The sequence below is a fragment of the Carex rostrata genome, chromosome 16 (assembly GCF_964058835.1).
Source record: "Carex rostrata chromosome 16, lpCarRost1.2, whole genome shotgun sequence".
Taxonomy (NCBI): Eukaryota; Viridiplantae; Streptophyta; class Magnoliopsida; order Poales; family Cyperaceae; genus Carex; species Carex rostrata.
Window position 1 is genome coordinate 4,146,901 of NC_135933.1, and position 71,771 is coordinate 4,218,671.

A 71,771-nucleotide genomic window follows, 5' to 3' on the forward strand; every position below is an offset into this window, starting at 1 on the left:
ATTTGTGATTTGATTTTTTTTGCTTCATAAAAAACTATTAATTAGAATTGATTGTATATTTGTACTGTAGTTTTATATTAGTAATTGTGATTGCATATATATGACATGATAAGTTTCGATGGTTTATTTGTAAAATTAATAAAACCATTATATTTATATTTTTCGTTATTCGCCTGCTACCGTTTCATCACCCGCTAGTCTTAACGGGCATGGGTAGAGTAAGGTAAAGCATATTTTTAACGGGTATGGGTAAGATCAATTCTTAGTGAGTATGGGTATGAGTATGAACATGATTCCACCCTTCCCGTATCGTACCCATTGACACCCCTAACTGTCAAGATTAAAAAAAACACAAAGAAAGATTATAAAATTGTAAAGTTTTATTTTTGGGTTTGTAAGGCAAATTTAATAAATTGTTATGGAGGAGAACATGGAATATAGTAGATAAAAATGTAAGTGCTTAGGTTTTAGAAAAATAAATACGATACCTTAAATTTTGGAAGAAAAATGATGTTTATAGGATAAGTATAATATTTGTACTTTTAGAAAAAAAAAATTATATAATTTGAAAATAGTACAACTAAAAATTCTACAAATGTAAAAGGACTCTCTAATTGTATCAATTACGTAAAACCAAAAAAATGGAATCAAATAGTATCTCATTAATTTAATCGAATAATAAATTATAATTTTGAAACCCAAGTGCACGTGAAAGACTACGGGCACGTTTGGCAAAAGAAAAAAGTGAAATACTTCAATTCAAGGGCCACAATCAGACCTGATTTCCTTGAATTTATATCTCCCTGCATTAACGGAACGTGTGTTAATTAATACATCTGGACCATCCGATTGAGATCCGCACTAATATTAAAGGGGCCCATACGTTATAGGCGTGAGTCGGATTGGCTCCAATCCTGATCCTACGGAAGATATGCATTAAACTCAAAAGATGTTTTTTGAGTTAATGCAGAAAATGCGGTCGGTCCATTTTCTCGGTTATCTTTTGCGAGAGCGTATCCTCTGCGGAGGTTTTACTTGCGGTGCTGTGCGATGGTTTTGATCTGGTCCGTTCGTTTCGGATCAGACGGATCAGATCAGATCTTGTCCGAATTTTAAAAAAACTCAAAATTTGGTGAACCATTAATCCAACCCATCCGATCCGAAACGAACGGACCAGATTAAAACCACCGCAGCACCGCAGGTAAAACCTCCGCAAAAGATAGCGTTTCATCTTTTGCGGGCCTTCGAACCCATTCCAGGGGCGCGCATAAAAAAATGACCAAGCCATTGACTCTGCGTTTAATTGTAGAATATTAGAATTAGACTCGATATCATTTATATATTTCTTTCTTATCTTCTTCAGCTATCTGAAGTTGCCTTTTAGACTCCATATCATTTTTATATTTTTTTTCTTTGCTTCTTCAGCTATTTGACATGACTTTTCTTTTGAGTGCGCGCTGAGGCTGGCGCGTTTTTATGGAATTTTTTTCATAAATCATAATTAATAAAACAAATTTTACAAAACTAATATGATTAATTTTTTTTTCAAAAACCATAAGGACCGTGGGGTCCCACGGTCTCAATTTTTTTTTTTTTTTTTTTTACAAAACAGAATTTTTTTAAATTTTTTATTTTTTGTATTAAAATATTAGAAATGTTGAATTTATTTCTTTGAAAATAGATGAAATACAATATAATTTGATTTGTTAGAAAGACTGCAATAAATAACCCGGATCAATATTTTTCAGGTTGGGTTTTTCGCGGTTATAAGAAAAATTAATATATTTATTTATGTGTTATTAGAAAAAAAAATACTTAGATTCTGAGTTATTGATCCCGGTTCAAAAGTCACTTCCAGGTAATCTAGAAAATATTGTGATCTTTCTAGGACATTTAATTTATAAAAAGTTATAACTATTTTGAGAATTCTTTTTGAATAACAATCCTTAAATAATTTAAAAGTTTTTGTTTTTTTCAAAAATAGATACAACTTTCCATAAATTAAATGTACTAGAAGGATCCCAATATTTTCTGAATTACCTAGAAGTGGCTTTTGAACCGGGATCAATTACTCAGAATCTATGAAAAAAAATTCGTATATATTTACCTATGGTGTTATTTGAAAAAAAAAAAATCAATCATATTAGTTCTGTAAAATTTGTTTTATTAATTATGATTTATGAAAAAAATTCGTTTTTATGCCCATCACGCGCATTTCCATAAATAGCTAGTGATCACCAAATAGAATCCCCCTATATATTTACCTATGGTTGATTCAGAGTTCAGACATGACCAGATATCAGAAAAACCAAACATAGGGGATCAAATTTCCAATTTCAAAACCTTCAAAAACATCCCAACCAACGCCAATCTCTATTCTCCCAAACCAAATGGCAACATGCACTGCAACGTCATGCACTACCAATTCTTCCACCCTGGAAATAACTGTCATCTCGGCTGAGGACCTTCGCCAGGGCTGCCACCACCTTGGCCAAGGCGCATTCATCACTGTTCGATCGGGGCCCTCTGTTGTCTCCACCACTGCTAGCACAGAAGATACCCGCAACTATCCATCATGGAACGAGCGTCTGCACATCAGGGAACCTTCGCATGGCGGGTGGATACAGGTTGACGTCAGCAAGAGAAAGCAAGGTGATGCATCTAATGCGGTGCATATTGCCAATGTCAAAGTTCCTTTGTCAGATTTCTCATACGGGCCGGTCGGGTACAAGCATTTCTTGAGTTATAGGTTGAGAGATCAGGAGGGGAGGGGTAATGGGATAGTGAATCTTTGTGTGAGGAGATTGGAGGAAAATGGAGAGAAGCAGTTCAAAGGAGAAGCTCATGCAATGGGTTATCCTGTGGCTCCTGTTGGTGTCGGTTATGATTATGGGTACAGTGCTCACTACAACAAAACAGACTTTCTGCGACCGGTATCAGCGACCGGCGTCAATTTTGGTCGCTGATACTCAATTTTTTCATAAAAAAACAGAATTTCATTCAAAATCAGGCGACCAATAGTATCAGCGACCGGTATCAGCGACCGGCGCCAACACCGGTCGCTGAAATTTTTTTTTTTTTTTTTTTTTTTTTTTGAATAATTGCTACTGAAATAAACGCGGCTACTGAAAAATAAAAGGCGCGCCCTAATCAAAACCCTCCTCCGAAATCTCCAAAATCAAAAGCACGCCTGGGGCACCCCTCTCCTCCCGCGCGCCTCCGCCACCCCTCTCCTCCCGTGCCACCCCTCTCCTCCCGCACGCCACCCCTCTCCTACCGCGCCACCACTCTCCTCCCGCGCCACCCGTCTCCTCCCAGCTCGATCCTTTCTCTCCCCATGCACGGCGTCGCCTTTCAGATCGAAAGAATTGACGAGCTCTTTCGCTGTCTTTTGCTCTAGCGCTGGAAACCCTAGCTCCGACGGACACTTCTCGAAGGGATTGTCGCTGGATTCGAGCAACGGAACTTCAATCTCTTCTAATGCTTCGTCTGTGATCGATTTTCTCACCCTCTGTCACCGACTCAAGGTATGTGATGATCTGTCAAAGGAGAAATTTATATTTTTCCCTTTTTTCGTTTTTAGATTTGTTTAGTTATTTGATTAGTGGGGCGTCTCTTGCATGTAGCAATTGCAATGTTTTAAAATACGGTTGTGAGCTATGACTAGGCTATTGCAGAATATTATTTGGCTAGAGGGTTGTCTCTTGTATGTAGCAAATGTGGTAATTTTAATTGGTAAAGAATTATTTTAGATGCATCAACATAGAAATTATAGAATGTGAGCATCTTGGTTTGTGTTATATGCAAAGCAACTTTCTCCACTTAAGATTGCTATAAAATTTTGACTGGTTATACTTATGCTGATTGTTGTGAAGTTAAAATTGTAATTAATACCAAATTATGAAAGAAAATGGCAGTTTTTCATGTTATATAGGATAGTGCTGTGCTCTTATCTAATTGTATTCCAATTTCCTGTTAATTTGCCTAAGATCAAGAGTTTAGAAGTGTGTTATTTAATTTGAATTTTTAGCTTTTATCATGGAATTAGAATTGTGGCATTGTACTTAACTTTTCTAACAAAATGGCAAAAGGGGAGAAAATAAATTAAACAATTTGAGACATTACAATTGATATTAGTAGAATTGGGTCAGTAGAAACCCAATTATTTAGTGAGTTTACTGTCATGAGTTTGCATGAGTTTGCTGTCATGAGTTTCCTTTTCTTCCTTTTATAAGACTAAGTTCCCAATGGGAGCTTACTGTCATGAGTTTGCATGATTTCACAAATATAAATAAAACAAAATCAAGGACTAATTTGCATAATAACATCTAATATCTGACAGAAACTGAGCTTGGATTTTCTTTGAAATTTTGGTTTTCCTTTTTTTTGCTCATGTTTGATTTTGTAATTAGATAGGAGAAACAGGTTGGAGAAAGAGGTACTACATCTTTTACTTAGCATGTTATATTTACTTCTGAAATGAGGCTATGGCATAGCGCATAATGGTCCGTACTATGGATTGTAAAAGGTACTACATATTTTAACTTGTAGGTGACTAAACAGCTAATTGGGATATGTTATTTATTTTCCTTTGTATTGTAGGTTCTAGAGGGGCTGGAACTTTACAGCTATATGGTACAGATTCTGATCAATCCCAGTTTAAAGATGGAGGTTGAGGTACCGATAGACTAAAAGATATATCATCCTCATCTATCTCCAAATATGTACAAGTTTTTGTGGTTAATTAATTAGGGTTTGCAAAAAAAAAACATAGCTCATTATTGAGAATAATTAGACTGTCAAGGTTGTTGTGGTTAATACTTGCTCTTGTTCCGCAACATGCCCAAGTCTCTTGTAAATGGGATCAGTTTTCCTGTTATGAACAAAATATTATTTATTGTATCTTGTAGTGCTCAATCTTGAGATATTGTTTGTACTTGTAAATTTTATAACATTTTATAATTTTCATGGTACATCAATCTTGAGATATTTTTAAAATTGATGGATATTTTATTGTTTGTATGTTTGATCGATGTCAATGTTTGATATGTGTGGTACCAATTAAATGAAAAAAAGTAAATAATAAAAAAAAACCAAAAAACAACCGGGTTGGACTATCAGCGACCGTTTTTTGGGTATCAGCGACCGGTTTTACGGTCGCTAATACATTTTCATGACGTCAGCAAAAAACAATAGCGACTAAAAAAATTGGTCGCAGAAAAATTATCAGCGACCCGTGACGTCATCGGAAGAGTATCTGCGACCATGCTTTCAGCGACCGGAGTATCAGAGACCGTAATCGACTTTCAGAGACCGGAATAACTATCAGCGACCGGCGACGTGACTATCAGAGACCGGAAAACCGGTCTCTGGTAGTCTTTTCTGTTGTAGTGGCTTGTGGGGAAATCGGATCTGCTGTTATCCCAAAAGAAAAACATGGCCCTGATACCCTCAGTCCTCTGTCTCTCTCCAATCCTTTATTTCAAGGCATTCTCTCCTCAATTTGACGAGAGAGAAAGAGAAGTGAGAGTAATAGACTCCCAGTTTTGAATGCTGATTTGAATGCGCTAGGAAGTACTAGGGATTTTAATATAGCTTTCTTTTCATTTTCAATGTGTTTTCACTTTTCAGTTTTTTCAAGCTGCAATTAATCTTTAAATAGCGATGGTGTGTTGAAATTTAAGCAGAATTTTGTTTTATAAGGGTATATCATTACAATTTCATCTAATCTTTCTGATATTTGGAGCTCTGTGTTTTCACTTTTCAGTGATTTCCATGATAAATAAAATATGCTTTGGGATCTCTTTAAAGTTCAAAATGAGCGGATAAACAATGAGGGTTAACATTTTTTTGTACAGAAGTCCTTTGAAGAAAAGCCGTACCAGTACCATAGCAGTTCATAGGTGCACCAGATAAAAATAGGTCTAGCTCTGGTACCGTCGCGGTACCAGGTGTGTTCCCAAAAATTTTAAGTATTCACCGAGTAAACATCCTTATATTGTCTTTAAAGGGCAGATGACGGAGCCAGAAAGTTGCCATGGAGAGACTGAAATCTGGTAACATTGAGGAAAAAAGGATAAATGCAAATTAGGTAAAATAATTTACAAATGAGTATATTCCTTGCTTGAATTAATTAAATTCTTAATTTAATAAGGAGGGCCTTGCTAATATGGCAGTCGCAATATTATTTATTAATGACCAAAGAAGCCGAAGGAATATAAATTTACGAAAGTGCTATTCTGAGAGATTATTGAGAACATATAGAATTGTCTCTCTCTTTCATATTCAAATTTTTATAGGTTCTTTAATTATGGTAAAAACTTAATAAAATTGTGTATCACATATATTAAAGAAAAATTTTAAGTGCTATTAAAAGAGAATAAAATAATGACTTTGCTTATTGTCTTTTTATTTATTTTTTATATTGTGGCACTGGTATTTTGAGAGCTAAATGCACACCTCAAAGAAACTTTTATATTTGTATATCAAATTTAGTAGTCATCACCTACACATTCTTAAGTTTTATTTTTTATATTAAATTATAAACCTCTCCGTTAATGTCAGAATGAAGAATGCTTTATTTCATATACCATACTTTACCTTCTTTTTTTTACAATGCATTGAGGATATCAATGAAAGTATTTATGGTAGAAGATATTAATAAAATTATTATGTAATGATAGACTTTGACATCGAAATTTCATAGATAAATCACATTTTTCACAAAGACAATTTTTTAGATAGCTATCTAAGCATGATTCATTCAAAAAAAAAAATTCTTTTAAATTACTTATTAAATTTTGTTCAATTCATTCAAATTACAAAATAATGACTTGGCTTATTCAATTCAACCCTCAAAATAGCAATGTCACCATAAAAAAAAAAAAAAAAAGGTCTTTGTCCATTAACCTTTGTTCACCATTTGTCCACAGCCCTTATCCACTTCCGTTTAACTGATTTTAACAGACTCGGTCCCACATTCTAACGGAAATTCAAAACCTTATCAGATTCCGCGTATTTAAATCTTCCTTCCCGATCATCTCTTTCCTTTTAAATTTCATTTTCAAAAACTTCCTTCCCGATCAGATTATCTTCCTGCTGAGGCGATTTCCTTCCTCTTTTAAATTTATCTTTTCTATTTCGTCGCGATTTCTAACTCCGATGAGAACACTAGCGACTGAAGCGCACCAAGTGGTCGTAGTTTGTAACATCAATCAGATTTGGTCTTTGGACTCAAAAGATGAGTCGCCTTTGGCGTATTATTGATCTACATAGATATGCATACTATTGGCGTATTATTGATCAATCAGATGCCTCATGTTACTTTGATTCTCTCTCTCTGCTTTGGTTTATCTCTAATTTACAATTTTACAATCAGGTTTAAAGGTTATGTAGAGTATTTTACCAGATATAGTTCACAATTTTACATGATATATGCATCATTTTACAGTATTTATTATTATTGATGTTTAAAGGTTTACAATATATATATAATTCACAATTTTACAGGATATAGTTTACAGTTTTACATGATATGTAGAGTGTTTTACAAGATATAGTTCACAGTTTTATAACCTTATTTATTTATTTTTAGATTCAGAAATTTTACAGTATATATGGAATTGATTTATAGTTTAGATTTAGATATTTTACAGTATTGATTGTTTGTAAGTTGTATGTTTTATGTTTGTAGTTTAAGTTGAAATTTTATATTTTTTTACAATTTATTTTATCCATTTCATATGCTTATTTTAAATTATTGAAATTTTATAGTTTTTACGTTTTATTTTCACAGTTTACATTCACAATTTTACAGTATTGAAAATTTATGTTTTTTAATTTGTATTTTATTCGTTTTCATCTGCTAATTTTACATTATTTTAAATTTATAGTTTTTACTTTTTATTTTCACAGTTTAAGTTTACAATTTTATAGTATTGCAAGTTGATATTTTTTTAAATTTTATTTAATCTGCTAATTTTATAGTTTTTACCTTTTGATTTCACAGTTTAATTTGATAATTTTACAGTATTGAAAATTATTTTTTTTAACATTTTATTTTATCGTTTTCATCTATGAATTTTGCATGTCTGTAATTTTATAGTTTGTACATTTTATTTTTATAGGTAAATTGTTCAATTTTACAGTATTCAATATTTTGATGATTTTATTGTGTGTTCATTAAATCGAGAAAAAAAGAATAAAAAAAATAATCGAGAAATTTAATTTTGTCTTTTTATCACGTTTTTTGTCAAAATAACTGCTAATAACTAACATTAACTGCCAATAACTTCCTATATAACTGCAATTTCTGAAAGTACAGTTTGAAAGTACAAATTGTTAAAAGTATTCATACGATTCAACCCCTCATATAAAATACTAACACCTTGTTTGGATGGAGAATAGAGGAAAAGAGGGTATGGAAAGAAAATAAAAAACTTCCTTGAATCGTGTTTGGTTGATAAAATTATGTCGGAAGTGAAGAATAACTGATGAAAATAAATTTTATTGCAAATATTTTCAAAAAAAATAATACAAATGTCCTACCCTATATCTTACCTGTATAATTATCATTCAAGTTTCTTTGTTACAAACCTATAACAACCACCAAATTTCTTATTAACCTTCTAAATTTTAATTAATCAAACAAAAAATAAACAGAAATGAAAGTTAAATTTATTTACTCTCATTAATCATTCAAACACAAAAATGTTAAATATGTTAATCTTCATTTCTATTCCATTCCATTTCCCTATATTATTCACCTCCTTCCCTTCCTCTACTCTCCATCCAAACAAGGTGTAAATGTGTTGTTGCAGCTTAGTTGTTAGACTTTCATATTGTTATCATGGATTTGGTTTCAAATTCTAGACGCTACACATTATGCATTTTACGTTTCAACCCTTCTCAAATTTAAATTTTCTGGTTCTGTCTCTGCACGAAACTTTGCGCCCAGCCTACCCCTCCCTCAAATATTATATCAAAATCTTACAAAATTCTATCAATATAACAAAAGATTTAATATCTTACCAAGATTTCATTTAAAACAAAGATACTACAAAATATTATCTCAATCTTGCTATAAAAAGCAACTGTATGATGCAAGAAGATTTGGGATTGATTCATTAGCTTGTTGGACTTGGGTGAGGAAATTGAATATATCCCTCTATAGAACAAAACTTTAAAAAGCTTCAAACTTTTGATGTAAAAAAGATTTTCCTCTCTCGGGCATGAGTAGTTTCCATGTGCATAACCAACGGCCACTTCGCTTAATGGATTAATTAGTGATCTAATTTACAAGGGAGGAACCTCAAAAGGCAGGTGGGTCCAATGGACATTACAATGATCTGGCAGCAGGGATAAATATGAAGCAGAGAAAATCAATTCCCAAAGTCACACCAGGGAACTGGGATGAATTCTTCTGCACACACATTTGCAGAGCAAGGATTCATATGCGGCCAAACGAAATTCCAGTCTCTCCAATGCAACCTGTTGTTGTTCAGTTCATTAAATTGCCGACTCTTTATGAATAAGCAGTTGGATTATGAGTTTATAACTTTATATTGACCTTTAATTCTCAAGGAGAAAAAAAAAATTGTAAAGTATAACCAAAGGATACCATAATGTATTGCAAACTCTCGTCAGACAAGCAGTTGATATAGATGGTTGCTAATTATAGCAAGAAGAGCAAACTATGGTGAGGCCGCAATCAAGACTCTGAACAAGTGATTAAGTGAACAGCTTTAAATAATACTGCATTGGTCATAGTATACATATATATATATTTTACCATTGATTATTTTCAAGAGAAGAATATTAGGTTTTGCATCTCAAGTTCCTCTTTGTTCGTACAAATTCTGATCCTCAGCATATATTCTTGAAATAATATTTGGACTTAATACTAGGAAAGCGTCATTGTACAAGCTTTGGGTAGTAGTAGCATTAACAACACAAACATCAAACAACTAAAGCAAGAATAATAGATTCAAAAAGACATACACAAATTTCACTATTATTACGTTGGATAATCAATTTGATCCAATTTCAGCAAAAAATATTCTCTTATTCCAACCACAGAGCACAAACCAATCTTCTTTGAGTACATAAAATAAAAATAAATATGAACATCATCTGCAGTCAGCTGGGTTCAAAAAAGAAAAATAGAAGCACAGTCTCAATAGTAATATGTCCGAATGAAACCAAATACAAACACCAGCCTTTTAAGGCGCCTCGTGCCTAACATATTGTAGCAAAACACTCATTCGCCACTGAGGATTGGATTAATCAATGGATTCATCTGGGCAAGATAGACAATAGCCCACCTAACAAGACAACACAGTTTCATAAATCACAGTTTAAGGATATCAATTTCAGAAATTTCAGGGATAAATTGAACTTTTGGTTAGCAATGCAGTGCACTAAAACCAACAGTTGAAAGAATCCAATTGAAAGAGTCTTTTGGTTTGGTCATTGGATGGGTCAGGAAATATCAGCAACTGGTAAAGCACTCAATAAAATTATAGCAAGTGTGATCACAGAAATGAGAACTTACATCATCCAGCAGCACACAGTTGCAGTAACGACCAATGTTAAATGGAACCTGTATTTTGAAATATAAATCAATTTGAGTAGCAAATTAGTATCATTCCAAACATGTGTCAGCTACTTGAATGCACGAGCTATGGATCCTGATCAGAAAGGATGCCCTCAATTTTGCTCCATGTACATAAGGGTAGATTCAAAGACCAATTATTCCCATATTTTGAATGGCCATTTTGGCTGCTAATTAGGGTTTAGGAAAGAAAAACTTAAAATTCAAAATAAGTCTATGCTGCTATGTATAGCCCCAATTGGCCGGGACTATGGCTCCAAATGTCAACTTTCAGAGCACCATAGACTAAAAATAATACGCAGACTTTCATTTATGTCAGAGCCAGCATGTTATGCCAAACTAAAAGCAAAAGGTTACCACTTAGCTGCATCTGCTAAGTTTTAAAAAAAAAAAAAAAGCAAAAGCTTACATCTTCATCCCAGGGGACAGAAAACATGGAATCGTCAACATAAGACACTTTTAATAAATAGAAAGGATGCAGACAAAGACTGATCTTAATTAGCCAAGAATGTAAAAGAATTATCATCCTGCTGAAGTTAATTCATTACTTAATTTAGGTATGATCCCTCTTGAGGAATACTGATACAGTACATTCAGATTTGGTAACTGTATTGAATGACAACTCTGGTCCCACATTGGTACGGTTTTTACTCACTTCTTTCTGTTATTTTACATCTGTTCTGATCATCTTCCAGCGTCAGACCAAAATTCCACACCTTAATCCCCCAATTTTCCCAAATCCAATCTAATCCCAAACTGCACACAAATCTAAAAATATTCCCCAAATGCATTATATAAACATGACCTCCAGGTTATTTATCAGAAGGAATTCACAAGAAACAGTCACCAAATTTTAGATCAAGGAATCGGGCCAGCTACTGAAATTAAATTAAAAGTAAAAAAAAAAAAAGTGTAAATTACAGATTGGTGGAGGGGCCGCGATTACAACAGAGGAGAACAGAGAGGGAGGCGATGACGCCCGCCAAGGCGAAGATCACCGATATCACCCAGAAACCCATCGCCTCAACTCGGATCGATCCGCTACTTCCGATTTGGATCCGATCTCTCTCTCTTTTCGCTTGCTCGATCGATCGAGCTTATTTGACCTTATTCTCCCGATTTTTATTTGCTCGGAATTGAGGAACTCCGAAGAAATGGCAATGAAATAAAAACTTATTGAGGGCTAGAATGTAATTTCAGTGTTTGTCTGGCACTCTGGCCTTGCTTCTTTGGATAACAGGCCGTTTGTGTAAACGGGTCAGGCTCAATTAACGGGCCTTCTGTGCGAACGATTCGGATCTTATCCAAAACCACAGACCCTTTTCTAGGAGTCAGCAGAGAACCTCTAGTAATAGTGACATACTGACATTTGTCTTAATTAATAATTGGAAGCTGATATGAGTACCTGCGCTACAGTATCCGCACCTAAATTGTCATAATTGCATTTCAGATCTGTAACTTTTTTTTTAATATTTAATAGTCAAATTTGAAAGATTCCATGATGCGGCAAGACAATAAATTCAAAAATTTTAACCTTCTTACAAGCATCTACGGATCTACTTTATTATGCTAATTATATTAAAGCAATTCAAATGCATGCAAATGGATATCTACTCATTCATTAATCACAAATCTATTTACTAAAGGTGATTTGGATATACCTCTACCAAATGTCAATTTGGTAAATAGAGAGAAGTCGAATTCTCTTCTAGATCTCTTGGATACCTTCGTTTGTCGAAACGGCCTCCTAGTGTTCACCTTGAACTAAACAAGGAATAGAAAGACCTTGCTAGAGATCTTAATCTAATCTAAGCTTAGAACCTAGTTAATAACCCTTCTTGCTCTTCTAATAATTTCTCACTAGAGAAAGCAATAATATGAGAGGAAGAGAGATGGCGGCTAGGAGGGAGAGGGAGAGAAGGAAATAAATTTTCAGAAAATTTCATACACCCAATGCCTTCTCTACCTCTCCTTATATACAAATATACTATGGTTTACATTATATAACCGTCCTAGTATAATTCTCCTTTTTAAAAGAGCCAACCCTAGCTGCTACTACAGTAAGTGCTGCAGTGCGCGCTACAGTAACTGCTACATTGCCAATCTCAACTCATATTCATTTTGGGTTTTAATAAACTTATGTTATAACAATGTTTTGCACATTATTAATTATGTGTCATGTATATTATACTATATAATATGCATCATATTATACTATATAATATGCACCATATTATACCAAATAATATATATGCACACTTCCCATAAATTTATCTTCGTTCTAAGCAGTCATGATATTTATTTATCACATGTATATTATTTCATGTCATATGAAACAATATACATCATATAAATAAAATATCATTCTTGTTTCTCGTTCAGTTGGTGTGACCTATATGGAGGATCAGTGTTATGTTGGCAATGGCATAAAACATTTTATTACCATAAACTATAAGCGGTATTCTAACTATACATTATAGTTACCCAAATAACATAGATGTAAAGTATCATTTTTACAATACATGATCCTTTAAAGTAACGTTACAAATAACATTACTTGTGTCTATTCCTTGCCACATGATATTATGAATAATATACAAAGTCGGACTGTGTCATCTTTGTATTATATTCGTTTCTTGGTTTCTTAAGTAAATTATAAATATATAACTGCACTTCAGTTATATTGCATGCATTATAATTCTACTTTACCAAGGGGCCCATAAAATATCATCACTCATTATAAATGAGGGGCAATGATACTATTGACATATGACTTTCTCCCGCACAAGTTATATACAAGGAACTAATATTTTTATCACCACTTATGATAAGCAGTTTTTAATACTAATTACATTATATATTTCTCTTGTGAAAAAGAAATACATCTCATATCTTAGAATTCTGAGACACAATGAAAATATTAATGACACTAACATAACACATATAATATTTTCATTTGTTAGGTCTGTTCAATATATGAAATCTTTCATATACTCATGTTATTAAACGATAAGACTTTATCAACATTTATAGAATTACAATGTACTTTAATCAACATGACAAACTTATCATGGTATATTAGTGTTCCATGCTAATAACCAAGTTTGTGAACATTTTAGAGATTTATGTTTGTCATCATATAGAGTTCTATGGTTCAAGACCAAGAGCATCTTCTTGAACACTTCTATAGATAAACATAAATTTCATGGAACAAAATGCATGTAGCATCCAATTCATAAACATAACATGTAAAAGTGATCAACACAAGATAACTTTTAGAACACATATCTAACAAAATTTTGAAGTATGTAGTCCAAAGAACACAAATATTTATATCTATATAGTAAACAATGTAAATGATACATTAATTATTTTTAAATAATCATACCCACACTTTTTTTTGAAATTTATGATGTCATACCCGCACCTAAACTGCCATAATTACTTGTGGGGACTGCAACTATTCCAAATCTGTAACTTTATTTTAAAATATTAATAGTCAAATCTTGAAGTATATAGTTCAAAGAACACAAGTATTTATATCTATATAGTAAACAATGTTGTAATTTTTACATAACTGCTTGTGGGGACCTAAACTGCCATAATGTTGTAATTGGATCCCTCCTCTTTTTACATATGACACTGAAAGTATTAATATCTAAGTATTGAAAGTATTTATATCTATGCACTAAAGTATTTATTTTTATGAGGTCAACTATTTTTGCTAGAGAAATGTTAACGCGGAATTAGTGCCGAGGCTTTGAAAGGGTCCTACTGAGATTTTAAAATAATAATTAGTTGAGACTATATAATATCCTTTTAGAATAATAATTAGTGGACGCAATATAATTAGTGGGGACCATAATACATTATTCCTCTAAATGCAGTTACTGTAGCGCGGATACAAAAATAATTATTCTTAATAATTACACAGTACCTCAGTGTACCACATTATTTATGTGTTGGTCTATAAAGATAAATTTTGTAATTCTGATCCTTATTGGTCGTACTGTCTACCATTTTATACTATGACAACCTTAGGTCCAAACAAGAGGTGAAAACGGTATGGATAATATCCGGTCTTAATTTGATCTATATTCGAAAATTTAGATGTGAATATTCGTGTGGATAAGGATACAGATATTGTTATGTTTCAATTATCAGTATCCAAATAGTAGATATATATCATATATTTTAATGAGGAGGGTTAAAATGCACTCTCCTTTTTGTACTCCTAACGTGCTACCTCCCCTCATATCTTCATTTTCAAAGTTCAAATTGTGAATTCGAACCTTCCAACGTGTTCTTCATATTAAAATGTTCTTGGAGACCAAATTTTACATTTTTTTTTTAAATTTACTATTTTTTCAGAATTTTTGAAAATAGTTATTAATCAAAAATTCTGAAAAAATAGTAAAAAATTTCCAAAAAAAAATGTAAAATTTGGTCTCCAAGCACATTTTAAAATGAAGAACACGTTATAAGGTTCGAATCTATTATTTGAACTTTGAAAATGAAGATATAAGGAGAAAGGGGAGGTAGCACAATTGGCTAGGAAAATGTCCTAGAGTTGTTATACCCAAAGGTCAAGAGTTCGATTCTCCCTCACGAACCTTGGTAGCTACTACCAAGTTTTCAAAAAAAAGAAAATGAAGATATAAGGGGAGGGTGCACGTTAGGAGCACAAAAAGAGGGTGTATTTTAACCTTCCTCTATTTTAATATATATTATGAAAATTTTATATTATTCACCATTATAATTAAATAAATATTACGAACTTTAATATTTTTTATATTATTTTATAAATATATAATCTGATTCAAATCTGTATATGTATCTGTCTAATATCTGTTTCGTATCCGTATCCGAAAAAATAAAAATATATATAAATATAATTTTACCACTATCCCCTCCGTTTTCACCCAAGTCCAAACTCAACAGAAATGTGCCATTTTTTCATTGCTTCACACACTGATTAGACTAACTTTTGTAGTTTCAACGTAAGAAAGGGTTCCGTTTGCTTATTGTTTGCGTCAGTGATTTAAGTAAGATCTCCCACCCACTGATTCAGAGTCGGAGGGGCATCCATCAAATGAGGTCAATTGACTTCCATATATTTTTTTAAAAAATATATTATTATTATGAGAAGGGATTCAATTACATTATTTTTTGGTAATACCGAATTTCATTCTATATTTTTAAAGTTTAAACAGTTGATCTAAACCGATCAACATGATGGATATGTTAAAATGTGATTGTATATCAAATTTTACATTTTTTGACATTTTTTTACTATTCATTAAGATGGGTACAAAGATTCAATAGTCTGAATATAGCGATTTTGTTAAATACTTAATAAATAGTAAAAAAAATTCAAAAAATGTAAAATTTGATCTGCAAGCACATTTTAATATATCCATTATATTGAACGTTTGAATCAATTATTTAAACTTTGAAAACTTTAAAAATCGAGAATGTAATTCGCTGTCACCGAAAATAGTGTAATTGGATCCCTCCTCTATTATTATATAATTTTACTATATTTTTTATAGTAAATTGCTACCCGTTACAACCTGTATCATAAATTGACTTTTTTTTTTTATAAAAAATTTATATGTTTGACCTTCATTTTTTTACGTAAAAAACCGATTATTGTACAATGTGTACAACTTGGACTATTGAAACTTTTCTACTTGAAGCATATAAATGTTGAAATTATTAATATTTCATTTATTACAAAATTATATTATTGAAATTTTTTTTCCTTATATATTTTATATTCATTACTCAAAAACCAGCCTCCGTCCCTATACTTTTTCAAACTTACTTTTTCCTCGGCAGATATCCCTTTTACTTCAACATCCAAGAAAGTTTGCTAATTTGAGGAATCAAAAGTTCATCTAATTCCTTTTATTATTCTTTCTAAAATGATTTGAAAGAGAAGATATAAGTATCTTGTAGTAAAACAAAAAAGTTTTCAACTTCCAATTTCAAATTATAGAATTTAATAATTCTTTAGACTTTCAGGTTTTTAAATCAGTTACAAACTTACATATTTCTCCAAAAATCACCAATATTTGTTTTCCATAAAACACGGCCATTTTTATTAATAACCCAAAAAAAAAGTTTTTTACAAAAATAACCTCAAAATCTGAGTTTTTTCAAATATAACCAAACTGCCAGGGTTGCTGGCGGTCCACTTCTATAGCGGACCGCCAGGGACACGGGCGGTCCGCTAGGGACCCAACCACCAGAGTTCTGGGCGGTCCGCTATTTTATTTTTTTTATTTTTTTTAGAGATCTGATTTTTTCTTAATATTTTCATTTGTGAAGTTTTAGTTTTTTTTTTGTTTAGGGTATTTGGGGTATTTGTCAAAAATTTAAGGACTTGGCCTTTATTAAAAAAATTTCAAGTTCTGATAGCTTGGGCGGTCCACTAGGGACCAGACCGCCAGTATCCCTGGCGGTCCGCTAGCTGTCTTATAAGCATGCTTTCTCTCTCTCTCCAGCACACAGTCTCATTTGTTAAACCATAGAGAAGAAAGAGAGAGCGATTTTGGCGATTTTGAAGCGATTTTAGGCGATTTAGAGGCGATTGCTACAGGTATTTTATTTTTTATTTAATTATTTTCTGTTTAATTTTTAATTAATAATTATTATACCCGCAGTATGTAAATAATACTATAAATTAGTCTTTAATTAATATTATAATTAACTTTTAAATTGCAAAAAATAATGAATCTATTATACTGTAATTCTTATAAATTTTGTTTTTAAATGTAGTTTGTTAAGGAAAAAATGCCGGTTGCATTGTACGTGGGCGGTAAGCTAACTAAGGGTGTAGAGGGCGTGTATTACTCGAAAGATGCCTCATTCGGCTTGCAGGTTAATGAAAGAACCACATTTATTGAACTTAAGCAACTAGTATACGAAAAGACTGGTGTAAACCCCAACCGGTATGACTTAGAATTGGCTACCCGAATTGACACACAACGGGCTGGGGCGGGTAGACCTTACTTTGTGAGTTTTCCTATAACAGATGAGGAGTTGTGGAAGGCTGTGTACCAACAATTTGAGTCTAGGGGGGTCGCGATGATAGACTTATATTCCAGGAGGGTTCCCCAGGCCGGGGCTAGACCTTTTAGTGCGGCTGGGGCTGGACCTTCTAGGGCTCCCCCTGCTGTATCGTTGAACTTTAATTGTATTTGTGAACTTATTATTTCGACGTCGTGAAAGATACGTTGTAATTTCAGAAGACCGTTTCGATGTAAAGCAGAAAAAACATAAAAACCAACATGAAATATAAAATAAAACTGCAATCATAATAAAGAGCTACAGTCCAAAATACATCATAAAAAAACTGCAATCATTTCTTATGCTTCTTCCCCGAGGGACTAAACCTAGCAGCTGCTTTGCCTTTGAGCTCCCTGTCCGGTTGCACACGCCTCGGTATCTAATTTTGACCTTCAACAGTTTGTGTTTCAACAAAGATGAACGGTTCGGATCGACCGTTAGGATTTTAAAAAGTCGAACGCTAATTTTTTTTAATAAAAGCCAAGTCCTTAATTTTTTGACAAATACCCCAAATACCCTAAACAAAAAAAAACTAAAACTTCACAAATGAAAATATTAAGAAAAAATCAGATCTCTAAATAAAAAAATAAAAAAAATAGCGGACTGCCCAGAACTCTGGCGGTCGGGTCCCTAGCAGACCGCCCGTGTCCCTGGCGGTCCGCTATAGAAGGGGACCGCCAGCAACCCTGGCGGTTTGGTTATATTTGAAAAAACTAAGATTTTGAGGTTATTTTTGTAAAAAACCTTTTTTTTTTGGGTTATTAATAAAAATGGCCGCATAAAACATTACGAGACTCCGTGTTAGCTGAGAAGGATAAGCACTAGCCCAGGCTTATTTAAGACCAACGAGGAGCCATTATATGTCACAGAATTTCATCTCGATTTTAAAATGCACTGATTTAGGCCCTGTTCGGTTACACAAGTGAGAATAGAAATGGGTACGGAAATTAAAAATTTTGATTTAGGCCCTGTTCGGTTACACCAGTGAGAATAGAAATGGGTACGGAAATTAAAAATTTTGAATTGAAAATTACTGCTCACGTGGGAAAAAAAAAATTCAATCCGAGTGAAATGTGCTGGATTGCAGGAACAAAATAGATCTAATCACGTAGGACATTTTGGCTCTGTAACTTTTCCCTAGATTGGTCCCTTCTTTTGAGCAATTAATAGCATGAGGTGCTCTCCAGTTGACAGATATTCAATCAACTTTTAAGAATTGTCAAAAAAAAATTAATATCAGATTGTTCTATTATAACAATAAAAAATAATCTGAGAAGCATAACAATTAAAAACGGACTGATGTTACTGTACTTCTCCCTGTAAAACTCAAATTAAAAGCAAAGAAAAATATTGGATTTGAAAAATTGATCAAGATTAATAACATAATCAATGTCAATCCGAACCACAGATGAGGCTGCCTTTTCTGGCACAATTTTGTCATGGATTCCAATGTATAAAAGCAACTGACTCAATCTTTCATTGAATATGCACATCAAAACAGTAAATAAGCAATTCTTTGTTCTTACACTTACTATCGGTATTTGCACTTGTGATAACAGTTGGCATATATAAACAGATCCTGAACCTCTACACTAACCAAATCAAACAACATTCTTCAGAAAAATTCATCAAGGACACTTATACATGTTCATCATTGTTGATTTTTACAATGCAATATTTGCAAAGTGGGCAAGTTGCATTGATGTGCAACCATTTGTCAATGCAAGCACAGTGAAAATGGTGTGTGCAAGGTAGTTCCCGCAACTCCATCCCATCATCATATTGGGAAAGGCAGATGCAACATTCCTGCATGTTACTCAAAATACATCCAAGTTATATAATGGAAATGCACATGCTTGCACTGTATTGGTATATTTTAATCATAATGATTCACACAAATGGTCAACTAAGGCCCTATACTCTATTATGTAATAAGCAACAAATTTTAGACTGAGAATTTTCAACTATGCACTTTTCAATAACCCTCAATTTAATCTATTTTAGTGTCGCAGTGTAATTAACAGTCCATCTATTTCAACTTCTTTTCCTTAACCGAAATCATAGTTTTAGGAGCAATACCGCATTTTCTGATGAGAGAGTGTGCTCAATCGGTGGATCACTTCCAAGCTTGGTTATAACTCCTCCGTTCATTTTTGCACCATCACTACCACCTACCCTTCTATATTTATATTTTGGCAGCTGGCAGATATCTTCATCAGATGCTCCCTGCTGCTTCAGAAACAACAAATAATGTCAACAACAACAAAAAAAGATTCTCTGACAAAATTTGGGCATGTTTATAATAAAATAACATACTTGATCTGCCACGGCATAGAGTACAGCTATGATACAAGGAAGGCAACAGCAAACTGCAACCCCAATAACACAAGCAAGCGCCACACAGAAGACCACAAAGAATACATCAAATGCCAGAAACACTATGCACAACCTTATAAAACAAAGAGTTTATAATTAATACATACCAATAAGACAGCACTAAAAATCAAGAAGATATTGGTACTAAGAAGTACTAGTATTGAGAAGGTTTAGACTTCCAAAGTGCAATTTGCCACAACAACTAATTATTTTCTAACTAAGAACAAAATTTCTAATTTTATAAAAATTTAGCTTTAATATGAGGTGTAGATGGCAATTAAAAAGGCAGAATGAAAAAGGAAAACCTCAGTTAAACAGGTTACGGTACTGGCATTTATCAGACAGATAATCTTTTGATCAAGAGTGGAATAAAACCATCAGGAAAGTGCTATGGCCTATTGGTCTGTAGAAATAGTACCAGTAAAGTTGTGGGGAATTCTGAGTGAGAGCTTGGCCACCAGCAGAAACCCAATAAAAACCAATAATCCACCAAATGAAGGAACACAGTGTATTAGCTGACTCCAACCGTTTTGCGGAGCTGAGGCCAAACAAAAGATAATAGAAAAATAAATAGGTAATCTTCAAATAAGAAAAAGGCTAAATGTTTTTATTTTTTTTTTTTGTTCTGAGAGGAACCCATATATAAAAGGTTTCTAGTTAACAACATGGATATGTGGAATTGAAAATATATTCTCCTCTAAAACAAGGCATGGCTAATTTATAATTCACAATCAACAGTACGGCTTTACTTTGCACTTTAAGGGATTCAAAATTCCATGGGCCATTCCCCAATATCTCTAATGTCAGAAAGAGACGGCAAAATGATATAGAATTTTTACTTTAATTGTCTAAATTGAAAAACTATTAAAGCACAGAAGAGGACACATTCCAAATAAAGTAGTATACTTGTCCTGTTTAACTTTGGATTAAAACAGTAAGATTTACAGATCAGGCTGGAAGAAGACCCTGAATCAACTTTCTGCAGCTTATCCATACTTGTACCTTTTCATACTGTAGCCTAGTAGAAGGTCATAATCTCAGGTAAAGTTGGATGGAGTTTTTTTAGGAGGAATGAAATTGGGTATATACTGGTTTGAACCAACAATTTATTGTTAAGTGGTAAAAGGTTATAACCTCCTATTATAAGTGAAAATTCATGTCCTTACTTAAAAAGCTAATTCAAGAGAATAGCTATTAGCGCACACAAGCATAAAGTGGGGATGAGATTATTGGTATTGGAATATTGACTCTAATACCAACTTTCCTAATCCAATATAAGGAAGAGCATTGGGTAATACCTTGTGATTTCCTGACTTTGTTGATTCCCATAAACCCGGTTCATTTCCAAATCAGGCACCAAGCTGTAATCAGCGTCAGCATGCCTTCTATCTTCTCTCTCCTCTCCCTCTCCTTCTCTTACCCTCCTCCTATACTCAGCCAAGACACATACAACATGCATAATACACTGGACAGCATACCCCACTACCCAGAGACGAAGTGGGACCACTGGCTTCTCCTCTCTACTCAGGTAGAGCAAAAATCCAGCTACAACCACGAACGCGAGATTCCACAGAGTATCTAACGCAACTACCGGTTTAGAATAGGCCCAGCCGCTTTGTCTATCCTCCAATTGATCAGTTGCCGATTCACGAATTAAGGTTGAAGGTTCCCGTGCCGTGCGGGTGCGGCGGAGGAATCTCGCAACACCTCCTAGAGGAGTTCTCCTCTGGCGATCGGCGCCGGAAAGGAGGGAGGACAGATCAATGGAGGCTGACGACATTGCGAGAATATGAGAGAATTAGGATCGGGATGGTCGAAATTGGGGAGGTTGGAGAGATTGAAAAGTGTTAGTGCTTGATGTTTGGTTCGAGCACTTGGTTTTTGTGCTTTCTCTCTCTCTCCCCCTCTCTCATTTCTTTTTGGTAGAAAGGAATTATTGACTGTATCATTTTCTTTGGCCTTTCGGCTAAGAAGGTGAAAGTAGACCTTACTGTATTTGTATCCGATCTTTCGCTATTAATTAACCGTAATTTCTGATTACGGACGACACGGAAATGGAAACTGTTTTTAATGACCGTAGAAGATAAATTATTTTAGTAATTAGACGTGTCCGGTGGAATCGGTCTACACACCAATAGCCAACATGAGTCTGCATCGTCTGCCACTCTGCATTAATTCAAAAGATTATCTCTTGGGTTAACGCAATTTGACCTTTTAAACGGAGTTAATCCAGTTATAATTTATAATTTATAATTTAAGAGGCTCTTTAATATTAATGTTAATCTACTCTATACGGATTTTAAAGCGGATCGGATGGTCGATATACATTGACTCAAAAAATAATAATTAATTTAATTAATGCATAGGATACAAATTATAGCCAACAGAACCGGAGCCAGATCACCACTGCTGCTCTTGTTGGTAGAATAATAAAAAAAAACACGTCACACATGAATACAATACGACATATATGGACTCAAACATGACAAAATACGGCACTCGGTGTTACGATTGTCATGTTATGATGTGTTTGTCTCGTATAGCAAAGATTGCTATGTTTATCTTAGCGAATTTCAACACGGGATGTTCGGCCATTTTTATTAATATCCCTAAAAAAAATCAAAATTTTAAAAATGCCCTTGTTCCCCATTTTTTTTTAAAAATGCCCTGACCGCCTGGGCCCAAGGCGGCCCAAAATTCCCCATGGGGCACCAGCCCCTGGGGCGGCCCATAGCACAAGTGAGGCGCCACACAGCCGGGCGCCCCATATTTAATCTGATTTAAACCCTTCGTTTTCTGCCTCTGTCACTTCCCGATTTGAGAATTTCGCTCGAGGCGAGAAACTGAGTGAATAGGTATGTTTTTTAATTATAATAATTAGTCATTACTGTAGTTAATTTTGACTGTTGTAATTACTGTAGCGTACTGTACATTTACTGTACCGTACCGTACATTTACTGTAGCGCATTGTACATTTACTGTATCTGACTGTTGTAGTTATTGTATCGTACTGTAGCAAAATTGTAATTTTTTTAATTTTTTTTTTAAATTATTTTTCAGTTAGTCATTTATTACTGTACCCATTATTATGTCATGTAATACTTGTAATTTTTTTTTTTAAATGTAGTTTGTTAAAGAAGAGATGTTAGTTGCACTGTATGTCGGCGGCAAGCTAGAAAGGGATGAAGATGGCGTGCATTACACGAAAGAAGTCGCATTTGGCTTCGAGATTAATGAAAATACCACATTTGAGGAACTGAAGCAGCTAATATACGAAAAGACATCTGTAAACCCCAACAGGTATGAAATAGAATTGGCTACACGGATTGACAACTCACGCGGGGGGGTAGACCTTACTTTGTTAAGTTTCCAATAACAGATGCCAATTTGTGGAGAGTTGTGTATACTCAATTTGTAGCTTGTGGGGTCCCGGTAAAGGACATATATTCGAAGAGGGTTCCCCGAACGAGGGCCGGACCTTCAGGTTATGACAACCAAGGGTACCACCAGCACTCCCCTTATGACAACCAAGGGTACCACCAGCACTCCCCTTATGACCACCAGGAGTACCACCAGCAATCCCCTTATGACAACCAGGGATATCACCAGCAGTCCCCTTATGACAGCCAGAGGTACCACAGCCCCAGTTATGACAACCAGGGGTACCACAACTCCCCAGAAAATACTGAAGAGTTGCCACCACCACCCAGACAGACACCCATAATCCCTAGATTTCCAACTATGCCAGAGTCAGGACCGGTACCCGTTAATCGAAATGATATTGATATTGATGTTGATGCTATTGATGCCATACCAGAGAGGGAAATGGAAACGGGGGACGAATACCAAGGGGTTTGGGAAGCTGATGACTTATCAGATGGTGATGCAAATGTACCAGGTTTATCCAGGGCAGAAAAATTCCCGATTACAGGTCGGGGAAGTAAGCATCCGGTCGCCACATTCAACGACACCACAGCTTTCGAAGAGGCAGACATTAGTTTCTTCGGTCCTCGTGTTGAATACAATAAAGAACTTGCCGCAGGGCAAGTTTATACCAACATAGCCAAACTTGTAAAGAAAATAAATGAGACTCATGTTCACGGCAACTGGGAATGTATAATACACAAAAGGGACCGAACAAGGTTAGTTGTGCTGTGTAAAACTCACCCGCGCTGCGAGTTCCGCCTTTTTGCAACCCCTGCGGGTTCAGGGGAAGCATGGATGATTAAGAAGTGTGAACCACCTCATACATGCAAGTCTGCGTCCACAAGGACAGACCATGCGCAGCTGACGACATCACTAATTGCCGATGCAATTGAGGAGGACATTAAGTTGGATCCATCGATGAGCATCAAGGCGGTGGCTATGACCGTCAGACACAAATACAAATATGTAATCCCAAAATACAACAGGCTGTGGAGAGGTCGTGAACTTGCTATCTGCAGGATATTCGGTAGTTGGAAGGATTCGTATGGCTATCTGGCACCATTGCTCCAGGCCATGGCAAGTACAAATGTCGGCACCGTATATGAGCGATGGCATGGCCCTTTTTTTGATAAAGACGGAGTACTAATAGAGGGAGCTCAACAATTCAAGGGCATAGCATGGGCTTTCGGTGCTTGTATCCAGGCTGTGCCATACATCAGACCCGTTATCAGCATTGATGCATGCTTCATGTCTGGCTGTTACGAGGGGAGCCTACTGATAGCATGCGCATATGATGCTGAGAACCAGCTGTTGCCTTTGGCGTTTGCAATTGTTCATAAAGAGGACGGCGAGAACTAGGGATTCTTTATGCAGTTTTTAAGAAGACGGGTGATTGGGGAAGGGAAGTTTTTCTGCGTGATATCAGACCAGCACAAAGGAATAAAATATGTTTTTGATCGTGAAGATTACGGTTGGTCAACACGTACTGGCCAGTGTGTGCACAGGTTGTGTATGCAACACGTTGCGGAGAACCTTTCCAAGGCAACCGGGGGCGACAAGTGGGTTACTGATACATTTGTTGGGGTTTCGGGGGTGCTAACCAAAACCCGTTTAGGCTTAAGGTGCGGAATGACCGTAGAACAAAAATTTCTACGGTCAACTTAAGCTCAGGATTAAACGGGGTATGTCAGGAAACTTTCCAAGGCGGTCCACCTTCAGTATTCCTTTGGCATCAAAACTCAATTTAATCCTTTTACAGATCTACTCCATGATTGATTTCTAAAACTTTAATCTACTTACCAATTAAATAGATTAATATAGCATATTTATACCTTGTTTCCAAATCACAGTTGGAATGCAGACCGAGCGAGTAGAGCCTCACCAGGGAAGGAATCGACTCGGAGTATCACACGTGTGATACCTCTATCGGTTATCCACCAGGACTAACCGGAAAGCGGTTTATTTCTTCTGCCAGAAATACCGTAAATCGCAGAATTCTGCAAAAACACTATTCACGGGAAAAAGACGAAAACCCGTAAACACGAATTTTCGGTTGCTCAGTTTCATCAATATGCAAAACTGACATACCGCTAAATTCGGTAAAACACTATTCATCGATCCCGTAAATATACTCCACAACAACCCGCAAGATTATACGTCAACTACGTATAACTTTCTATTCTCAACCGAAACACTATTTGGGAGAGAAACCGAGAAAGAGAAAATACCGATCCGTTTCGACACGAAACGGTACGAATGAAATTGGCTATTTTCTCTCTACCCCTCCACCCCTATTTATAGTGTTTAGGGTCGGTTGCAAAAGACCAAAATGGCCTCCAAGTTCGGCCTATTTACAAGGTATGCCATTGACACCTCATCCTTTTATATGTGAAATGACCAAAATACCCATTCCACACCCTTCCACACTCTTCTCCATGTTTCTACACATGCAAGGTGGCATAGGTGTGAAATGACCATTTTGCCCTTGTGGATAGGATTGATGACATGTCATCTGGATAGGATCAATGACATGTCATGCGGATAAGGACGAATCTGAAAAGACCCGAATGCCCTCGGCCCGAACACAAATAATATTCGTATAATTATTCTGAACAATTATATATATATTTTTCTTGCGGTTTGTTGTTTCGATAATTTATACAACGTGTCCTGCACATTTATATATTAACCGGTTAACTTTTATACAACATGTCACACACGTTTATAAATTAACCAATGTTTTTGCTTATTATTTTTACATAACATTTATAATTTAATTATAACACGTATAATTAATTATAACCATCTTAATATTAATTATAATCAATTTATAATTAATCAGTAAGATTCTCCGAGTAGCTCCTATATGGTGTGACCCAATAGGATCTGTGTTATGTTGGTAAACAGAGTTAAAATTGTTTTAACTTCTATAATCATGAGCGGCATCTGGCAACATATCATGACCATCCAATTACACAGATGATGCTGTACTGTACAATATCACGATCCAGTAAACAATTTACTTGTGTCTGTTCTTCTGTCTCATAGCTATCAGATCAGTTTCAAGGTAGATGTGTGTCATCCTTGCTAACTGAATCTTTTCTTGATCTTGAGCAGATTATCAAATATAATTACTCTTGTAATTATACCGCTAGCAGATAATCTAACTCTACCAAGGGGCCCAGTGATGCTATAGCTCGTATAGAGATACGAGGGACAAATAGTATTCCTGGTAAACTATCACTTCCTCAGCTAAGCTATACATATGGAAAAGCTACCGTTATGACTGCTTTTTACGGACAGTGGTAGATAACAATCACACATACATATTTCTCAGTGGGAACGATAAATACCTCATACTGTAGAACCTAACACTGAATGAAAACATAAATGACACGAACACAATTCTATTTAATATTTCATTCGGGGTCTGTCAAATACCATGTTCCTAGAACATGTATCTATGTGATTAAAATGACATCTCGTGTCAGGTGGTTTGTAAAACTTAACCATCTTTTAATCCACATACTAACTTTATCGCGGTAATTAGTGTTCCTGCTAATTACCTTGGTCAGTGACTTTTTAAGAGTATATATTATCTATATTATGGAGTTTCACAATTTCAGTCATGAACTCGAAATGATCCATAAATTCAATAATACTCAAGGCAACAAAATGATATTAATCATCCAATTCATGAACAAAACTTTATGATAAATTATCGTATTATTGACTTCTATATTATTACACTAACAACATTTAGATGGAATTGCAGAAAGAAAAAGCCGAGAAGGGTGGTAGAGATGACTAGCAGTTTTGCAAAGGTACATGTATTTCAATTGTTTACATATATTATTGTACTTTAAGAAAACAAATTTTTTTACTACAATTGTTTACTTACATTATTCTATTTCCTTATTTTTTATGTAGTACATGCCAAAGGCAAATCTCTACTTAATGAAGGTGGGCAAAAATAATCCCCGAGATGTCAACGAAGATCCAGCATACGAGAAAATATATCAATCCCGTGATGGAGGTTGGCGTTGGGGAATTATGACAACCAACGGGTCCGAGTCGCTGAATGCAGTATTCAAGCAGAGCCGGATGTTGCCTGTGGTTGCAATTGTAGAGGACACATTCTACAAGTTAAATGCCTGGTTTCAGGAACGGCGTGCTAAGGCCGCAAAATTAATAAGGATGAACCAGTCATTTTCAACAAGGGTGGAGGAGAAACTAAGACGACACAGAGACAAAGGTGCAACTATGACCGTTATCCCGATGGGTAATAATGGAACAGAATTCGAAGTGAAAAATCCAAATGAGTACGTTCCTACTAGCCGTAAACCGATGGGACTATGGCGTTTGTCAAGAGGGCTTGCAAGTACGTGGTTAAATTCGGAGATGCCAGGGCGGTAACCTGTACATGCCAAGGACCCCAACTAAGTCACATACCCTGCAGTCACGTGATGGCGGTATGCCGAGTGAGGAACTACTGCGAGGATCACTATGTTGCTGACATGTACCGTACCGATTACCTTGCTTCCACTTGGGGTGGATCTTTCCATTCTTATCCCGATCAGCACGAGTGGCCTGCATATGTCGGTGATAGAATACTCCCTTCAGAAGGATGGATAAGAAAGGGGAGGAGGAGACACAAGCGTATTGTAATGACCATGGACGAGATGGGTGGTAGGCGACCGTCGGGAAATCGGGCTCGCCGTTCTGTTTCTGACAGGCGCACGGCAAGTATGTAACATTGTACGAAATTCATTTATGATTTTATTATATTACTAACTGAATTGTATTCTTATTTTCAGATGCCATAAACGCGCACAACGAAAGAGAAAATGCTAGAGTTGTTGCTGAAGCAACTGGTAGAACACAACCCCCCCCCCCCCTTCTCCGAGCCAATCATCTAGTTGCCAAGCCTCTACAAGTAATGCCGCACCTGCAGCTCATACCAGTACAACTAGTGGTTTGTTAGGTTTATTGAGACGTCGTGGTAGGGGCAGATAAACTTGCTATTTTGCTTGTGTGAACTTTTTTGTTTATTGTAATATATTTCTGACTGTAGTATTTTTACTATGGGACTGTTGTATTACATTGGCGCGCATTATGTTGAATATAAGCTTTAATGGTGCAGAATTTTAATAAAAACAGCGATTTTCAAACCATCTTAATAAATAGTAAAAAAATTCCAAAAAAATGTAAAATTTGGTCTCCAAGCATATTTTATAATAGATTGAACATCTAACGGTTTAGATTTGTTGTTTGATACACACTAAAATATAACCCCGGAAGCACCTCGGCCGAAATGCTTCTGGTAGCCATACACATAATATTTTATTTTTTGACATACACATACACATATACATAAACCCTAAACTTTTTTCACAAAATTATTCACAAATCAAAATACTAAAATTTCTCTAAAAAAAAAAAAAAAAAAAAAAACACACACACATGAGGCTCCCTGGGGGCTGGCGCCTCACTTGTGCTATGGGCCGCCCCGGGGGCTGGCGCCCCATGGGGAATTTTGGGCCGCCCTGGGCCCAGGCGGTCAGGGCATTTTTTAAAAAAAATGAGGAACAGGGGCATTTTTTAAATTTTGATTTTTTTTAGGGATATTAATAAAAATGGCCGCGGGATGTTTAAGGACACATCTAGCAGAGATACAATTAAATACAGAAGGAATATGTTTATAAGAAAAAATTAGAGCTAAGGTATAAACAGTAAAAAAAATCATATTTAGTGATACTTTTTTTATTAGGAGGACTACAGTGAAAAGTTTAATAAAAGTATTCTTCTTTTCTTCTGGAGAACTCCGAGAAAACAAAAACAAATAAAGAAAGAAAGAAAAAGAAAAAAAAAAGTGGCATGTTCCAGCACAACTCGTGCATAGATATGTCGTGTCCGTACTCGTGTTATGCTCGGTTCCAATATTTTTTAGCACGACACCAACTCCGATCACCACAAAGCAAGACCTATCACGTTTATAATTCACTATTTGTTGATTTTAACAAACGAGTTGTTAACAAGTTCATTTCTGAGTTGAGTCCGAACATTTCATGAGCCACGATTTTTTTGTAGAGTCCTTAGATGTGTATATGGATTTCACCTGGCCCAAAATTGATATATAACCCAACAGTACTCTCCATTCTATGCTCAAACTCGGCCCAAAATCTAAGCAAAAAGACAAAAACCTCACTTGTTCTGGCTCACTGCATCGGTCAATCCCTCTTCTCTCTACTCCGGCGGCCTCTCCGTAAAACCTCTCGAAAACCATGGCGCTCCGCCGCTCCTCTTTCTCTCACCACCTCCTTCGTCGCCTCATCCTCCCCTCCTTCCATTCCCATCACTACTCCAAATCCACCTCCATCCCGAAGAAACAAGAGCGCGTGCGGGATCACTCCCTCGACACCATCATGGAAATCCACAAAAAGCTTCGCCTCGCCTTATCCCTGCGAGAGCTCCTCCTTCCCTTCGCATCACTCCCGATCTCCCGCTTCACCACCATGGCGCGCCGCAGTCTCTCCATTCCACCCTCCGACCTCTCTCGCTTCCTTATCCGCCATCCTCATGTCTTCCACATCTTTGAACACCCTGTTCAGCGCCTTCTCTTTGTTCGCCTCACTCCTCGCGCCATTTCTCAACTCAACTCTGAGACCCTAGCTCTCACTAACTCTGTACAATCCACAATTTTGAGGCTACGCAAGCTGTTACTACTCACCACGCCATTACTTCGGCTCAGGTTGGAGCATATTCGCCTCATTCGGTATGATCTTGGCTTACCAGATGATTTTGAACAGTCTGTAATTTTAGCAAACCCAGGTCTGTTTCGATTAGTTTGTAAACCCGATATTGATGCAGCCCGGTCCAAGTATGTAGAGTATGTCCCCTCAGATTCAGACCCACCTGACATTAGAATCCCTGCTGTGGAGAAATCACGCGAGAGGGAGTACCGGGTTAGTGGATCTGAAACAGAGGATTCACGATTTGCTTTCCCTAACAAGTTCCCTCCTGGTTTTAAAATTGGCAAGTATTTTCGGGTTGCGGTTTGGAGATGGCAACGGCTTCCTTACTGGTCTCCATACGAAGATATCTCAGGTTATGATCTGAGATCACTTGAGGCACAAAAACGCTTAGAGAAACGTTCGGTGGCAATGATACATGAAATTTTATCTCTTACAGTCGGTAAAAGATCAACACTTGAGAGAATTGCGCAGTTCAGACAAGCAATGGGTTTGCCAAAGAAAATGAAGGAGTTTTTGTTACAACATCAAGGGATCTTTTATATCTCTACCAGGGGTAATCAGGGTAAGTTGCACACAGTTTTCTTGAGGGAGGCATACTTTAAAGGGGAGCTGGTCGACACAAATGAGATTTATCTTGCGAGAAAGAAGCTTGAAGAATTGATTTTGTTGAGTCCCCAAAAAGCTAATGTGGAGAGAATGTTGACTAGCATGGGGCGGGAAGGGTTCGGAGTGGGTTTTGGAGGGAAGGAGAGGTTAGATGAGAGTGATGGAGAGGATAGCGGATCGGATTCTGGTGTTGATTCACAATACTTTGAGTGAGAAGTTTAAGAATGCTTTTGCTGAGGCTGACGAAATAGTACCGGGGAGAGCTGGTACCATTGTTGGACTTGGGGTTGCTAAAGCTGGTACCATTGTTATTTCTTTGTTATCAAATTGAATCAGAGCATAGAGATGCTATTAATTTTCCACAATTTGGGGTTGTGGATGGGTATTGATTCCAGGAACGCCCGTGATCTAATCACAGGCAACTTAGCAGGTTATACTGTTATATTTATTGGAGAAGGGAGTAAAACATGCATTCCTTGTTATTATACTGTTAAGTTTAAGGTAGAAAGTTATGTAATTTTTCTGGACTATTTTACATACGATGCTGAAGATTGTGTTGAATTGCTGTGCCTAATAGTTGATTTTCAAGCAGCGTGATGCCAAAGCTACAAATTTGATATTAATAAAAATCTAAGTTATTGTTTTATATAAGAACTTGGTCAGAAATTGTTAACAAATAACGGATGCCAGCCACAGGAGGATAAATGTTAGTGATCGGAAACAAGTACTTTATGTACTACAACAAAGGTAAAATTGTACAAATATGAAATATCATGACAAATGGGAAATAAATCTGCTGCGATCCAATCGCAGGGACATGTTATTCCAAATCTAACTTTTCATTTATTTTGAAATTTGTACAGAAAACAACTTTTATTGAGATTTGTACATTTCAAAAAATAAAAGATTGAATTTGAAATAATAGAGACCCTGCAATTCTTTTGGATCGCAGCATATTTATTCCCTGACAAGTGACGTCTTTGACCCACCAGATAAATGCTCATCACTTGGATCCAAATTAACTAACTAGCGGCAGTCCAATATCTGTTTGCTCGACTTCACTCTGCTGAATACGTGCATTGAGGAAATTGGCCCGTGCGGCCATGCCGCCAAAAAGTTGCCCATGAAAATTCTAAGTTAAAATATAACAAAAAAAATTCAATGATTCAGTACACTCATCAATTGTTATTTGGCTTACTATTATATAATCGGGTATCACTTTGTTAAGTATTAATTATGCTTGTAGCAGGTGTTTATCAAATATAAAATTTCAAGCTTTACATAATTCATATTTAACACAACTTAAGTTGGCACTCAGAATTAGCAAAATTTCTCTTTTATTTATAGAACCCGCACATAGTTGCAATATGTACAATTTCAAACCTGGCTCATTTCAGGAATAGCAGAGAAAAAACAGAGGCGGGCCGCACATACTACATAGTTGTAATCGGTTTGATCCCTTTTGTCCGCACAAATCAATTTTGCTCAGGTGTGCGGTGTGGTGAGGAGGGTGACGTGTTAGAGCAACTCATCGGCGAATCATTACTCTCTCTATGGAAATATGGAACTACTTGAGGCGCCAAAAGCCCTTTCAAAACCCCAAGTGAATCTTTATCATATTAAGGTAATACCATTGCTAATCCCTCGTAGTCTATAATCTTGTTTTGTGTTTACAGTGTTTGGATCGGAGCTTTGAGAGAGTGCAATTTCTGGGAGTAATTAAGGGACTAACATGCTGGTCTTGTATGAAAATGTTTTCATAATGTACCAGTTGATTACTGCACCACTAAGCTTCAATTTCTGATTATCTGATAATTTATTTTAAAAATGCTGGTCCTTACATATGAAAGAAGATATCTGACATTCTGCAGTTGATGAACAATTTCAAAGGTATTAACATGACTGCAGGTAGAATACTCTTAAGCAGGTTTAGGCTATAGCTCATGCTAGTTATAGTTATTATATTTCATGATCAGTCTGCAGATTTACTTTTCTTATAAATTGAATTCGATGCCTGTTTGCAAACTGATATTAACTTCCTTTTATTATGGAAATATTGAAGTGGCCATGTTCTTTTTTGTTTTGTTGAAGATAACAACTTATATTTGTGATATATTTTGCAATTTGTTTTCCTATATCCACCTTCATTAGACTTACAAGTATTGGATTCAGGTGAAGCATATTCCGGACAATGAAAAATCAGAGCAAACTGCAAGTCAAACTTTCACGGTTCAAAAATCAAAAGATTGACTGATTCGGTTTGAGTTAAATGTGAGCGTGTTTGCTTTGTTGACATTTTCACTGATAAATGGGTCTGTAGTCAAGATACTAATAAAACTCAATTATTTGTGCAGTATTATTCCATTCTTAAGTTAGCAAAACTCAGAATTAGCAACATATTAGGTCACTCTGCAAGTTTTTTCTATGTAATAACCACTGTGTATATTTGAATGCACAGTTTTAGTCAAGATACTATGTTAATTGAAGTAGTTAATTTCATTATTATTATTTTTCCATTAGAAATAAAAGTATTTAATTAAGACGGTGACTGTTAACTGTTAATTAAGTCGCAAATTAAAAAAAATTCTAGGATCAAAGATGAATGTTCCAATCAAAAGTTGGCGAATTGACACTCAAGAAGAGCATTTCGATTTTCGGCCATGCACTTTCTCAGGAAAGGCACTTGTAAAATTATAACAATCTGCCATTCACCTCTCATTCACACTGATTGATATCTCCTAAAAATTTCAGTTGACACAACTAATAAATTTGGTAACTGTGAGCTGATTCAGGATTCAAGTCAAACTGGGCTGAAAGATGGTTTATATGAAGCTCAATACCTCATCTTTTTGTAAAGGCTTCAGAGAAATTCAGATACGGGCTTCCGTAGTTGGATGCTCGTTCTGATCCATGGGCCTGTACCATTTCAAATATGACGCCCAGTTAAAAACGAATTCAGATCCAGTGCTCAAATTAGATTGGTAAAAAAACAAAATATATAGCTTTGATCTTCATTTGAAGCGTTTTTCAGACGTAATGCTAAGCTATGAGATAAAAGTGCATTATTTAAGCTATGATTGCTATAGCGGTAATAGCAATCCGTTATAACGCGTAGCGTGTAGCATAAATAGTGCATGCTATGCTACATGTAATGTTTTTTTTCTTTTTGCAATTTACATGGGCTTTAACTCTTGTTGCTACAGATTTTTCTAGTTGTTAGTTGCTACAGATTTTTTTTGTTGCTAGTCGTTATAGATTTTTTATAGCATAATAATCATTTACAAATTATAAATAATAAACAAGGATAAACTGTTAGCTATTTTTTATATTTGATTTTAATTTGGTATAAATTGTTTTTTATAATGTTCATTTTCTTATTTATTTTTTATAAATGTCTACTTAATATGGAGATTAGTTTTGAAATGTTAGAAAATTCATAAAAAAAATTTTATCCTACAATTTACACAGAAAATTAGGCAATGTAAAATATAATATGAATATTATAATTTTTTAATCGATTTGGTATTACTTATTGTTCAATTAGACTTGTCTTGTTAGAAAGAAATAGGGTTAGTGTCAATGACATTAATCCTAATCTATTAAATCATTAGGGTACGTTTAGATGAGAACTAGAATAGCTAAAATAGTAAAATTTGAGAATAGTAAATGAGAATAGAGAAAAAATAGTGATTTCATATTAGTGTGAAAATGATGTTATTCGGATTAGTGAAAATGTTGTTAAGATTGTACATGTGAAATAGTGAATAGATGTAACTAATAAAGAATTGTGTTAACAATGTGCTAATTAAGAGAAAAGATAGGTAAGTGGGATCTAAAACGAATTTTTACGATGTGGAGATACCGGAAGTGGTGTCAAATTTGTCATTTTGGTACTGTATTGGCGGAAATCCGAAAAGAAAGCATTTTTTTTCTCTCTTCACATTTCCGAATAGTAGCTATTATAGCTATTCTAAATAGCAAAAATATTGTTTGGATACACATTGCTATTCCAAATAGCTACTATTCTAGAATAGCTTCTCAAAAATAGCCTTAGGGTTTACTTAGTGGTCTTTTTGGTGATTAGCTGTTATTACTTAGCTGGTTATGACTTGTATGTTTTCAGTCTTTTATTTTGATACTAAACTGTTGTAAGATTTATTGTATTTGGTTTTGGTATCTATTTTGGGTACCATATCAAATATGCTTGATTTCTATGAAATCGGTGGTAATACCACTATTTTTCAAAAAAAGATTGTTCAATTAGACTTTAGATGATCTTGATATTTAGTAGAAATATATAATATAATTACTGAAAAAGATAAAACGCTCTGTAAGATAACTTTCGCTATAGCAATGTTATTCGTAATAGCTTTTTTTGTAGCCTTCGCGCGATGACACAATAAATGTTATTTGTCACTGTTGCTTATAGCAGCTTGGTAAGATACCCCACTCTCCCACGGGAGAAGTTGGTTCGATCCCTGTCAGAAGCAGGAAAAATTATTTGTGTGTATGTGGCCTACGGGCAATTCTCAAAAAAAAAAAAAAATGCTATTTAGAATCCTGAAAATAACTGTGGCGCATATAAATTTGTCATTTTGAGAAATAGATGTTTGTTTCATGAGGGGAGTTGAAATGCCTCCATTTTTTGTGTCTCCACTATGCCTCTATTTTTTAAAACTTTAATAATTCAAAATTTAAAAGTTAAAAGTTAAAATAAAATCGTTTGATATAATCTACATCATTTTATCTATACATGTATAAAAAATTATGACATTTCAATTTTATTTTGATTGTCATCAAGAGTTTGTAAAAAACACACTAATGTGGTTGATTTCTAGACGTTGATTTTTGAACTTATTGATTCACATAAAAATAAAATTGAAATGTAATAATTTTTTATGAGTACATAGAGAAAATAACATAGATCACATCTAACGTTTTATTTTAACTTTTAAATTTTAAATTTTGAGTTATTAAAATTAAAAAAGATAAAGACATGATAAAAGCATTTTAACCCTCTCTTGTTTCATTGTACAAATGTTGTGGCGCAAACTGATATTTTGGGCTGATTCAAAGTAGGACCACATGATGTCATGTCAGTATGTTTCATTTCATCTTTCTTTTTTTTTTCTCAAAGCGGTATTATTGTACACGTGGATCATAAATATAATCTTGTGACCACCACATTTTTTGAGCTTGGAGGTGACGCGATTTTTTGTACCAAATCGTACAAAATGCACATGAATAATCCTTTTAAGACGACCACGAGACATGTCTCGGTTGAACCTTATTTATTCATCCGTATAAATGGAGGTGGTAACGGGGAATGATGTTTGTAGAACCAACTCAGTAATAATTATTTTTTACTTGCATTAAACATAATTTCGATCTTTTATTTGTTAGAATTAATCAATAACGAATCGATAACAGATGACTTGAAATAAAATAATAAATTTATAATTAATCTTAACTTGAAGAAATAGCAAATAAATATACTAACCAACTGCAGTATGTGCATAATATCATAAAAATATAATAAATGTTATGCATGTGTAGGTTATAATTATAAATATTATAAAATTAAATGAACGATTAAGAAAAATATAATCTAAATTTGTTTTATTGATCAATATAATACAAGTCGGAAAATCAAATAATTAAGCAGTTTCACAAGAAAAAAATATAATCCATATTCATTTAGTTCACTATCTTTTTTATATTTCAATTATTAAAGTTGTGCTCTAGAAGTCGTTCATTAAAGGAAAGAGAAGAGAGAGGAGGTGAAGAGTGATCGGATCGAACCTGACTAAAGTCATTTACCTGTTTCAAAAGAGAAAAATAGAGGGGGAACGGAGGAGAAGAGAGTGAAATCATTCTAAAAACTTTCCGATTTTTATCGCCCATGTCAAAGTGTAGACATAGTAAACGTGTTGTTGATCCCTTCCTCCTCTTGCAATTCATTCCCTCTACTTACAAACTCTACTCTCCGTTCTTTGGACCACAATCTAAGCCGATTTTTTTTTAAATATCCTCCAAAATAAATATTTTATTAAAAATAAACAGGTCCCAGTCAAATTTTTAAAAATAGTCAAACCGCGGATTTTTTCCGCGCCCCGAAATTTTTATTCCGGACCGTGGAAAAAATATGTGCCCCAAAATTTTTTTTTTTTTTTTTGAATTTTTATTCCGGGGCGCGGATTTTTTCTGCGGCCCGGATTTTTTTTTTTTTTTGGAGAAAGAAAATATTGTTTTTTTGGCCCAACTTTGCACCTTTGGTTAACATATCAAAACACCTTCAAAAATCATGAAAATTTACTGACATACATTCTTGATTTCATAGAATAAGACTGTGAAGTTTCATACAAAATTTCAAAACAGATCGTAAGATATCAGCTCTCAAAAATTGCCCGAACTGCTAAAAGAGTGCTTCTGAGCCCAACTTTGCATACTATTGATAAATGTTAGTTGTCAGTTATTTATCATATACAATATTAGTAATATGATACACATTTTGTATAAACACGTACTTTGTGATATAATGTATGCATATTTTTGTTATTATGCAAGTTGAGATTTTAGTTAGATAATAATTATATGAATATTCATGGTGAGCAGGTTCCAATTTTTTTTATTTTGTCTCCATTGTGCACTTGTGCCTAGGGATGCACAAAAAGCTCATGACTCGAAACTCAGTTCAAAATTAATTCGGATTCAACTCACTAATAACTCGAGTTGAAACCGACTCAAGTTAAAACTGACTCGGTTGATTTATGAGTCGAATCCAAATTACCTCCAACTCGGTTGAACTCACACCAAGCTCTAATCTATATATTTCTAATTTTTACATCCCTAAACCTTATACATGTTTGCCACAATCTACTGCATTGCCGCTTGAAACTAAAAAAAAAATCATCGCTTCTCAAACGACTAAACCTTATATGTTTGGTAATTTTTAATTATGTACTATTTTGGTGTTTTCGTAATTTTTAATTATGTATTGGACATTGTCTTATTATGTACTGTCTTCAATTGTGTATTATTTTGGCAAACTATGTAATATTTTTTGGTTAGAATTAAATTAGATTGTCTCATTATGTACTACATTATGAGTTACGAGTCGACTCACCTCGACTCGAGTTGCTCGTGAATTGATTCCAAATTGGAGAGTCTGACTCAAAACTGGATTAGTAACTCTGACTCAACTCGGCTCATGAGCAGCCCTACTTGTGCCTCATTTTAAAACTTTAATAATTTTAAATTAAAACTTAAATGTTAAATATGATCTATATAATTTTCTCTATGCATCGATACGAGATTATGACATTTTAACTTTATTTTGATTGGTATCAAGAGTTTACAAAAATACATTGATGTATGATAATTTTTTAACTTATTACTTCATATAGAGTAAAATTTATTGTTTTATGTGCATGTAAAGACATAATGTATATCACTTTTAACTATTCTATTTTGATATATAAAATTTAGAATTTTCTTTATTAAAGAATAAAATAGTAGAGGTATAATGAAATCACATAAAATGGAAGCATTTGAACTCTCCTTATTCAAGTTTTGTTTAAAAAAATTATTCATGATTTTAAAAGATTGTCTTTCAGCTTCCACATAAATTGATTTCCTTTTTATGTTGTGAATTTCATACAAATTATAAGTAAATATAACCAAATTCTTAGTATAAAAATACACACACTAATATACTTCATTCTTACTGTAACTAAATTTGTTAAGGGCCTGTTCGGATGTCAAGGAATTATATGGGATGTGATTTGACGGGGATGAGAATCCATTTTTGAAAAAACGGGAACCCATGAGTGCGGGAACACACAGGATTAATTATGGGAATGTGTTAAAATGGGTGTTCGGTTGTACCAAGGAATTAATTGTGGGAAGTCTTATGTTATTTCTAAAATATTTGATATTTTACAATTATTTTTGTTAATAACATTATTAGTAATGTAATTAAATAATATAGATTAAAAATTAACATAACACTACTTATTACTTATTACTTTATAAAATATAAATATTTTTATAATTAAATAAAATAAGAATATAAGAAGACGGGTACAAATAAATAAATAAAATATTTATAAACAAATAAAAAATAAGATATTAATAATTTTTAAATTATATATATATATATAAAAATATTATATGTACCACGGACAAGTTATTTTTAAATTGTTAATAATTATTTTTATGTACCACGGACAAGTTATTTTTAAATTGTTAATAATTATTTTTATGTACCACGGACAAGTTAAGAAAGCATTTAAAAATTTTAATTAGTAGCTAAATCTAATTTGATATTAATATGATAAAGTAGTATAATTATGCTAAGAAACATAAACTTATTATAGCAGCAGCTGCTGCTCCGGTTGGGAAAAAAAAAATGAACTCTGACTCAATTTAATTTATCCCATTAGAATAGTGATTTTGAAAGAGGAAAAGCAAAGCACATGGGAACTTCGTAGGAATTTAATTGGGCAAAACCTTGACTGCCGAACACCCAATGGGAACAAATGACTAAATACTGTTTTTTCCCATCAAACCCATGACTAGTGGATTGAATTCGGGTAGGGTACGGGTACCTCGGGTACGGGTAGGGCGGGTAGTCGGGTAGGGCGGGTACGGGTAGGGCGGGTAGTCGGGTAGGCGGGTACGGGTAGGTCGGGTAGGGTTTTAAAAAAGTGTACCCTACCCGTTTCAAACCCGTGCCCGTCCCGGGTAACGGGTACGGGTACCTCGGGTACGGGTAGTCGGGTAGGGCGGGTAGGGTACGGGTATTTTTTATTTTTATACTGTTTTTTAGTTTTTTTTTTCTGTTTTTAATATTATTTTTTTCGGCGGCAAAATAATTTTGAATTTTGAATTTAAAAAAAACGGATAAACGGGTAAAGGGTAATGGGTAAACGGGTAAAAGTACACGGGTAAAAGGGTAAAGTAGGTCGGGTAAACGGGTGCGGGTACGGGTAAAACGGGTGCGGGTAGACGGGTTTCGGGTACGGGTAAAACGGGTACGGGTTGGACGGGTTTTTTCCCGAATCATTGAGTCCGGTCCGTCTCAAACCCGTACCCGTGTACCCGTTTACCCGCCTATACCCGGGCACGGGTACGGGTACGGGTACCTTGGGTAACGGGTACGGGTCGGGTAAAATGGGTCATACCCGTTCGGGTAAAAGCAAACCACTACCCATGACCACCGAACAGGGCCTAAGTGATTGTATGCATGTTCAATTTTGTGTCAAAATTGTAAGTAATATTGTGGTATAAGCAATTCAAGCAACCTGCATACTTTTGTTTAGATTTTCTGTAACTTTTATCAGTTGATATATTAACACTTTGTGGAGCAAGTTTAAATTACAGAGCTCAATTTTTTTTTTTTTCTAATAAAAGATGTAAGCACGTTATTTTCATCCAATGTGCAAACTTGTCAAATGAAGTATAAACGCTTTTAGATTGTGTTTATATTTTAATTATTTATTATATTAAAATAGAATCGTGCATAAATTTCCTAAATACTTTTGCAAATAATATAATTATACGTGCGTTTAACTTTACGTGAAGACTGTATATAATATTCAGAAATTAACAAATTGAAGCCACCGTAATTTAATTGTCGAGATATTTTCTAATTTTGCTCACTAGGTATAAACACTTTGGGTAGCAAGTATAAAAATCAAATTTATCTGAAAAATAGCACAACAAATAGACTACAATATAATGTGGTACTATTTCAATCCTGCAGGCCGGAAGAGCAAAAATAATCATACATGTTATTTTTTATTTGAGTAAAAAGTAATTTGAATTTAAGTTTACCAAAGTGATTTGTGAGTTAAATCTCAAAATTATCAGGCTGATTTAAAAATGAGGAATCAAAATGACAATTTTAAAAATAATGCATCTTTCAATTTTTTATTTATTTAATATCCAACGATCTAGAAATTAAAAATAATGCAACCGCTATGCTCGTGAGGTCAAATTTATCTATTTTACTTGAATTCAATGTTAGAAACCAATTCAGTAATTTTGAAATAAAATTTACAGAGTTCTTTTATGAGGTCGAGCTCACCTACAGTTACTCTCCTGTCCTTGAAAAATCACAAATCACAAAACAGATACATAATATTTTAGTAAAAGAACACATGGTAGACACAGACCATGCCACCTTGCATGGCATTTTTCGGAGACAACATTCCAAACTAGTATCCTTATACAACCCTTTTTATAGCAAAACATAAACATGGCTCTTTAATAATTGAAGGATTTACCAGTAAAATTTTACATTCTGTAAAAAAGTACAGGAAAAGAAACAGAAAGGTGAAAAAATACAAGCAGAAAGCTGCCCGGCCACCGAGGCAAGGCGGAGACAAAGGTAGGAGGAGAGCAGACTAGATTATAATGGAAGCATTTAATGCTACCAGGCTGGCCTGGCAGTGAAAGCATTAAATGCTTTGCCGGATCATGATAACTGTACCCCTGCTTGTTTTGTGGGCCTACACCTTGTATTTTGCTTTTCCTTTTACCTTTTGAGATTGTTAGGTGTTGTGCTGCTAACATCGTCATCAATTAGGTATGTAATCAAAACTTATTTCTAATCATGATATGACCCAGCCTTTTTAAGTTTTATCACATGATCATATGAATATTATTGCAAAATTTGAGAATAATTTTACTCTAATTAATGTGACGTAAATATATTTTTTTGTCATGCATTTTAACTCCTTTTACATCCAATTACCCTATTATGTGTTGAAGTTATTACCTTTCAATAATTCATTCAAACCAACTGAGGGACGAATCTTTTTTATGCTAATGAAAGAAATATACTACAACCGAAGAAAATAAAGCAAACTTATAAGGAAAAAAAATAAGCTGCTAAACGGTATAATTAATACTATGTTTATTGTCAAAAATTGACAACATAGCCACTAAAATAATTAATCCAACTTGAAACAAAAAAGAGAACTACAGCAAAAGAAGAGTATGGGGGTCTCAACTAAGTCTATATATTCTCACTATATCATTCTAAGCACTTTGCAAAACAAAGTACACAAAATATAAGCAGAAGATGATATAATAAAACAACACACTATAGCTCAGAGAAGCCAGGAATAAACACCGCTGATGAAGGATTGAGTCAATACCCGAACCACCGACACGGGTTCAGAGCGGTTCGTTCTTGACTCAACCCCATCGGATCTCTTCCTATGCATCCTCTACTATATTTCTGAACAAACTCTATACCAAACACAAACAATCAATCATGATATAGCTAATTTATTGCAAAAGTCCTTTTATATTGTTATCTTTCTTTATGGTGCGGCGGCGTTGTCAACTGGTGCAAGAGCAGATTGAATCTTCTGAAGAGTGCAGGTGAGGAGGTTCCTAACAGTAGTAACTGACTCGCTAGGGAACTTGCCATTTGGTGCCTGAGACAGTATCTGAAAGGCCACGGTGACTAGCGATCCCGGCATATTGTTGTTACTATCAATGTTGATGTTAAAATTGGTGTTATCATCAGGCTTTCCAGTGGCTGGATTGTTGTTGGAGCGACCGTCAGGTAGGATCACAAACCCTGAAGGAAGGAGAGCAACGTAGGCAGAATCACCACCGCTCATCACGAGTTGCATGGTGGAGCAATCAACTGTTGTGTACACTAGCATTGCGCCCGAAGCATCTATGCATGACTCCTGCAGGATTAGTGTGTCCTTGTGATTTCCAGCATTATCCTGCATCCCCCAGGAAAAATAACATCAATGAGAATGATTTCAATTTAAATCTTGAATGATAATCACATGATACATAAATGACAAACTGCTGTTTTGAAAGTTCAGTACTGATTGATATAAAATCATTACAAATATATATATATATATTGATGTCAACTACAAAAAACTAAAAGTTTTGATATCATTGTAGTCTATGATTGCAAACACATGATCCAATTCAGTTACAAGTAATAAATTACATGTTCTCTGTTTTTTCTTTCTTTTAGGTGCTGAATAGGAGATAAGGCCCTGACAAGTGACAACACCATAGGTTGAACAGCAACCAAGTAGGACCCCCAGCAACTGTTATTATAAAATGTTCCTCTAATTTTGTCGGGTAGTAAATTTTCTAGATGGTGACATACAGAAGTAAAATATGTAGAAGAGCAAGATAATTTCAATTATCAACTCTTTCTTTTATTTTAATTTTCTCAAATAAAAACAACCTTTGGTAGAATTCGTTTATCATTTTCCACTTGTCAAAAACCGCCAAAATCAACAAATTCAGATTGCCAACCAAAAACTAAAGCCATCTTGTTTCTTGTCACTTCATTATATAGAAATCAAGGTGACATAAAACAAAATAGAGATGTTTTTTACTTGATCATTTACAGCCAAACAAACTGAATTAAGGGTTGCACAAATGGCAAGTACCTTAACAAATCAGTTAATCTGATATATGAAATCAAAATCTAAGCAAAGACCTTCAAAACAAAGGTATAGATAGAACTTACATCGACACAAAAAATAGAAACCGCATTGCCGGTGTGTTGCCCCTTGGCAATATGGTGCATCTCATGCATGAACCCATTGCACAATATGTCCCAATTTCCACGGAAGCGCTCATTGCGCAGGTAGTCAAAAAGGCGTTGTGGTGCCACCGGAAGCCACAAAGAAGTAGAACAAAGGAGCACAACACCAGGCGGCTCGCCCGGGTCACTGGTGGCCCGCCGTGACAGCACTCTTACATCTCCATTTGATGTTTCCCACCCTTGCGGCAGCCGGTCCCACTTGCGCATTCCCGTATTGCATACCCCGCTACAGAAGCTATCAGTCATTCGTTGCGCCAGCTTGAGCAAGCTGCCCTGCCCGATTTGAGTTGTCACTGGTTCATGGCATGACATAAATATTAGATATATTTATAGTATGAGAAGAATTGGCACACAAAATAAATTAGGTTAACTTAAAGTACTAGTATTGCAAGCTAGAGTACCCAACAATTTGGACATGAGCCATTAAGTACAACAAATAAATTTCATCTAAAATGCAGCTTTTACTTGAAAAGAAAGATATTAATACTATGTTTTATTTGAAATAATTAACAACTAAAACATATTCTTAGTTTTTACTTAGCATTAAAAGTTTGAGGAAGACAGGAAAAAGACTAGCCACCAGCAATCTGTACCATTAGTATCCTTTTGGTTTAGCAAACAGCCTACAGCTTGGACCATGTTAAACAGCCTACTGTGTTTCATTTCAGAGAGGGATCAAAAGAAGGAACAGAGGAAAACAAACCAGTGGGGGCAGAGGACATGAGGAATGCAAGACACTGGCATTGTCGCTGTAGCGTAGCTAGCCACCGGCGTGCACCAAAGGCAAGACCGGACCGTACCAGTGGCTGGTACAGCTGATGTATTTCTGACTCATCATACTCCACATGCTCCACCCAGGTTACCTGTTCATGTTTGAACCGATGTCAGTAATGATTTACAATTTCTTTTATTTATGTTTTCAACATAGTATTTTGAGATAAATATAATTTATAAAACATAAACATGTTTTAACAATAACAGCTCTGGTTACGTGAATAATTCAGACCTATGACTCTATGAGGCTATGACTACGACAAGCTCCCTTTTTCCCTGGTCAAGGTTTGAAAAATGAATCCAAAGTAAAGCTTCTAGAGAAAGTTATCTGGACCCCATATTTTATTCCAGCAGAAAACAGGGTATAAAATTACTCGTTTGAACTAAATAAATCAGAGGCAATAAAAGGTGAAGAATGTGTTTTCCATGAAAAGTAAATGTGTTTGAAAGAAAATAAAAGAACAAATCACATAAGTGGTATTTTTACTGGTAATTTCAAGAAAATATGCCTCTATAACGATTGTTAATAGCTATCATACCTTGATCCATAAATTATAATAGTTATTTAAAAAATAATAATAAATAAATTCTTTAATTAATTAATTGTCACTATGCGGCCATCACATTGCCATACTTCTAAGAAAATAAAAAGTATTTTGGGAAACTTTAGTCTTTGAGGTTGACCTGTAAAAAAAGGCAAAGCTTCGTTGGCACAATAAGGTTCACAACATGCTATGGACCGAGTCTAGAAAGAGATTGAACCTGGACACGGTGGCAGAGCAGCCAGGATACGCCACCACAAAAGAACAAACCGTACCAGAACTTCGTAAGTCGTAACTCATAATAAATAGTGGTGGGCATTTAGAGAGCGAAATGGTTGATCTCTTTTCAAAACCTAGAAGGGTAGGATAGAGCGTCATGTGGGTGTAACCCCTTTATTTTCAAACTCCCCAATTTTAGGGAGACTGGACCCATCCGTGATGTGACAGCATGGCTGACAAATTAGGGTTACGAGTGGTTTGTGTTCATTTAGGCTTAATTATCAGAACTGGTCAGATGTTTTGACAAACTTTAATCAAAGATTTTATAAACGAGGAAAATTGTTTTAAATTTCTTAGTTGTATTTGGGTGCTTGTGATAATGCTTTGATTTGTTTCCCTTTTACTACTTCATTATTTGTAAGCAAGACTTGATACTTCCTTTCATTTTCCAAGTGCGTAGTGATAAGAATATACAATATTTCATTAAATTAAAAGAAGATAATAATTCATTATCTAGAATTTAATCATGCAAAATATATTATAAAATATACTATCTTATATCTTGTGCAATATTTTAAGCACTAAAAATTTATGCAACGATATAATTGTAATGTCCGCTTAAGAAAGCTAGTACAAATTAAAAAAAAATGATATTATAGTAAAAGTTTATGCATTTTTTAAGCAATTTTATAAAATAATCATGTTCTCATAATATATTTACAATGCTAATACAAATGCACTTTTAGAAACAAACCCCAGTGAGTCAACTTAATATCAATAATAATGGAGAGACCATTTTGGAGACCATGAGTGATGAGTCCTTTGTCATGAGGTAAGAGAAGATATTATAAACTATTACAGGGAGGTCAAGCAAAAATAGTATGAAAGATGGGTAAAAAGACCTCCGTACGTATAATAATAAATTGCCTACAGACTAGAGAGGTAAGCATCAGACCTATAGGTGCCATAGGATAGGAGAAATTAATAAATACAAGAAGTGTTTAACGAGGTACTTATATAATTTTTTAAATAAACATAGTTAGTCAACCGAATCTAATGCAGGGATTCTGGGAACTGAAGAAAAGGAATGGAAACTTCTGAGTTTTAACAATTATTAAGAAATAGAGAGATGCCTAATGAACGGAAACAAAATATATGTATATATATATATATATAAGTGTAGTAGGGTTTTAAGTCTGTTGGTGAAGAAAGCTAAGAAAGAGACAAGCATTTAATGCACGTAGACAACAATGGTCAAGATGCAACTTCCAAGTTCCAAGGAGGAGAGGAACCAAACCATCCACAGTATTACAGAATAATATTATTAAATTACAATATGGAGAACAAATTAAATTAAACAGCCAATGAGACATAATCTCAATTGTCATTATTTTCCTTGTTGTAATAAATTCTATATTTGATCCGAGGACGTTCAACTTTTAAAGAAAAAAATTTATCTTTTCATTAATATTTTATCAGAAAAAATAGATGAACATGCTTGTGCTCAAATATCCGCACAATAAATAATTATTCACCTCAGCAATAAATACTTTTATACATAGATATAAATACTTCTATGCATAGATATCGATACTTTAGAAAAAAATTTGAATTGTGAAATTTTTATGATCCCCACAAAAAGTTATTTTTCCACATATAATTTTCAGTAGTTCCACCTGTGAATACAGTGCAGGTACTGTAGCATAGGTACTGTTATCAGCGTCTTTAAAATAAATCCTCAAATAACAAATTTGCCCCTTTTCCAACCCATCTCGTTCGCCTATAATTAATGTACGCGTTATAAGAGGGTATAAGGTACCTCTGAATCTCTTTTGACTTTCATTCCATGTCAACATTACCGCCTCATAAATTGTATGAAAATGACAATATGAATAAATATTAATAGCTGATCTATTTTAGAGGATTCTTATGAAACATATCTTTCGACATTAGTGTGCTGAAGCGACCACTATATTTAAAGGGAGCTATTGTTTGAAAAAAAAAATTACGTGTATGCAAAATAACAATAGGCAAAGGGTTCAAACAAGATGGAATGCATCAACATGCCTTGATTGTCTGTGGCCTATACCACACATTTGTTCACACAGGATATGACCACATACAATCATAAATCCAACCACAGTGCATTTTTTTACCTTGTATAATACGTTGGTTTTACAAAAACAACGGAAAGCCACAAGGCAACGGTAAGAATATGGATAACAATCTGTATATCTTAAATGAGCACACTTAATAGTATACGATGCTAATTAATTAAAGGCAGAATCCAGAATTTAATGTCACGGAAACCAATTGACTATTGCCCCTCGGATTTACAACATATATTAATTAATTAATAACCATCTCCTAATCCGTGTCTTCACAAAATCACTGGAAATTGTCGACCCTATGACCAACTCAAAATAAACTAAGCTCTCACATTACCACTCCCTTTACATACAAATGAATGGAAAAATGGGATGATAATCATAAATAATCAATGAAGACTAATGATGTAATTATTTTTTTTCTTGAGGAAGAAAGAAGAATGGAAGTATTGTTGATTGCTTTTTCTACACCTTATTTTCATCTGATAATTTTCTAACGTGCACTACATAAATTTCGTCCTATACTATTGCAAAACGTATTTAGGACCATCAATCAAACATTTTACATCTGTATATCAACACTAATCAAAATGTAGAGAAAGAACATATGCATAATACTAAATAGAGAGATAAATTATGTACCTTGGAGAAGCCATTGGGCATGTCTTGCACGATGCAACCAGAGGGGAGACGGCGGCATGATATGTACTCGCCAGAAGATGAATTTCCTCTTGCACCATCAATAGAGACATCCACCACAGCCCACACCCCTTCGGCATGCTGCTTACAAAACCTCAGAAAGGTCATCTCTCGCACCGGCACAAAAGGTGATAGAACTTGAATATCGGCACGCATCTACATTGTATCAATAAAGACATGCATGCTTATGTATTAAGACAATTGAAGGCCCAGATTTTAATATAAGATAGCTATAACATGCAAGGAAAAAACGGTAAGATGTATGAAATTAAATGAGGAAAGTAGATTGACACAGAAGGCAGGACATGTATGGTTTCTTCTGTGATTTAAATTCATGGAAAGACCCACGGTAATTTTTCATTTGTGTTCTAAACATTTGCTATTTTAGCAACTCATTGCTCAGTGGACCACGCGCATTGAAATACAATCCGGTGTTTATGCTTCTACTAGAAAGTACCGTTAGAATCCAACAATTTTATTCGGCTCATAACCGACAACTCCTAACACGTAACGGCCGACATCAGCATTAAAAGATAAGATCTTTTTCTCGGATAAGTTTCTAGGCTTTGATTACTTTCTCCTATTATGTTGGCTTCATATACTTAACCAGTAAATGTCGGGATTCTAGCAGAAAGTAACGTAAGAATCCGCCAAGGTTATTAAATACAATTCATAATTGACAGATATTCCAGATTTCTAAAGGCCGACACCATTGTTTTTTAAAAAGGGACCTGCATCTTACATTAATTTCAAAGTTATGATTAATTATTTTCTCTAGCAAATTCTGTTTAAATCCCGATACTTAACCAGCAACTGATGAGTAAATCAACAGGCAATTATTCACTGAAAATTATTGAAGTTCTTATCTGCTAAGAAGGGGGAAGATATTGTGCTCCAATGAAGATATATATATATATATACACACACAAATTAAATTGTTACAAAAGAGTTTATACTCAAGTATTACTTGGCGTAAAAACTTGTTAAATTTGCTGAAAATAAATTACTTACTAGTTGAACAGTTCCATTTCTGGTTCCTCCCACGCCACTGGATATCACATCAGTAGTGGCAGCTCTGGATATCATGTAAGGAAACATTTCTTTCCAACGATCCTATAATATAAAAATTTATACTAGTATCAAAATAAACACTGAAAATGATCCATAACACAGAATGCGTTCCAAATTTTTAACAGTCAAGTGGTAAATGCTTAGATAGAAAACTCACAGGTTCCATAAGGGTCTCAACAAGCGCAGCACTGTTGACCACAACCACCCCCGCATCTCTACTCGCCTCCGACACATGCCCTGCTTGCTTAGCCCCATTCACACGAGGGAAAACTCGGGTGTACTCATCAAAATTCAATGCCTCAGGTCCACCATCAAGGTTTGGTACCCAAATAGGATCATTGATTTGAGCAACCTTAATCAACTCCTCCATTGCTGCGAGTGCTACCTCCAAGAAAACGCGCTTCTCAAATGACCCCTCAACATCATATGGATGCTTCATTTGGTCAGTAATGTTCTGATTTGGTATACTAGCAGATATGAAATCTGGCATGGCTGGTAAGGTTGGTGCCACAGCAGATCCAAACCCAAGAAAACCATTACTAGTGCCCATTCCTAGTTCAAGGGATGAGCAAGACATTGGAGGCATGGGACTTGCAAGAGAAGAGATTGGTCGGCCAAGAAATTTCCCAGCAAGTGCGCAAACCCGGTCTAGCTCGTCTTTGAGGCGCGCATTTTCGACACGCAGGTGTTGTTCTTCTAGTGAGACCTCCCCGAGCATGGCGGTCCCGCCACAGTTATTGCAAATTGGGTTTTTCATAGCCTCATGCATTGTCATGTTTTCAGCACGCAGCTTGTCGTTCTCTTGCCTTAACAGGGTGTTTTCGTGCCGCTCAAGTTGTGTCTGCCCCCAAGAAAATGTAAAATTAAATTTAGTAAAAATTATTTAAAATTTGGATGATTCAAAAAAGATTTTCTTTTATTAATTTGATTATTTTACCTTCATTTGTGTGCGTCGATTCTGGAACCAAAACTTGACCTGCCTAATTTCAAGGTTAAGCCTTCTGCTGAGTTCCAGCCTTTGCTTTTCGTCTGGATGGGGGCATTCCTTAAACACACTACACCCAGGAATTTTTTTTGAATTAACTATATTTGATTTACTTAACAAAGAAGAAAATAATGAAATTAAACTTATATATTGTTTTCCAAATATAATTCTTACGATTCAAGCTCTTGAATTTGCTGAGGTGTATGGCGGTGGTACCGCGTCCTCTTGCTGCGAGAATTCGGCGGTTCAAGCTCATCGCCAGAAGCACCATCAAGGTTGTCACTACCCGATCTGCTTTCGTTCTCATCTTCTCGGGTTCTCCCGATCGAATCGCCCTCTCCACTTCCTGCACCGCCACTTCCAGTTCCACCTCCATAACTTGTCACGATACTCATATTTCCTTGTGTTTCCAGGTTCGTTTGCTATAAAAAAATGATGGATAAACAAGTTCCAAATGAGAAACGAATTAGAATAATAAATAAAATAAAAGGACGAGAGTACTAACTACTAAGCTTGCATATTGGGTCTTACCAGACCAAGAGAGAGGCCAGGAGAGCTGAAACCAGGTTTAGACACAAGGCGTACCGGTTGGGAGATTGGGCTACCAGAAAACGGTATGGCACCGGATCCCCCATCAAACATCCCCCCAAAATTCATTAAGAAATAAAGTTGCTAGTTGAAATGATCACCTCTTTTTGGAATTTATCTTGTAAGATTCTAAGATCTTTTAGGATGGGTTTCTAAAGTACACTATGAGGAGATAAAGGAAGTTCTAAAATATTGGAAGGAAGCGGTGAGGCAAAAGTAGAAGAAAACTTAATTACAGTATAGATTGAAACCAATAGAAGCGTAAAGAAATGGTAAGAAAGAGGGCAGGGGAGGCAAAGGAAAGAATTATATTTTGTCTCTTTTATTTTCCTTTTATTTTTTTCTCTTTCTATTTTTTTTTTTCCTTTGAACCAGCTGCCTCCAAGTCCCTCTCTCCTTCTCGAATAAATAAAAAGAAAGTATGGGCAGAAAGAAAGAGAAAGAAGCTGAGCAAATCTAGACCGCTAAATCAACCTCCTTCTCTTCCCGTCTCCCTGCTAGAAAACTTAACCCTAAAAAACGATAATACTCAGAAAACCTAAAGAGAAGCTCTATCTCTCTCTCTCGGAGAAGGGAGATGGAGAAGAAAAATTAAGACGACTATGCTTTGTTATTCTCTCCAATTCTCTGTAGATTTCTTCTCTACAGAAGAGAGAGAGATGGAGAGGAGAGAGCAAAGATAAAAGCTGTACACTCATGTCATGTGGACTCAAACCGCGCTATTCAATAACTCCTCTCTCTCATAAGTTATCGTCAGCAATAACTACCAGGATTTTCACCTCAAATCCGTACACGCAGCCAAAGTAAAAGATTGGAATAAAAAAAAGAAAACAAAAGAGAAAACTGTGTGAATAAAATAATCCAGAATATGTGAAGCAGTAGTCTATACGGAGAGAGAGAGATAGAGAGAGAGAGAGAGTGCCTAATAGTCAACTTGGTCATGGCCCCATACCCTTGTTTTCAGACTGACAACGAAGTGCGACAAAGCTTATTTTTGTCGTATTTCTTTGCCTGGATTAACGCCAAAAGCAACCCTTAAAAAGTCAAAAATGTTTTTTAAGCAAAAAAACCTCAAATCTGAACCAGGATCCAAGCCTCTCGGACTCAAAGTCTTGACATTACCATACCTCACCTTACCTTACCTCTCTTTATTGCTCGTTATGTTAGGAGAGGCTTGAAAGAGACCGCTCAGAGAAAGAGAAAGAAAGGAGACAGAGAGATAGGTGGAGAATTCAGAGTTTGAAGTCTGAACGCGTAGAGAGAGTACTACAAGTCGACTATGGGATAAACAGGGGGGATGGGTCTAGAAACGGCCGTGGGGGTGTTAAAATTACGAGACTGCACCCGGAGCACAGGGGCAAAGAAGGAAAGAAATAAGGTGGGAGGGGTAAAGGCAGTAAATGCAATGCAAGGTGGATTGATACGGTGAGCTGGGATGGCGCTGAGTAAATGTTGAGAGCAGCGCGCACGGAGGCTCTCCGAGGGAGCTTGGAATGGGTCGAGGAATGATCCTTGTGTTTTTTCTGTACACTGCATGTGGCACCTGGGCATGCATGTATCCGTGTGGCGGGTTAGGGTTGGAATTCTCTCTGGATATATATATCTCAAGTAATTTACAAGTTGTGTTGTCGTTTGTTAGCTTATGACATTAGAATTGTCTAATTACAGTTACACAAGACAAATTTGTGTTGAGGGAGGGAAAGAGTCATTTTTGAAATTTGTAACTAGGTTTTGAGTTCTGACTTCTGACCCATTAATTAATATAAGAGGAGGAATCTACTTACAATATTTGGAACTTATAATATTTTACAATAATTTGGTTTTGTAATTATAACAGTTTGAACAGTTGATCCAAACTGATCAACATGATATCTATATTAAAATGTACTTAAAGATAAAATTTTATATTTTTTGAATTTTGTACTATTTATTAAATATTTTACAAACGGCTTTTTTCTGTGGTCCAGAATTATCTAAAAAAACAATAATTTTGTAAAATACTTAATAAATAGTAAAAAAATTTGAAAAAAATGTAAAATTTTACCTCCAAACACATTTTAATATAAATATTATATTTAACGGTATGGATCGACTGTTTAAAATTTTAAAATTATAAAACCTAATTGTTGTAAATATTGTAAGTCGATCCCTCCTTTTAATATAATTAATTATTTAGAAGCTGTGAAATCGTGTCGTCATTTAGAAGTATGCTAAAAGAAAGTCTTGGTATAGATCGATGATGATATGGTAATATTAATATGTTGGGTTTATGTTATAATTTTTTTTTTAAATTCAAAATGTTTTGAATTCTTAAAAAAAAATATATATCGTGTATGTGTTTTCTATTTTAGTAAGTGTCGGTAAAACAACTATTATCTCATTAGATATTTTTCTAATCAAACATACGCGTATTATATTAGTATATTGAGTAGAACTAGGGTGTTCTTAAGTTTACTGAGTTCATTGGTGAACTCAAGTCTAAAATTTATTAAATCGGCTTTAAATTATGAATCCGAACTATTAAAATTCACTTACCTTACAAATGATGCGTCTACAACTCTACATGTAAAAATTTTAAACATTCAAATTAATGTAGTATAAAGACAAGCGGTCAAAAAACGTTCAAAAAATGAATGCATTAAAATTAATTTATTAACATTTTAATTTTGACCGATTGACTTTATACTAAATTAATCCCTTGGTTAACTCAAGTCTAAAATCCGTCAAATCGACTTTAAATGACGAATCTGAACCGTTGAAACCTACCTACCTTACGAGTGATGTGTCTACATGTGAAAATTAAATATTTGAATTAATTTAGTTTAAAGTCAAGCGGTCAAAATTAATTCTAATGCATTCATTTTTTGAACATATTTTGACCACTTGACTCTATGCAAAATTAAATTTTTTTACATGTAGACGCATCACTCATAAAGTATGAGAGTTTCAACAGTTCGGATTCGTCGTTTAAAGCCGATTCGATGAGTTTTAAACTTGAGTTCACTAAGAGATTTGATGAACTTAAGAACACCCTAGTTCTACTCATGTTTTTTGTGCATGCATGTGTTTCAAACATAGCAAGTATTAATTTAAAGATCTGTAAAATTGTGGGTGAAAAGTTTCGGATTTATGACCGAAAAAATTGTAAACTATGAAATGGGATGTCATCCATCGTTGACATATATACATAATTACATTACGGGTAAGGCTAAGGTACTATGGGTTGCATAGAGACATACGGTGTTACAGCTCAATATTCGAGTTTTTAAAATTCAAACGGTCGATCCGAACCGTTCATCTTGTTCTCCATATTAATATGTGTTTGGAGATCAAATTTTACATTTTTTTTGAAATTTTTTTACTATTTTTTTAAATAGGTAGAAAATCAAATATCCGAATGATGCATAATTTTTTAGATCAAGTGATTTTCTACCTATCTAAAAAAATAATAAAATTTTTCCAAAAAATGTAAAATTTGGTCTCCAAACACATATTCAGGGGCGGACCCACTGTAGCACAGGGGGTCAGCTGCCCCTCTGGATTTTCAAAAATAGTGCTAAAAATCTGGTTATTTGACCTCTGCTCCTCCCTGGAATTTAAATTGCCCCCCTCTACAGTCCAATATAAACTATGTAGCCCAATTCTGTTTTGGCGGACTTAGGTGCTAAGCCCAACTCGCGTACATAAGTCTCTCTCTCGCTCTCTGAATCGCGTGGACGGCTGGACGCGTGACTGAATCGCGTGGTCTCTCTCTCGCTCTCTGAATCGCAATCGCGCCACTAAACCCAACTCGCGACTCGCGAGATTGATCTCGCTCTCTCTGAATCGCGATCTCTCTCTCGCTCTCTGACTCGCGATGGTCTCTCTCTCTCTCTCTGACTCCCCTTTGGATGGCTGAGGCGAAGCCCTTTGGCAAGAGTGGTTAGATATCAATTTATTATTTTTCCATTTTGGTATTTCTTGTTTTCTAATTTGTGGTTGGATGAAAGTTTGAAAGTTCAAATTAGATTTAAATTAGAAGTTAGAGCATTGTAATATTGGAATAAATTAGGGTTATATTTAAGATTAAATTTGTACCTGATTAGTTAATGGGTTTAAATACGAGAAGTTATTTGAATCCGATTTTTGTCCCCCCTCTGGCAGAAATCCTGCGTCCGCCTCTGCACATATTAATATGGAGAACAAGATAAACGGTTCGGATCGACCGTTTGGATTTTGAAAACTCGAATATTGAGCCGTAGCACCGTAGGTCTCTATGCAACCCATAGACCATAGCACCTTAGCCTTACCCATTACATAATATATGTAATACATATTTTCATTATAGAGTACATATTATTATAAAATAATTATAAAGGATATGTTAGAATCATCTGTAATGGTATTATTTTTTGAAATAGTGTTGTTACTATGGATCAAAATGCAATCAAAACAACACTATTTCAAAAAGGGTACTACTTTTACAATTCAAACGCATCTATAATGTTCTAAATTGAAAATTTCAACAAATCCTAATGCAGACTCTGTACATCATATAATGTTGTAAATGGAGAGTTTTGGCAAATCCTAATACCTATGTTGTATATTTCAAGCTTTGTCGATACAATTTCAAAAAATATATGTACACTAGACACTGCAATTACGTCAATTTACAGAGGACAAAAAACTATAAATTTGGTATAGTATGTGGTTAAATTCATAATTGTGTGTCCTGTAAGCTTACTCTTAACAATAAAACATAGTTCATTTGAAATTTATTTGACAAGTTTATATGATACACGTATGGCATGTATTTTTGAAAAAGAAAATCGATATAGATTGATATTTTTGTTTACTTTTTGATACCGTATGTGTATTTGCTAATTTAGCTAGTGCTGGCAAAACTGACGACAGAAATATGACTTACAAAGATTTTTTTTTTTTTCGTAGGCTTTTTTAAAAAGGGAGATGCATCCAATCCACACAAAATTTACCAAGCACATATCAAGCACTAATTTTAAGGGATGAAAAGTTTCTAATTTGAGTAACCGAAAGAAAATTGTATTTTATGAGATGTCCATGTCATTTGTCACTGAAATATTTACATAGTACATAATTTTTCATTTTAGAGTGCATCTAGTAGATTTTAGATTATAAAAATATTTATACAGGATATGTTTGGATTGTTTGTAATAGTATTGTTTTCAGAATTGTAGATTCTAATGCAGACTTTGTGCATTATATAATGTTGTAAATTGACGGTTTATAAATCCTAGTGCGTACTTATTAGAAGCTTTCAATGTAATTTTAGATATTATATGCACACTACAATTGAAATCTATAACTTTAGTACAATGTTTAGTTGAATTGATAATATTGTCTCCTGTAAGGTTACTTCAACAATAAAACATAACTTGAAAAAAAAAACACATAATACGCCGGCAGTCTTTTTTTTTTTTTTTTTTGAATTAAAGGTTAGGTGTTAAGCTACTCAACTACTTAATACGCATGTTATTACAACAAATGATTTCTCTCATCTAAATTTCGAATTCATGATCTTTTACATCAGAGACTGTATATTTGTTAATTACTAGACCAAGCTGGCAATCATTTATAAATACAATTGTAACTCTTTTTTTCTTGAACACATTTTAGTGTATTATGGACTAATTATTTTGTAACTCCCTTCCTAAATTGCAATGCGTATATTAATTGTACAGTTTTCACTTGTTCGATATAAAAACAAATAATACTTAAAAAAATACTTACTATTTTCCAAATATATTTCTTTTGTCATAATTATTTTTCAAAAAAATAGTATAAAAATATATTTAAAATAATTATGCCGTGATTTTGACCTCGTGCCGTGATCAAGTGAACAGTGATCCGTGCTGTGCCGTGACCAAAATGTCAAGGAGTGGTCACGGCACGCGAATCAGGCTGTGACTCGCCTGCCGTGACTATTCACGTGCCGTGTCCGAACGTAACTGGTCACATTTCTTACGTTTAACTATTTTTTTATAATTTAAGTTAGTTTATTCAATATTCACTATTTGATTAAGACCTAACGGTCATAATTACACGTGACTCGTGTGATTACGTATTGTGCTGTGACCGGATCTTTCGCGTGCCGTGCCATGACCAAAATGTCACGCGACACGCGAGTTATGGCACGGAACAGTAACACGTGCCGTGCCGTTCCGTAACGGAGCCGACTCCGTCGTGCCATTTTTTCCACACTACGCCTTGCCTTTAAAATTGATTCAATTAATGCAAGTCTGATGACAATAATTCTTTTCCAATGAAAAAACTTTCATAGATATTTTTGTTTTGATTCTTCGTGCGTTTGGATGGCTTCGAAGTAGCAATTTGTAGATCGATTTTCCGTGTTTAGGCGAAAAAGTAGTTGTTTCAAATTTTTGGATTGCTTCATTGTTCCGCTATTTTATTTGTTAAATTAATTGATGTCCCGAATCTTAAATTAGCAACTAGTCCGCTATTTCATTAATTTATTAACATGAAGGTAGTAACTAGTATCGTGCCCGTGCGTTCCAACGGAAACATATTACTGGATTTAATAGTATGTGAAGAGAAATTGTGAAATACATATTGGTAGCAAGCAACAAATTAAGAAATTGTGAAAGCATATTAGTAGCTCTAATAAAGACTATTTCTCCTCTTCACACATAAAAATTTGATTTTCTTTACAGATTTAGAAAGATTGAATAATTTCTATTTTCATGTCGAAAATATAGAGGACATAATTTAATTGTAAAGAATCGGAGAAATAAGGAAATAATTGAATTGCATGAATCAAATATAGCTATAAGGAGAAATAAGGAAACATATCGTTAGATATACATTCAATTTTAAGTGTGACAACCATGTAATAATCTGTGTGGCGAGTATGATTTTAACTAAATTTAGATTTCTATACATAAATAGATGTATTTAATCAAAAGAGACAAATTATGTAATTGGAGGGCTGATATTTAATTTGAAAATTCATCTTTCAATCTCAGCTGTCGACAAATCAGGACAACTACGTGCATAATATAAGAATGGAGATTTGTAATTGTCTTATTTTTCGTCTTGGAGGATGAAGACCTGTAATTACCTGATCCGAATTATGTTATTTTCAAGCGAGCTCCAATATATGACAACAAATTCTTTGTGACAAAACTCTGACGTAATAAATTGATGCCCTATATTCTAAATGGGCTAAAAGTTCTTATAATTCGACTAAAACGATATTCTAAATTGGCGATTAAACTGAAGTTCCGGAAAGTGCCTATCCGAAAAATAATATAATGACAATATTTTGAAAGATGTCCAAACAACAATTTTTTTTTGCAAAAAATTAACCTAACATTGCGAATATATTTTGCGGTTTTGAAATTTCAAAACTGCACAAAAAAATTGTTTGCATTGGTTTTGGAATTCCAAAACCGCAAATAGTTTTTGCGGTTTTAAGTTTTTTTTTAATTAAACATAAAATGTTATAATTAATTTATTTTTTATTGAAATATTAGAAATATTTTATATATTTCTTTGAAAATAGATGAAATACTATATACTTTGATTTATTAAAAAGACTGCAACAGATAATCCGGATCAACATTTTTTAGACCGTATTTTCTGCGATTGTAAGAAAAATTAAAATATTTCTTTGTGTGTTATTGAAAAAAAATAAAAAAGTTTTCAATCTGAATTATTAATTCGGATTCAGAAGTCACTTCTAGATAAATACATAAAATATTGTAATCCTCCTATTTAAAAAAAAATATCTGACAAAATTTTCATTGAAAAACTCTTTCTCACAATTTTTTTTGGTTTTTTCAAAAATAGAAGAATTCAAATATTTTTTGTATTACCTAAAAGTGACTTTTGAATCGGAATCAATAATTCAGATTCAAAACATTTTTATTTTCTTCCAATAACATGCAAAGAAATATTTAAATATTTTCTACAACTACAAAAAATTCGGCCTGAAAAATGTTGATCCCAGTAATTTGTCGCAGTCTTTCTAATAAATCAAATTATATAGTATTTCATCTATTTTTAAAGAAATATATAAAATATTTCTAATATTTTAATACAAAAAATAAATAAATTATAACCTTTTCTGTTTAATTAAAAAAAACTTAAATCCGCAAAAATGATTTGCAATTTTGAAATTTCAAAACTAAAACCGCAATTTTTTTTGGCGGTTTGTAGGCTAACTTTCCACACAAAAAATTTGCGGTTTTGACAGATTTTGAAATTCTCCCATAGATTCTGAAATTTAATATTTTTTTTAATATTAATAAAAAATTCGGCAGAAAGAGACTGAATCGAATTTACTCGCGTCTTGTTTTTTTGGAAAATTTTATTTTCGCTTTTATTTTTAATCTTTCACACCATATTTTAATTTTTTATTTATTCAATGATATAAATAAAAAATAGTAAATAAATTATCAAATGATGGATGGGAGAGCCGAGTTTTTTAAAAATACCCAAATTTATAAATATTTTATTATAAATAACCACATTTTTGTCAAAATTTTATTTTTACCTAAACCATACAGATTATTTACGGTTTGAATTTTTTTTTTATTTAAAAATTCGGACCGTATATATTCCTTACGGTTTGAGTTTTTTTTTTTTTGCTTTTTTTTTAGCCCAACTTTGCACCTCTGGTTAACATATCAAAACATCTTTAAAAATCATAAAAATTTACCGACATTCATTCTTGACTTCATAGAATAAGACTGTGAAGTTTCATACAAAATCTCAAAACAGATCGTGAGATATCGGCTCTCAAAAATTGCCCGAACTGCTGAAGGAGTACTTCTGAGTCCAAATTTGCACCTCTGATTAACAGATCAAAACACCTTCAAAAATCATGAAAATTTACCGACATGCATTTTTGACTTCATAGAACAATACTGTGAAGTTTCATACAAAATCACAAAACAGATCGTGAGATATCGGCTCTCAAAAATAGATCGTGAGATATCGATAAATCTCACGATATGTTCTAAGATATTGTATAAAACTTCACAGTCTTGTTCTATGAAGTCAAGAATGCATGTCGGTAAATTTTCATGATTTTTGAAGGTGTTTTGATATGTTAACCAGAGGTGCAAAGTTGGGCTAAAAAAAAAAAAAAAACTCAAACCGTAAAGAATATATACAGTCCGAATTTTTAAATAAAAAAAAAAAATTCAAACCGTAAGGGATATTTACGGTTTGGACAAAAATGTGGTTATTTAATAAAATATTTATAAATTTTGGTATTTTTAAAAAACTCGGACGGGAGAGGAAGAGGATTCATACTGTCCATGAATTACTTACAGCAGCTCGTTATTATCCGTCTCCTTTTTACATTTTTTTAGATCTGATACTGCCAATTTAATTCATTGTTTTCTTAATGCCGTGAGTTAAAAAATGAAATATTTGTTCACTGATCAAAATTAAGAACCTCTTTACTCCATTTTTTTAGGAACCTTTTTATACAAAATAAGTGTCGACCCCACCGTATCTATACAAAAATGGTCTATCGACCTTACTTTGTGTCCTTAAATTTTACAAAGGGATGACCTGACAGGCTGACAAGGATGTCTTTCAAAAACTTTTGTTTCTTCAGCAAACCTTTCTTTCTTCCTTGAGTAGAACTAGGGTGTTCTTGAGCTCATCAAAGTGTTTGGTGAGCTTAACTTCAAAACCTATCAAATCGGTTTCAAATGATGAATCCCAACCGTTATAACCCGCCTACCTTACGAGTGATGTGTCTAAATGTGAAAATTTTAAACATTCGAATTAATTTAGTATAAAGTCAAGTAGTCAAAAAACGTTCAAAAAATGAATGCATTAAAATTAATTTAATAACCTTCTAATTTTGACCAATTGACTTTATACTAAATTAATTCGAATGTTTAAAATTTTCACATGTAAACGCATCACTCGTAAGGTAGGCGGGTTATAACGGTTGGGATTCATCATTTGAAACCGATTTGATAGGTTTTGAAGTTAAGCTCACCAAACACTTTGATGAGCTTAAGAACACCCTAGTTCTACTCTTCTTCCTTAATCCTATCTGGGCATAGCTCAGGGTTTATGGCTCACTCAAGCTCGATCCGAAAACGAGCGAGTTACGGGCCATTTTTTTAGTTCGAATTTTAATATTGGTTCACTCATTTTTAGCTCGATTACATTTAGCTTGACTCGTTATCAGCTGGGTGGGAAAAAAAAATGCAGCTCATGACTTGCTTGAAAAAAGGTCGCTCATTTCTGGCTCAGTCTAAAAATGAACGAGCTACGAGCTATGCCTAGCTTGGCTTAGCTCATTATCAGTCGTCGAACTAAAATTAATTTGGTGCTTATTAAAAATGAGTGAAGTTAAAATATTTTATTATTTTTGTGCTCCAATCGTATCTCACATTTTTATATCTATTTTTGAAGTTCAAACAGTCGCTCTGCACCGCACAAGATAATCTTTATATCAAAATGTCATACTTCTTCGGCTACCATTTCAAAGAATAATATCTTCGGACTTTGTCATCACTTTTTGGAAATTTTCATTATTACTAATTAATAATAGATGTGCATATTGAATGGGTGGCATGCAGCTATTATCTGTGCAACTATTTGGTCTACTCCTGTATAGTGGGTAATAATGAAAAAATTCAAAGAGTGATGTCAATTTCCTATATCTTATTCTTTGAAATAATAACTAACAAAAATCAAATTAAAATGTATTCGGAGACCAAATTTTATATTTTTTGAAAATTATTTTACTATTAAGTACCAATCTAATAATTATTTTTTTAAATATAAAATTTGATTCTGATACATATTTTAATATGAAAGTCATTTTAGGCGATTTAAACAGAGATAAAAATATGAATCATGTTGGAGCACAAAATAATAATATGACATATCCTAATTATTTTTTTAAGGGACGTCTCATATATCATTTTTTTTTTTTTTAAATTAGCATGTTATAATGTCCGTAGGCTGCTCATATCTCATTCTAACCGGTCAGCATTGCACTGGATCTGAATCTCGTTCCAGCGCCCATTGACGACAGGATCCAACCGTCCAGCCCCTTTGAACAAAAGGAAAAATTTCCGCCCAATCGCCCTCCCCCCTTCTATTCGCCCCAACGCTTCGCGCCCCTCCCAGCGCAAAGGACGCAACTATCCAAACTGGGCTGAGCAGTGTGCCTCACTGTGCTTTAGAGGAGTTAAAAACTGGACCCAGTTGCACACCGGCAGCTTCCTTCCGTCCATCGCTGACCGGGTTGCTTCGTACCGTCCGCCCTGTGGACGCTGTGTTTCCTACCGGCCACCTGGCCGTTGTTTTGAATACCGTCCTTGCTACATTTAATGTCATGAATACAAAAATTGGGTCGCAAGCCTCCACTCCCCACTGCCACAACGAGAGAAATGAGAGAAAGAGACTGAATCGATTTTCTTTCCGTTCAGATCAGATTAAGTTCAAAATGTTTTATCGCGTAGTAGCGACTTTTGCCATCATTTTGTTCGTCTTTTTCTCCATCTCATCTGTTAGCCTTCTCCCCACCGCAAGAGCAGTGGAGATACTCGCCAAGTAGAGGTTGGAGCGCTGTATCAGAGACTCCGAATCCCCATCCAAAAATCTCAAGTGCGAGAACAAGATCGTGCTTAATATCGCTGTGCCTAGCGGATCCGTAAGGAACCAATAGTAATTTCTAATTTTGAATATTGTTTGTAGAATTTGAGGAAAAGGATATTTTTTTTTTTGATTTGGCAGAGTGGAGGGGAGGCATCGATTGTGGCTCAACTGGTTGAAGTAGAACAAAACGACACTCAAACTATGCAAACGATTCGATCTCCTCCTGTAATCACCATTAACAAATCAGCGGCTTATGCTCTCTATGAACTGACATACATTCGGGTAGTATAAGATTTTCTCACTTTTGTCTCTGTTTTCCTTTTTTATATGTTATATTTAGACCATTAAGAATCAAACATACTTGTTGTATAAATAAATATGATAAAAATATATAATCTGGCCAGGGGTATAGTGTGGCAGTATTTTCATGCCAGTTATGGCTGGCAAAAAAATTCCTTGGTTAATAACTTGCACAGTAAATAGTAATTTACATGTTGGTCATATCTATATGTTAGTGATGAACTGGCACAGTACCATGGTACCTGTTAAAACATGATTCATACCTCTCAGTTTCCCATGTACAATGCAGAAACTTAATAATATTTGCATTTATCCTTTTCAGGATGTGGCTTTCAAGCCAGAAGAGTTCTATGTGAAGACTCGTAAGTGTGAGCCAGATGCTAGTTCTGATGTGGTTGAAATGTGTGAAAGGTATGTTTAATTTAATCTTTTACATTGACATTTTAATCTATTTGCTCCAGTATTGAGAAATTTTCTTTGGTTTATTGTTCATAATTTTGTGCTTATCTTTTCTTAATATTTGTAGGTTGCGAGATGAAAGTGGCCGCATAATTGAGCACACACAGGTAATTATTTATTTGGATGGAATGATTTTTTTTTAATAATGTGCTTCCCTGTTGCTGTAATTAATTGGTCCTTGAGACGTGAAATATTAGTTAATAACTTCAATGATGTAGCCTATTTGCTGTGCATGTGGTCCCCAAAGACGAGTACCAACATCTTGTGGAAGCATTTGTAAGTCCAGATTTTGTTTGCTTTTATCCTTTATGTCGCTTACACAGTTAGAGATGATCTACCACTGATTTTCATTATTTTGAAACAGTTGATAAATTGCTCAAAGGAAAACCAAATACAGCTCATTGCCTTCGGTTTCCAGGTGATTGGTATGACCATTAGATTTCAATTTCTTTGTTTGTATTATTGTGGACTAATCTCATTGCCTTTATTTGTTAATGCCTGATAAATGCTTTCTTAAAAAGGTTTCATGTTTTTGGAATTGGAAAAAGATCTCTGGGCTTCAATGTGGGGATAGAAGTGAAGAAGGGTTCTTCTATATCGGTACTCTCTACAACTCCTTTTTACTAATCATGCTAGTGTGAAATGAGCTGTTATTGGATTTTAGTATATAGGCTAAGTGAGAGGTCCGATTCACTCAGAGCTGATATCCATTGATAGACTTTTTATCTTTTAACCCAAAAGGTCCTTTTTGTCTCAGTTTTTTCTTTTTCTCTTTACTTGTGGGCCTTTGATTACAAGCTTAGGTACAATAGGCTTAATTTTGTAATTGGGAAGAGTTGATGCTAATTGGTGGAACCGTATAGTAATTGTCTGGCACAAGTATCTTCCTTCTATATATAAATGCTGGACACACATAACAAGTCCATGCTTGAGTATGTCATTGTTATGCATTTTAGAAGTGATTACTTTTTCGCTCTTTGTTCATTGTTCAAGGCGGTAGATGTTGGTCCTGAGAACAGAACTGTAATATCAGATGACAACTTCTTGCGAGTAAATCTAGTTGGTGATTTTGCTGGCTATACAAGCATCCCATCTTTTGAGGACTTTTACCTTGTGACCCCACGATTGGTATGTATATGTCTATGCTTGTTTTGACACTTTAATGTTTTTCAAACTCATACCCATATATGTTTTGTGTTTGTGAATGGACCTAACATCTCTAAGTCTAACTAATCTCCTTTTGTCTTGGTCCCCTTGCATCTACAGTCAATGAAATGATTAAAACTAAAAAACAATCTTTAATTTTGTCTCGTAACTACTTTGAGGCTTTTGCAAGCCAAACTCACTAATATTTTCACTGTACCACTTTTTTAAGAAAATCTTTCTCCATTTGCTATTTGAGTTTTTCCTGATATATACCGAACGTTTAGTTATTTACTTGATGTTATGTTTCTGAACCACTAGTTTAGGCTAAGTTACTGCTCTCCTGTCCAAGTAGATGATCACCTGTCTAATTATTTATATTATCTGTTGAAGAATGTGAATGCAGAGCAGCCCCAAGACCTAGGAACAGATTTCTCTAGATGGATGTTATTGGAGAGGGTTCGATTCACTCTAGACGAGCTTGAATGCAACAAAATTGGTGTGGGCTATGAGGCCTATAGTACGCAACCTGATTTTTGTACATCTCCCTTGTGGAGCTGTCTGCACAATCAACTGTGGGACTTTTGGGAAGTAAGTCAGAGAGTTATTTCTTAATTGAGAAATATAGGTTCTACAAATTACCAGACAATAACTAATTCATTATACATGTGAAAAGAAACTAATCTCTCTCATATACAGCAAATGCTAAACAAATGTTTTGTTACTAAAAGGAGGAATTGCAACCAAGTTTGTTATCCTGATTTAACCAAATCCGTTTCTAACTAGCACGAGTAAACTAGGAATCACATAATGCTCTTTTGTTTATTTAAAAGTCTTATCAGAAATAAACTGTAGACATCTAATGAGTTGCCTATTTTTTATATTTTATATCTAAATGTTGAGTCAATACCTCAAAAAATTTGGGGATGACGGATTATTTGAAGCATCCCAAACTAATTGGTGTTATTTGCAAAAAGAACATAAAATATGATGTCTTAAAAATTCTGTTTTTCCTTTGACATGTATATTTTAGGGAAGTTGTACTGTGCAACCATCTTTTATGGTACATCCATTTGATATTTGGCAAAAAAATTGTCCAAACTAAAAGAATTGTAGATGTCTTGTCCATCAATATTTAAATAAGGCATGTACAAAATTTAGCTTTCTTTGAAAATGTTGGGGATGACTGATTATTTGAAGCATCCCAAACCAATTGGTGTTATTTGCAAAAGAACATAAAATATGACATCTTAAAAATTCTGTTTTTCCCTTTGACATGTATATTTTAGGGAAGTTGTACTATGCAACCATCTTTTATGGTGCATCCATTTGATATTTGGCAAAAATTGTCCAAACAAAAAGAATTGTAGATGTGTTGTCCATCATTATCTAAATAAGGCATGTATAAAATTTTGGTCAATTTGAACGTCACTTAGCTTTCTTTGAAAATTTCAATGTTTTTTATTGTTAAGGTCTCTTTTGAATAATGATCTTACAACTTCCAAATGGATCAATACTGACATATACCTTATTTGAATGGTGAATGACAAATCAAAGCTCTTTTTTATTTGCACAATCCTGATGATGCCAAATGTCAAAAGTATTAAAAGGATGTACCATAAAATAGATGTGGAGTAGACCTGCCCTATATTTTTTTTTCTGTTTATTTGTTATTTGACATTATTGTTAATTATACTTCCAACAGGCTGATCAAAATCGGCTAAGCAGGAATCAACCACCTCAGTATGTTGTTGCGGGTCGTTTCGAACGCATCAACCAACATCCGGTTAGGCTAACTCAATCTATTATCTATCGTGAAGGGATATGAAAACCAAGCTTATTTAACAACTGAAACAACTAATACTATAGTTGTCATAAAAAAAAAAATCTTGAATGTTTTTTGTAGTTTAGATAGGTTGTTTATCAGATTTGGGGTAATTTGAGACTTCTCCGGTCATCCCAAGTTCCTATAAAATTGAACCATTAATTTTTCAAGTACCTCAATAAGTGGTCAATCAGTTTCTAAATTACACCAAATTTTATGGACAACCTGCCTAAACTACAGAATAAAAATATAACTTTTATTTGTTTTGATTGTGATAACCATTTTATTAGTTGTCATAATTGTCAATATAAGTTTATTGTTAATATAACATCTCTTATCTATTTATTTTTTCTTTTTTGAATGTTTTCATTTGTTTTGACTTTTTGTTAATTGTTGCAATTCTACGCAGAATGCAGGGACCCACTCATTTTCTATTGGTATTACTGAGGTTCTAAATACAAATTTAGTAGTAGAGTTAGGTGCCGATGACATTGAGTTTGTTTATCAAAGGTATTAATAATTGCTAATGGATTCTTTCATGCACTGTAATAAATGTACATATAAATCATACAGCGATACTTATAAATGTAACTGAATTTGCATTATTTCAGGAGCCCTGGTAAGATTATCAGCATCAATATACCAACATTTGAGGCCTTGACACAATTTGGAACTGCTACTGTCACAGCCAAAAATACTGGCCAACTTGAAGCTTCTTATAGCTTGACGGTAAATTCTTTTAGCAATTGTTTAGGTGTTAAATATTTGGATCTGAAAAGTTTCTATTAATACTGGTTATGATTTCTCCTTTTCAGTTTGACTGCATGAGTGGCGTTAGTTACATGGAGGTACTGTTTTCTATTAAAAGAAGTTTTCAATATAGAAATTGTAATTGATAATAATTTCACAATTTGTTCTTAATTTTACAGGAGCAATATTTTATAATGAAACCTGAAGAGGTTGTCACCCGACCTTTCTATCTTTATCCAACAACTGATCAAGCAACAAAGTATCAATGTTCAGGTCAAATATATTAACAGATTTGTGAATCAAAAAGTATGTGGAATATTGTCTGATGATGATTTTCTTAATGGTTGCTAGCTATTTTAAAGGCTTCCGACTTTGCTGAGGTTGATCGGGCTGAGTGCCAGTTCACTACAACGGCTACTGTTCTGGATAATGGCACTCAGGTTTTTATTTATATATATGTGCTTATACAATGTCTTTTCATGTCTAATAATATCCTTCTTCACTTTTAGCCCATTGAATAATTAATTATGTTTTTCATAATTTTGAAGGTTGTAGTATCTACTGAAGATAAGAAGGGCATAAAGGGTTTCTTTGAGACAATCCAACATTTATGGAATGCCATGTGGAACGGTTTAGGTGATTTCTTTACCGGAAAAGTGTGCAGGTGAATTTTGAATTTTATTAATTTTATAACTTTGGAAATGCTTCATCATAACTAGACAATGCTGGATTGCACATTCCTCCCTCAATCTTAATTTTTTAGGTGTACTAATCTGTGCCCTTAACTAATCATATGGAGGTTTTTTGTTAAAATTGAAAAATTGAGGGTGGTTGAATGCAATTAAACCTATGCTAAACCTTATCACTGATTCTATGAGACCTTTTTATCATTTTGAAATAGGAGGAAATGTTCGAGTTTTTTTAACTTCAGTTGCCACATGCAATACCTATGCATAAGCTGGATTGTCTTGTTTGGATTATTCATAGCAATTCTACCAACTGGTACATCTCATCAATTAGCTTCTTAATTTATTCTTTTATCTTTCTAAGTCTTTGGTAAATCTGATTTGGGTACAGTTGGTCTGGTCATTTATATGTGCTTAATGGTTCAGTTGGCTTTACATTAGATATCCATGCTCCTAATTCATTCATGTTTGTCTTGTAGTTATAGTACTATTATGGCTGCTACATCAAAAGGGTCTTTTTGACCCAATTTATGATTGGTGGGAAGACCGCTTTGGGTCAGGAGACAAAAATAATAGGTACTCAAAGCACAAGAAAGCCGTTAAAACCCCTCAAAGAAACCATCATAAGCATCATAAGCACCCCCATCAGCATGACCATCATCATCATCACCAGCATCATAAGAATATTATGCCAAATTCTCCCCATGCACATAAAAGGAAAAGAACTGACCATTCTGGTCACCATTTGCTTCACAAGCATGCCGAATTTGGAACTGGAGCAGATCACCACCGTTCGAGACATGACGATTCACTTCGAGTACACAAGGAGGGACCTAAGCACAAGCACAGACATTCTAGGATTTCACCTATAGCTCACCAGAGAGTGTATAGAGAGAGAACACATGAGCCTTTGTTGAAGGATGGGCAAGAGGTGAGGGTTGTACAAAGTTACGATAGGTTGCATCGAGATCATGCACATTTAAAATATTTAGGATAAGTACTGCTTTTGTATTCTGTAAATTCATGTATTTTGCTTAATTTGTAAATTTGTTGTCAGGGGCTTTTTTGAGCAGTAGTAGTTCTATTTTAATTACTGATGTTTAGCAACTGCCAATTAGGGCAATCAAGCTGATCGTCTTTCTATCCCTTTTTCTCCCTTTGGGATTGTGCATGATGTATTTGCAAACCAAAAGAGTGAGAAAAATGGACCTGACTCATTATAAGTGAGATATTCTATGAGCACAGCTGCACAAGTGGATTCTTTTATTTCCTTACTACGGCAAAGCAAGAATTTGTGAATATTTAAGAGTTGATATTCTTGTTAGTTAACTCTGCCTATGTAATTGCTGCACAGTTTGTTGGTCCAAATCAGGAAAAAGGGAGAAGGATTGTGATAAGGCATGGGGAGCTAATGCAAAAAAGGCAGCTTTTTTTTTTAAATAAAACCCACCCAATCTGTGAGGTTGGTTTTATTTTTAACCTATCTTAACTTGTCTAGGACTGAAGACTTAGTTGTTGTTGTTGATATTCTTGTTAGTTGTTACTCGATATTTATTTCTATCAACAAAACCTAAAGCCATGCTCCCCTTCCAGTTTACAACAAATTTCAGTCCTAGGAGTGGCGTTTCGGTATATGATATATTGTAAATATAAAAAAAAATGCAACACTCACTGTACAGACTGAAATGATTTATAAAACCAATGTTTGGTAGCCTCGTTCAAATAAACTGAGATTATACGCTAAATATTTTTTAATGGGCCTCGTATCTGAGACCCAATTACATAGCTAAGGCCATTTTTTCAATATGCTGCAGAGCTGGTTGGCTTGGGCTGGGATTTGACGGCATTTACGGACCCAACCCGATCGTTTGTCATTCATATTTGTTTCTATATTTTCATTTTCTAATATCTGTCAAAAGAAACAAACCCATTAGTCCATTACTAACCAAATGTTGCTCGTATTATAACTTTATTGGTTTCATATTTTGCAGAAGATTTTAAAATACAAATAATTTGCAGAAAATCTACGGTGAGGGGACTCGTGATTAAATTACAATTTTTAACTAATAAGCGCTTCGATTCTTACGGTGTCTACGGGAATTCTGAAGCATGCCTCGAGTGAGGCACCGGACTATATAAATATAATATAATTCGTAGAAAGCAAACAAAAAAACTTTTAAATTCTGTGAATAATACAGAATTAATTATTTATTTTCATAAAGTTTGTAAATTTTAAAGATAATTAAAATTTCTAAATACCATTAATTTAACTTCACGTTCAAAAAGATAATGAAATTTTTGCGACAATTGTCACCAACCTTGAAAAAAAAATAATGAAAATGAAAATGGGGAAAAAGTCTGAGTTAGCAATGTTTTAAAATGCGGTTTTGTTCATGCATGCGGAAGGCCACTGCATACCGCATATGCGGTATGCGGACGTATATACGGATTTTAAAATAAAAATTCACGTATATATATATATATAGAGTTAGGCTGGGGTGCTATGGATAGCATAGTGGCCTCTATGCTACGGCTCAATATTCGAGTTTTCAAAATCCAAACGGTCGATCCGAACCGTTCATCTTATTCTCCATATTAATATCTGCTTGGAGACCAAATTTTATAATTTTCTGAATTTTTTTACTATTTATTAAGCCACTTTGAAAATCGCTAATCCAACGGTTTTACTGTTTTGTGCAGCCACCGTTGGATCAACAATTTTGTAAAATACTTAATAAATAGTAAAAAAATTCAGAAAAATGTAAAATTTGGTCTCCAAGCAGATATTAATATGGAGAATAAGATGAACGGTTCGGATCGACCGTTTGGATTTTGAAAACTCAAATATTGAGCCGTAGCATAGAGGCCACTATGCTATCCATAGCACCCCAGCCTAACTCTATATATATATATATATATATATATATATATGAGATGGGCTATGGTGCATTGCAATGCATAGGCCATGATGTGCATTGGACCATAAATCACCGATTCAAAGTCCAAATGACCGATCCAAACCGTTCATCTTGTTCTCCATATTAATATGTGCTTGGAGACCAAATTTTATATTTTTTGGAAATTTTTTACTATTTATTAAGCCACTTTGAAAATCGCTGATCCAACGGTGGCTTCTGATTTTACTGTTCCAAACAGTCACCGTTGGATCAGCGATTTTCAAAGTGGCTTAATAAATAGTAAAGAAATTCCAAAAAAATATAAAATTTGGTCTCCAATCACATATTAATATGGAGAACAAGATGAACGGTTTGGATCGGTCATTTGGACTTTGAATCGGTGATTTATGGTCCAATGCACACCATGGCCTATGCATTGCAATGCACCATAGCCCATCTCTATATATATATATTCATATTCATATTCATATATTTGAATTTATTTCCACGTAATGACATAACCAACAATAGTTTTTTTTACTTTTTTAACATAAATTTTAATTAAAATACAATCAAATTATCAAAATCGCATGGGAGAACTGCATGGCCGCATATTTCGGTCTGCATGGGCGCATTTTTAATCCACATAAGCAGTCGCATGGTCAAAACTGCATGAACATTCTGAGCACGACTGCCAATCGCATACACATATGCGGCCCATGCGGCCGCATTTTAAAACACTGTGAGTTAGTGAATGCACGGTTCATCAAATATTGTCATTTGCAAACAGCCATGGAACTGGCAAAAGAATTCGTAGCGGTCGTAGCTCATGATTAGCTCTCTCAATTTTAGTTCGGCTCATCACAAGCGAGATCAAACTTTGACTCAACTCGTACTAGTTTATAGAGATTCGACTTGTTAGCTTAACTCGACTAAAATAAAACCTCGCTCGTTTTGATATGAGTCGAGTTCAGACTTTACTTAATTCGGCTCGTTATAGCCCTAAACGGATGTATAGCGGTTCAGATACCTCCAATAATAATAATATCATGTACATAATATCATAAAGATAGTTATGTTTTTGAGGGAAATTTGGCTTCTTTTAACATATTTTAAGAAAAATAGTTTATATGTGTTCGATTTAAATTTTAATAACTTAAAAATTAAAAATTAATAATTAAAATAAAATCATTAAATATGATCCAAATTGTTTTCTTTATGCACGTGTAATAGATTCGGCATACTTGGTTTTTATTGACACCAAGAATTTGCAAATACACACTATATAAATAATAGATGTTAATATTTTAATTTATTGATTATATAAAAATCAAAATCAAAACGTGAACTTTTTTATGTGTACATAAAAAATAATATAAATTATATTTAATAATTTTATTTTGATTTATAAATTTTATAATTTTTTTATTCAAAACCAAAGATGTACAGCAACGACACCAAAAGTGAGTTCTATAATTAAAACACACTTCTTTAAGAAAAAAAATATATTAAACTCTCTGAGTGCATTCATATTAATTTGCAATTTTTTGGTGTTTTTCCGTTTTATAAATAGATGCCCTTAGACCAATCTGTAATTTCAAAAATAGAAATCTTGAACACCCAATCCTATGTTTAGAATAATTATTTCTGGCTTTCAAA

At 34.4% G+C, this 71,771-nt stretch overlaps 6 protein-coding genes and 1 long non-coding RNA gene across 10 annotated transcripts; 4 read left to right on the top strand and 3 right to left on the bottom strand.

The window, feature by feature from the left end:
- Positions 1-2,268: 2,268 nt before the first annotated feature.
- On the top strand, positions 2,269-5,638 carry LOC144567782 (BON1-associated protein 2-like). The gene is made up of 2 exons (XM_078317960.1): positions 2,269-2,898; positions 5,392-5,638. The coding sequence occupies exons 1-2, from the start codon at positions 2,391-2,393 to the stop codon at positions 5,505-5,507; spliced, it is 624 nt and encodes a 207-aa protein (XP_078174086.1). The 5' UTR covers positions 2,269-2,390; the 3' UTR covers positions 5,508-5,638.
- Positions 3,179-4,973, top strand: LOC144567783 (uncharacterized). The gene is made up of 2 exons (XR_013515505.1): positions 3,179-3,527; positions 4,603-4,973. It is a non-coding gene; the product is annotated as an uncharacterized LOC144567783 (long non-coding RNA).
- Positions 5,639-9,999: 4,361 nt separating the features above from the next.
- On the bottom strand, positions 10,000-11,804 carry LOC144567785 (ATPase, V0 complex, subunit E). Its single transcript, XM_078317961.1, has 3 exons — positions 11,534-11,804; positions 10,553-10,600; positions 10,000-10,322 (listed from the first exon to the last, which is right to left on the bottom strand). Exons 1-3 carry the CDS (start codon positions 11,629-11,631, stop codon positions 10,259-10,261), a joined length of 210 nt encoding a protein of 69 aa, XP_078174087.1. The 5' UTR covers positions 11,632-11,804; the 3' UTR covers positions 10,000-10,258.
- A 7,232-nt stretch (positions 11,805-19,036) lies between these two features.
- LOC144567788 (E3 ubiquitin-protein ligase At4g11680-like) lies at positions 19,037-22,012 on the bottom strand. 2 transcript variants are annotated; one of them, XM_078317969.1, is made up of 5 exons: positions 21,361-22,012; positions 20,481-20,600; positions 20,003-20,135; positions 19,766-19,915; positions 19,037-19,492 (listed from the first exon to the last, which is right to left on the bottom strand). In XM_078317969.1, exons 1-5 carry the CDS (start codon positions 21,840-21,842, stop codon positions 19,325-19,327), a joined length of 1,053 nt encoding a protein of 350 aa, XP_078174095.1. In that variant the 5' UTR covers positions 21,843-22,012; the 3' UTR covers positions 19,037-19,324. The 2 variants fall into 2 exon arrangements, with proteins under 2 accessions (XP_078174095.1, XP_078174094.1); XM_078317968.1 differs by having other exon boundaries at positions 19,766-19,918; positions 21,361-22,011.
- Positions 22,013-29,693: 7,681 nt separating this feature from the next.
- On the top strand, positions 29,694-31,419 carry RPD1 (Ubiquitin carboxyl-terminal hydrolase family protein). The gene has a single exon (XM_078317982.1). The coding sequence runs from the start codon at positions 29,773-29,775 to the stop codon at positions 31,060-31,062; it is 1,290 nt and encodes a 429-aa protein (XP_078174108.1). The 5' UTR covers positions 29,694-29,772; the 3' UTR covers positions 31,063-31,419.
- A 10,373-nt stretch (positions 31,420-41,792) lies between these two features.
- Positions 41,793-51,685, bottom strand: LOC144567786 (homeobox-leucine zipper protein ROC6-like). Of its 3 annotated transcripts, none has more exons than XM_078317964.1 (9): positions 51,579-51,685; positions 50,023-50,270; positions 49,801-49,918; positions 49,021-49,704; positions 48,804-48,905; positions 47,736-47,948; positions 44,154-44,313; positions 43,373-43,743; positions 41,793-42,599 (listed from the first exon to the last, which is right to left on the bottom strand). In XM_078317964.1, exons 2-9 carry the CDS (start codon positions 50,241-50,243, stop codon positions 42,183-42,185), a joined length of 2,286 nt encoding a protein of 761 aa, XP_078174090.1. In that variant the 5' UTR covers positions 50,244-50,270; positions 51,579-51,685; the 3' UTR covers positions 41,793-42,182. The 3 variants fall into 3 exon arrangements, with proteins under 3 accessions (XP_078174090.1, XP_078174088.1, XP_078174089.1); XM_078317962.1 differs by lacking the exon at positions 51,579-51,685 and adding an exon at positions 50,380-51,468; XM_078317963.1 differs by lacking the exon at positions 51,579-51,685 and adding an exon at positions 50,354-51,261.
- A 9,801-nt stretch (positions 51,686-61,486) lies between these two features.
- On the top strand, positions 61,487-68,453 carry LOC144567823 (protein HAPLESS 2-like). Its single transcript, XM_078318003.1, has 18 exons — positions 61,487-62,107; positions 62,191-62,334; positions 62,675-62,763; positions 62,879-62,918; positions 63,030-63,087; positions 63,176-63,236; positions 63,333-63,411; positions 63,805-63,939; positions 64,348-64,545; positions 65,660-65,740; positions 66,189-66,289; positions 66,391-66,508; positions 66,595-66,627; positions 66,709-66,802; positions 66,881-66,969; positions 67,078-67,193; positions 67,431-67,531; positions 67,695-68,453. The coding sequence occupies exons 2-18, from the start codon at positions 62,254-62,256 to the stop codon at positions 68,210-68,212; spliced, it is 1,992 nt and encodes a 663-aa protein (XP_078174129.1). The 5' UTR covers positions 61,487-62,107; positions 62,191-62,253; the 3' UTR covers positions 68,213-68,453.
- The last annotated feature ends 3,318 nt before the right edge of the window (positions 68,454-71,771 follow it).

Bases quoted from the DNA above. Each gene is read 5' to 3' on its own strand.
- LOC144567782 (XM_078317960.1), top strand. From the start codon at position 2,391: ATGGCAACATGCACTGCAACGTCATGCACTACCAATTCTTCCACCCTG. The intron at 2,899-5,391 runs GTGCTCACTACA...TTTCTGTTGTAG, and splicing joins CGGTTATGATTATGGGTACA to TGGCTTGTGGGGAAATCGGA.
- LOC144567785 (XM_078317961.1), bottom strand. From the start codon at position 11,631: ATGGGTTTCTGGGTGATATCGGTGATCTTCGCCTTGGCGGGCGTCATC. The intron at 10,601-11,533 runs GTAATTTACACT...TTCAAAATACAG, and splicing joins CGCGGCCCCTCCACCAATCT to GTTCCATTTAACATTGGTCG. The intron at 10,323-10,552 runs GTAAGTTCTCAT...TTGTCTTGTTAG, and splicing joins ACTGTGTGCTGCTGGATGAT to GTGGGCTATTGTCTATCTTG.
- LOC144567788 (XM_078317968.1), bottom strand. From the start codon at position 21,842: ATGTCGTCAGCCTCCATTGATCTGTCCTCCCTCCTTTCCGGCGCCGAT. The intron at 20,601-21,360 runs GTATTACCCAAT...GTTTGGCCTCAG, and splicing joins CAAAGTCAGGAAATCACAAG to CTCCGCAAAACGGTTGGAGT. The intron at 19,919-20,002 runs GTATGTTATTTT...TTGTTTCTGAAG, and splicing joins TCTATGCCGTGGCAGATCAA to CAGCAGGGAGCATCTGATGA.
- RPD1 (XM_078317982.1), top strand. From the start codon at position 29,773: ATGGCGCTCCGCCGCTCCTCTTTCTCTCACCACCTCCTTCGTCGCCTC.
- LOC144567786 (XM_078317962.1), bottom strand. From the start codon at position 50,505: ATGAATTTTGGGGGGATGTTTGATGGGGGATCCGGTGCCATACCGTTT. The intron at 47,949-48,803 runs GTAAGTAATTTA...GATACAATGTAG, and splicing joins GAAATGGAACTGTTCAACTA to ATGCGTGCCGATATTCAAGT. The intron at 43,744-44,153 runs GTTTGTTTTCCT...GCCATGAACCAG, and splicing joins CATGTCCTCTGCCCCCACTG to TGACAACTCAAATCGGGCAG.
- LOC144567823 (XM_078318003.1), top strand. From the start codon at position 62,254: ATGCAAACGATTCGATCTCCTCCTGTAATCACCATTAACAAATCAGCG. The intron at 66,290-66,390 runs GTATTAATAATT...GCATTATTTCAG, and splicing joins ATTGAGTTTGTTTATCAAAG to GAGCCCTGGTAAGATTATCA. The intron at 66,970-67,077 runs GTTTTTATTTAT...ATAATTTTGAAG, and splicing joins TTCTGGATAATGGCACTCAG to GTTGTAGTATCTACTGAAGA.